Here is a 72,089-nt window from a genome sequence, read left to right on the forward strand (position 1 = left end):
GACCTTCCCTCGTTTCTTTCTAACCAAGGTAAATTCATTATTGTATGTGGTATTCTATGCATATTTGCTTTACTTGTTCTCTCGTATGGTGTACTGTTTGTTTCCTAATTTGAATGGATGAATGTATGTATGCTTGCAATCGCATAGAGAACGATCCGGTTGAAGAGCCCGAGGAACTCGCAGGAGAAGGCCCTGAGCAGCAGTCGGTTGGTGGAGGCAAGTGTCCCTTGACCTATCTATGTCCTATTCATTATTTAATTCACCTCCCGCTTTACACATTTATGCCTAAGGATTGACTAGCTTTTGTGATCCATATCCTTGTTTACCTATTTGGGTTGGATTATTACTGTTTAGTTTTATGCTATTGCTTAAACTCTAATCAATGAACATGATGAGATTATCTATGATACGCTGTTTTTCCCTTTTCTTATTATGATGTGATACTTGTGGTCATCAAGGGGGCTCGAGCGGTTTCTCGAGTGCCTCTCCGTAAGGACCTGTTCTATGGATGACCGCCCGGGAAAACAGTGCAACCATGAGGGTGGAATGGGATGCCCTTAGCTGAATAATTAGAGGATCCGGGGTGTAGTTCACTTAGCCGTCGTGCCGTCAATGGGGCTCGGTGTATGCGGCTCGCTCTGCCAAGTTTGGGTTCGCCCCTTGGGGAGGAGTGCGGTGCATTTAGGAAACCTAACGGGTGGCTACAACCCCGGGGAATCTTTGTAAAGGCTATGTAGTGATGCCCTGCTGGGTCACCTTGGTAGTGATCAATGGAGAGTCATGATCTCCGGGCAGAATGGGAATCACGGCTTGTGGGTAAAGTGCACAACCTCTGCAGAGTGTTTGAAAACTGATATATCAGCCGTGCTCGCGGTTATGAGCGGCCAAGGGAGCTCCAGTGATTAGTGGTACTTGATCAGAGATACTTTGGTACAGGTGGTTATGAGATCGATGGTTTTGGTTATGACTATGGTGCTGGTAAGTGGTATTCTTTCCGTTTGGAAAGGGTACATCGGGTTAATAACTTGGGTTAATGTTAAAACTTGGCTTTCTACTAGTGAGTAATAATCTGACCAACTAAAAGCAACTGCTTGACTTATCCCCACATACAGCTAGTCCACTACAGCCAAACAGGATGCTTGCTGAGTATGTTGATGTGTACTCACCCTTGCTCTACACACCAAACCCCCCCCCCCATCCCCAGGTTGTCAGCATTGCAACCACTTCTCAGGCGAAGATGAAGCTGTGGAAGGAGACTTCCAGGAGTTCCAAGACTACGACGAGTTCTAGGTGTGGGTTAGCGGCAACCCCCAGTCGGCTGCCTGTGAAGGCCGCGGTTATCTACGTTTCTTTTCCGCACTTTGATTTATTGTAAGAACCTATATGGACGTCTCAGACGTATGATGTAATCGACTATTATTTCCCCTTTTAATACTATTTTGAGCACTGTGTGATGATGTCCATATTATGTAACTGCTGTGTACGTGAATAACTGATCCTGGCACGTACATGGTTCGCATTCGGTTTGCCTTCTAAAACCGGGTGTGACACAGGCAGATAGGTGAGATGCGCCTCAGACTCAGCACCGACCGCAAGCAGAAAAGCTGGAAGATCCAAGAGGCGGTGTACTCGCAGTGCTATCTGAGCAGACATCTGCGCTCTGAAGAATGACTTGAATCCGTGTGCTGAAAAGAACACCTGCTGCAGGGTCTCTCTGAGCTGGTAGCTAAGACTCCACGGGTACGTACCTGAACCGACGTACCCGTGCTGCAGTAGCGCGCTGAAGATCAAACAGACGAGGATCCAAAACCAGAGGACGGACCTCAGTCTCATCACGCTCCCGGAAGCGAGGTGGAGGGACAGGAGGAGCAGAAGCGGGAGCGGGAGCAGGGGAAGCAGTGGAAGCTGGCGTAGTAGTGGGTATGGCTGTGGAAGTGGATGGAGCAATAGGAGTGACGGGAGCAAGCAGAGTGGGTGGCGGAGTGGAAGCGGAGGTGTGAGTGGAGGAGCGAGGCCGGGAGGCGAGACGACGAGCACGGAATGCAATCTGATCGGATGGAACATGCGGCTGATCTCCAAGTGCGGCCTGCGCAGCGGCTGCTGCAGCTGCTGCCGCTGCACGAGCCTCTCTGTCCGTACGCCGCTTCTTGCGGCCTTCCTGCTGCTCCAAATAGACAGTCTTGCCCTTCACCTGCCTGAAGGGGCGACGAGGGTCCTTATCATCGCCACCCCCTGACGCCGACGCATTCTTCGTGCGCGGCATCCTGAATTAATGTCTGCAAATGAGATAGAGAGACTAAGCACAGAGCAAAAATGACCGATAGATTTAGCAAAGAGTGAGATGTCTACCTGGAAAGCTCACACGAGAGGTGACGATCCAGGCAGGACGGGAGACGGCACACGGTCACACAAGGTCACTGAAATGACAGAAGAGGTGAGCACGTATTAGTCACATAGTCATAAGCATATGAAATGTGAATAAATACATACACAGAGAGATATGGCACGAGACGGGACGTTCAAGAGGTCAAAAGACGTAAAAGTGACGTTTGACAGATAAATAGTGACATAGGAGGTTTGGAATTCGAAATGAGGCACAAAATGATATGGAATTGAGCCGATTCTTATATAGGTGAATATGAGTGAAGTGTGTGCTTGGTTTGAATTTAGGCGAAGAAAAAGGAATTTGGGCACACGGCTCGGGAACGATCGCGCAAAACGGGAATTTTGGTGAAATTTAAGCCTGGGATCTCGGATTGGTGTGAAATTTGGCAAGTAGGTTACTGGAAGTGTGGTGAAGGTGCCTGAAAAATTTGGGTTCAATTGGAGCAAGTTTGGCTGGTTTGGGCATTTCATCGAACACGTGAAGGGCGAGGAATTAGGGTTTTAGGGAAATGGCCTTTTGAGGTATGAAAACCCTCCCGAAGGAGCTAGAAACCTGCAAGAATGTTTGAGGCACACATAGGAACACAAATGGCCACAAGGTTTCACTGGATTTCACAGAGATTTGAAGAATTTGCAAAGGGTGGAAAATGGGAGCCTGGCAGCCTCAGACAGAGCACAGAGAGGAAGTGAGAACAGAGGGAGGCTCACCGAGGGAGGGAAGGAGAGGGGGATGAGGTCGCCGGAGGCCAGTCGGGGACGGTGGCCGCCGGTGGAGGGAGTTCGCCGGAGAATCGCCAGGAGCAGAGGGAGCGCCGTGAGACAAAGAGCAACGGGTGAGAAGTGTGCCTCTGGCTCGGCAGCGGGCTGGAGGCCTTTTTTTTAAAACGCGGTAATGGCGCACCGGACAGTCTACAGTGCCTGTCCGGTGCTCACCGGACAGCGCACAGTACCTGTCCGGTGAACCACCGGACAGCGCACAGGAAAATTGAGATTTAGCGTGCGGCTGCCGGTGCACCGGACATTGCACAGTGCAGTGTCCGGTGCACACCGGACTGTCCGGTGAGCCCAGACAGAGGAGAGTTTGGAAAAATTTGAATTTTTCTATCTAACTCCCAACCAAACCAAATCCCAACTTATAATCACACAAAATAACACTTGTTGGGACAGGTATTGGCACCCTCATATACTTTTCAAAATATTTTGCCATAGGCTAGATAATTTTTAGAGAAAATAGGCAAATGGTGAAATTTGCATTTTGGTTTGCACTAGGGGTTTTCATGAGTGATTTGAGTTTTGAATACTCCCCCTAAGTGCAGTACCTCATGCATATTTCAAGAACCAATAATTGCATAAAAAGTAAGAATTTAAGTGCTAAAAGCTTAAAACTAAGACTTGTCAGGTTTGACCCAAGTTAAGCTTTTTCACTCGCTTTGTTGGCGGTTATCTCAACTAGGTTAGACAAGTCCTAGATGCAATACAAGGAATTTAAAAATGCAATGCAAGCTTGACAACACCATTTGATATTTCACATAAAATTTCTGAGATCAAGAATATTTAGTTCATTCCTCAACATGCAAAAGCGGGTTTTATCAAGTGGCTTAGTGAAAATATCCGCTAATTGATCTTCCGACCTCACTCCTTCTAAAATGATATCTCCTTTAGCAACATGATCTCTAAGAAAGTGATGACGGATATCAATGTGCTTGGTGCGAGAGTGTTGTACAGGATTATTAGCAATTTTAACAGCACTCTCATTATCACACAACAAAGGTACCTTTTCTAGAACTACGCCATAGTCTAGAAGAGTTTGTTTCATATATAAAATCTGTGTACAACAAGCACCTGCGGCAATGTATTCCGCTTCGACAGTTGACAAGGCAACACTATTTTGCTTTTTGGATGTCCATGAAACTAGTGATCTACCAAGCAGATGGCATCCCCCAGAAGTACTTTTCCTATCAATTTTGCAACCGGCATAATCCGAATCGGAATAGCCAATTAAATCAAAAGTAGCTCCTTTGGGATACCACAGGCCAACACTTGTGGTGTGCCTGAGATACCTAAGAATTCTCTTAACAGCGCGAAGGTGAGCTTTCTTAGGATTAGATTGAAATCTAGCACACATGCAGACACTAAACATAATATCGGGCCTAGATGCGGTAAGGTATAATAAACTACCAATCATAGAACGGTAGAGAGTTTGATTAACCGGGTTACCTCCCTCATCTAAGTCGAGATGTCCATTTGTAGGCATGGGGGTCTTGATTGGTTTGCACTTCTCCATGTTGAACCTTTTCAACAAGTCTTTGGTATACTTCTCTTGTGAGAGAAAGTTACCATCTTTCATTTGCTTGACTTGAAAGCCGAGGAAGTATGTTAGCTCACCAATCATTGACATCTCGAACTCCTTCGACATCAACTCACCAAATTCCTTGCAATGATAGTCATTTGTCGAGCCAAAGATTATATCATCAACATATACTTGACAAATGAAAATATCACCGTTATGTTTCTTTGTGAAGAGAGTTGTGTCGACGGTCCCGATCTTGAAGCCCTTTTCGATGAGGAAGTCGCGAAGACGCTCATACCAAGCCCTTGGAGCTTGCTTTAGCCCATAAAGCGCCTTGGACAACCTGTAAGCATGGTTAGGATATCTAGGGTCTTCAAATCCCGGCGGTTGCTCAACATATACAAGTTCATTTATGAAGCCATTTAAAAATGCACTTTTTACATCCATTTGATAAAGTTTTATATCATAGCATGATGCATATGCAAGTAGGATACGGATGGCTTCCAGTCGAGCAACCGGTGCAAAGGTCTCTCCAAAATCTAAGCCTTCAACTTGAGAGAATCCCTTTGCGACAAGTCTTGCCTTGTTTCTTACAATCACACCTTGATCATCTTGTTTGTTTCTGAACACCCACTTTGTTCCAATGATTCTTGCATCTTGTGGGGGCTTCTCCAGGGTCCAAACTTCGTTACGGGTGAAGTTGTTAAGTTCTTCATGCATGGCATTCACCCAGTCCGGATCCTGTAGCGCCTCATCTATACAAGTAGGCTCAACACAAGAAACAAAAGAGTGATGTTCAATAAAATTAGCATGTCTATGTGATCGAGTAATAACCCCTTGTGAAGGACTCCCGATGATTTGGTTTTGAGGATGAGCTTGAAGTAGTGATGAGTTTCTCCTGTCAACCACTTGGGAAGAAGATCCTGGAGCATCAACATCTTCGGCTTGTACCCTTGCTTGTTCATGAGAGACAAATGTATCTTCATTTGCATTCCTCTCATCTTTTTCATCATCTTGTGGTACATTTGATGAAGAAGGCATGTCAATGATTTGCACCTCTTCTTCATCTTCTTTTGGTTTGATAGCTCCAATAGGCATGTTCTTCATTGCTTCCCTAAGTGGCTCATCACCTACATCATCAAGATTTTCAAGTGCTCCTTGGGAGCCATTAGTCTCATCAAATTCCACATCATATGTTTCTTCTACCACGCCAGTGGCATGGTTGAATACTCGATATGCTTTGGACTTTAATGAATAACCCAAAAGAAAACCAATATCACAACGTCTTTGAAACTTCCCTAGGTGATGGCGTTTCTTGTAGATGTAGCATTTGCACCCAAATACCCGGAAGAAAGAGACGTCTGGCTTTTTCCCATTTAGCAGCTCATAAGGAGTCTTCGCAAGTAGCCGGTGAGGAAATAGCCTGTTTGATGCATAGCAAGCAGTGTTGACAGCTTCGGCCCAAAACCTCTCCGGTGTGTTATACTCATCAATCATTGTTCTTGCAAGGGTGATCAAGGTCCTGTTTTTCCTTTCAACAACTCCATTTTGTTGAGGTGTATATGTGGCAGATACTTCATGCTTGATCCCAATTTCATCACAGTACTCATGAATGTTGGTGTTGTCAAATTCTTTGCCATTGTCACTTCTAATCTTCTTAATCTTGCAATCAAATTCATTTTGTGCTTTCTTGGCAAACTTCTTGAATATAGATGCAACTTCAGATTTGTCATGGAGAAAGAACACCCAAGTGTATCTTGAGAAGTCATCAACAATCACTAGACAATAAAGGTTGCCACCGGCACTGACATAATTTGTAGGTCCAAATAAATCCATATGAAGTAGTTCCAGTGGCCTTGATGTTGACATGAAAGCTTTAGTGGGATGTGTATTAGCAACTTGCTTTCCAGCTTGACATGCACTGCATGGCTTGTCTTTCTCAAACACCACATCCTTTAATCCTCTAACCATATCTTTCTTTAATACTTTCTTGAGTGTGCTCATTCCAACATGTGCAAGCCTCCTATGCCAAATCCATCTAAGAGAAGCTTTGGTGAAGAGGCAAGTTCTTAAGTCTGCATCTTCTGAAGTGAAATCCACTAAGTAGAGGTTGTTGTATCTAAATCCCTTGAATACCATTGATTCATCATCCATTTTTGTTACAATAACCTCTGATGGAGTGAATAAGCATTGAAGTCCAAGATCACAAAGTTGACCCACTGATAATAAATTGAAGCTCAAGGGTGCAACTAAGAGAACATTTGATATTGATAGATCATTTGAGATTGCCACCTTGCCAAGTCCTTGCACTTTTCCTTTTGAGTTGTCTCCAAATGTGATTTTATCTTGACCATCAACATTCTCATCTAGTGAGGTGAACATCCGTGGGTTGCCTGTCATATGTTGTGTGCATCCACTGTCAATAACCCAATGGCTCCCACCGGTCTTGTAGTTCACCTACATTCACAGACAATTCAAGCTTGAGTTTTGAGAGCCCTATATTGCATAGGACCAGTGACTCTCTCAATTAAGGACTTTGCCACCCAGATTTGTCTAGGTCTACTCTTATTTGGTGGACCTAGGAATGTAACCTTAATCTTTCCATTTGCAACCTTTCTTAGAACATAGTGAGCATTGAAAGCAAATGGTCTTGAGTGCTTAGGCAAGGGAGTTGGTGGTTTAGCTTTGCAGTTGTGGGCAAAATGACCTTCATTTCCACACTCAAAGCATTTGATAGGCTTGTGAGTCTGCTTTGGCTTGCATTGAGTGATAGCTTTCTTTTGCACAAAAGCATTGTATCCAATACCACTCTTGTTATTTTTCATAACAGTGTTCATAAGTAGCTCATTTTGGAGGTATTGACCCTTGTTGAACTTTTGCACACTTGTTGCAAGATGTTCATTTTCACTTTTTAGTTTCTTGACCTCATTCTTAAGCCTTTGATTATCCACTGCCAACTCATTGTTGAAATCATTGTTCTCAATAGCAACTTTTCCTCTAGTAGTTGCATCAGTCAAGTATTTCTTCAATTTTTGGTTGTCTAAAGTCAGGACTTCAACTTTTTCAGTCAATTCAGCATGTAGACTAGTTTGCTCTTCTTGAATCAAGTCATCACATGAGGTTGCTACATCAAGCTTAACAACAGGGTTAATAGCCTCATGTGTTTTGCAAGATAAAAGTTCATTTTCAACAAGAAGATTGTCATGATCAAATTTAATTTGAGTATAGTCTTCCTTGATCTTTACTAGTCTATTTTGCAACTCCCTATTAGCTTCATTTAATTTATCATATTTTTCCTTAGCATCTTTTAGGGAGTTTGTGAGCTCATTTACAGTTGATGACATAGTTTTATTTTCTTCTTTTATTTCATCACTAGCCTTTATAACTATGTCATACTTGGCATTTAAAGATTCATTTTCATTTTTCAACCTATCACATTTAGCTTTTGACTTTCTAATGATTTGAGTATATTCTTTAAGTAAGTCAGCTAACTCATCATATGAAGGTGAAGCAAATTCTTCATCACTATCACTATCACTATCATCATCAATATTAATATGATTTTGTACCTTCCGTTCACCCCTAGCCATGAGGCATAGGTGAGAAGTGGATGATGGCGATGGTGGTGGTGAAGAGAAGTCCCCGGCGATGGCCGCAACTTTTTCATCATTCTCTTCTTCACTTGAAGAAGACCCACTTGATGATTCGATGTCGGTGAGCCAGTCGCCAACAATATATGCCTTTCCATTCTTCTTCTTGTGGAACCTCTTTTGCTTCCCATCCTTTCTCTTGAAGAATTTCTTTTCCTTCTTTTCATCATCGCTGTCATCTTCTTTCTTGCCCTTGAACTTGTTCTTCTTGGGCTTGTTGCATTGATGAGCAAGATGACCAAGCTCACCACAGTTGTAGCAGTCCATCTCAGAAATGGGCTTTCTTTTGTTGGAAATGAACTTCTTCTTCCTTGAATCAAATTTGATGCCTTCTCTATTTAGCTTCTTCAACATCTTGGTGGTCTTCCTTACCATCAAGGCAATGTTTGCATCAAGGTCATCATCACTTGAGGATTCTTCCTCAACTTGTATTTTTGCTTTTCCTTTTCTTTCATGATTTGCTTTGAGAGCCAAATCCTTTCTTTTGGAAGATGATTCTTCTTTGTCGTTGATGTGCATGTACATTTCATGGGCATTGATCTTTCCCAAAATTTGTGTAGGTGTGGTAACCGAAAGATCCATTTGATGTAGCACAGTGACAATGTGTCCATATTTGTCTATTGGGAGGACACTGAGAATCTTCCTCACAACATCCGGTTGTGAGATTTGAGTAAGCCCCAATCCATTGACTTCCTCTACAAGAATATTAAGTCGTGAGTACATAGCATTTGCATTTTCATTGGTAAGCATTTCAAAAGTATTTAACTTTCGCATGGCTATGTGATATCTTTCCTCACGTTCACTTCTAGTTCCTTCGTGTAGAGCACAAATGTCCATCCACAAATCATGAGCATTTTTATGATTCCTTACTCTATTGAACACATCTTTGCAAAGGCCTCTAAAAAGGGTGTTTTTGGCCTTAGCATTCCATTTCTCATAATTGAACTCATCACCTACAAGATTTGTGGCATCTCTAGGTTCGAGGAACCCTTGTGTGGCGGCTTTATAGACACCGATGTCTATAGCCTCTAAATATGCTTCCATACGAATTTTCCAATAAGGAAAATCGTCACCATCAAAAACGGGAGGAGGTTCATCCCCACTGGACATCGTAACTCTAGCGGTTAAGCTAATCTATGAGCAACAAGGCTCTGATACCAATTGAAAGGATCACGATGCCCAAGAGGGGGGTGAATTGGGCTTTTCTAAAAATCAACACTAATAAAAACCTAAGCAAGGGCTAAACAAGAGCCCAACTTCACCCCAACAACTAGCACTAAGAATATAATACTAGAAATGTAACAAAGCTAAGATAATACTTCAAATACTTGCTAAACAAATACACAATGTAAAGTGCTTGAATTAAGTGCGGAATGTAAAGCAAAGTTTAGAAGACTCCTCCAATTTTTCCCGAGGTATCGAAGAGTCGGCACTCTCCACTAGTCCTCGTTGGAGCACCCGCGCAAGGGTATCGCTCCCCCTTGGTCCTCGCAAGAACCAAGTGCTCACTACGAGATGATCCTTTGCCACTCCGGCGTGGTGGATCCCTCGAGACCGCTTACAAACTTGAGTCGGGTCACCAACAAGATCTTCACGGTGATCACCGAGCTCCCAACGCCACCAAGCCGTCTAGGTGATGCCGATCACCAAGAGTAACAAGCCGTAGACTTTCGCTTGACCAAGAGAAGCCTAATGCAAGTGGTGTGTGCTCTAGGTGGCTCTCACTAGCACTAATGAGGAACAAGCGCGGATTATGATTCTCTAATCTCCTCACTAGGCTTTTGGTGCTTGCAATGCTCTACCAATGTGCTGGAATAAATGTGGAGTGCAAGACATTGAATATGGTGGGTGGAGGGGGTATAAATAGCCCTCACCCACCAACTAGCCGTTACAGGCATTTACTGCGCGATGGCGCACCGGACAGTCCGGTGCGCCACCGGTGCGCCAACGGTCACTTCCAACGGCTAGTTCTGACAGAGAGTCGTTGGCCTCATGGCGCATCGGACAGTGAACAGTCCACTGTCCGGTGCACACCGGACAGTCCGGTGCGGTGTCCGGTGCACCACTAAAATTCAACTCCAAAAACTGTGCTCTCGGGTTTCTGCGAAGGGGAGAGTCTCTGCCGTGGACCAGCCTGGCCCCACCTGGCAGAGGGTGCACCGGACAGTCCGGTTCCCCAAAGCCAGAAACACTAAGTCTTGTTTTTCAGCTGATTTTCAAATCGGTTCTCGCTCTAACTTGTGTGTGAGTTCTAGAGTGACACCTAGCACTGTATATGAGTGTGATTGTGCACCAACACTACACTAGAACTCTCTTGGTCAAACTACTCATCGACAACCCCTCTTTATAGTACGGCTAAAAGAGAATAAAAGACCTAACTAAATCATGAGTGTCCACATCTCCTTGACACTCGGACTCCGTAGACCTTCACCTTTTGTTCCGTCGTTTTAGCGGTCGCTTCGAGTTCTTATTTCCGGGATTGTTTTCACCGTTGTAGTACTTCTACCTGTCATGCGACCTAACTTACCATTTGTCTCTGCAAAACACACGTTAGTCACATATAATATTACGTTGTCATTAATCACTAAAACCAACCAGGGGCCTAGATGCTTTCAACCTGGTCGTTTGCCGTCTGGGGTCTGGACCTCGTCGGTCCCTTGCAGAAGGCACTCGGGGGCTTCTCGCACCTACTGGTCGCCATCTACAAATTCTCCAAGTGGATCGAGGTCCGACCCCTAACCAGCATCAGGTCCGAGCAGGCGGTGGCGTTCTTCACAAACATCATCCATCGCTTTGGGGTCCCGAACTCCATCATCACCGACAATGGCACGCAGTTCACTGGGAAGAAGTTCCTGGACTTATGCGAGGACCACCACATCCGTGTGGACTGGGCCGCCGTAGCTCACCCCATGACGAATGGGCAGGTGGAGCATGCCAATGGTATGATTCTGCAGGGACTTAAACTGAGGATCTACAACGACCTCAACAAGTTTGGCAAGCGGTGGATGAAAGAGCTACCCTCGGTGGTCTGGAGTCTGAGGACGACGCCGACCCGAGCCACGGGTTTCTCGCTGTTCTTTCTAGTCTATGGGACTGAGGCTATCTTACCCACAGACTTAGAATACGGTTCCCCGAGGACAAAGGCGTATGACGACCGAAGCAACCAGACCAGCCGAGAAGACTCACTGGACCAGCTCAAAGAAGCTCGGGACGTGGCCTTACTACACTCGGCACGGTATCAGCAGTCTCTGCGACGCTACAACGCCCGAAGGGTCCGGTCCCGAGACTTCCAGGTGGGAGACCTGGTACTTCGGCTGCGAAAAGACGCCCGAGGGCGCCATAAGCTTACTCCTCCCTGGGAAGGGCCGTTCATCATCGCCAAGATTTTGAAGCCCGGAACATACAAGCTGGCCAACGATCAAGGCGAGATCTACAACAATGCTTGGAACATCCAACAGCTACGTCGCTTCTACCTTTAAGATGTTTCAAGTCGTTCATGTACCTCGCTTTTCTTTACATACATAAATAAAGCCTAACCATCAAGGAAGGATCAGCCTTGCCTCGGCAAAGCCCGACCCTCCCTTGGGGACTAGAAGGGGGGAACCCCCCTCTGCGTCAAAATTTTCCTCGAAAAAGTCTTTTGCCAGAACATCTTTCGCGCTTTTCGTCTGCTTCGATAGCGAGGTCCTAAAAACGACGAGAGTACACGTAAGCGGCAAGGCCGACCGAGCCGCGGGACTCCTACGCCTCCGGGATACGGATACCTCACTCATCACCTTCCGCGAAAAGTAACTCTCGCTCGGACGAGGGATTCTGCTACCAAACAAGTCCTAACGCTTGAAAACTTTTCTGCCAAAACGACTTTCGTGCCGTTTCGACTGCTTCGATAGCAGAACCCTAAAAACGATGAGTGTACACGTAAGTGGCAAGGCCGACCGGGCCGAGGGACTCCTACGCCTCCGGGATACGGATACCACACTCATCACCTTCTGCGAAAAGTAACTCACGCTCGAACAAGGGATTCTGCTACCAAACAAGTCCTAACACACGAAACGAGAGGAAAGAAAATACAGCTTTATAATCCAGCGTTAAAATGTTTAGGCCTAAGCAGCCGCAAAAAACATACGCATGCTTCAGACAAACTGTTCCTGCAGATTCAGACATCGGCAGGGGGAGCAGCAGCACCCTCGGCGACGTTTTCACCCTCGGCGGAATCTGGCCCGGCCTCAGACGGCGACACGGGCGGAGGGATCTCCACCCCGAGGAAGACGCCAACACCGCGCTTGGGCCCTCATAGTCAGGTTCTCCGCAAGGGTTCCGGCCCGGGCGGACGCCTCGGCTGGCCACTCCGTAGCCTCAGCCAGTTGTCCCCCGAGGACCTCAGCCCGGCTCATGGCCTCGGCAGCGTGACTCCGAGGTTGGTCCCACCCGCGGATGACCTGGCCAAGCTCCAGCCGCCGCTGCTGCACCTCCTCGGCCTGGGAAGCCACATGCTCCCGGGCCGACGAAGCCTCTTTTCGGGCCAACTCCGCCTCGGTCCACGCCGACACCGCTGCCTCCGGCTTCAGCTCATCGCAGAGCGGCCGAAGGTTCTAAAACTGAGTAAAAGAAGCCTTGAGTGGCAAGGCCGACCGAGCCGAGGGACTCCTACGCCTCCGGGGTACGGATACCTCACTCGTCACCTTCCGCACAAGGCAACTCACACTCGGTTAAGTGGTTCCGCTAGCCGACACGCAAGTCCTAGTGCTCGAAATGAGGAAGAAACACTGCATTACGCTAAAATGCCCAAATGTTCAGGCCTCAGCGGCCACAATGAACAAACACCCATACTCAGGGTACCATTACAAACGGGACTCCGGTTCCACTCTCGCGGGTATGAACAACCTCTACACCAGAGGGCCTGCGAGATAACAAACTCCGGGTGGCTTGCCGGCGACCGCTCCAACAGCGCGGCAACGACCTCCGTCTCGGGCGGCAAGACGACTACAGCGATGGCCTCAGGGTAAACGCTGCCGCTGAAAGGCCCTCGTTCACGTCCCCTTGCGGGGACGAGAACCAGCCATTAAAGCCAAAGAGCCGGAGGTCCGGAGCGCAAGTGGCACGGATGGTCTCGTCGGCAGAAGCAACCGCTTCGGCAGAGGCAGCCTCACCTATGGCGACCACCACCTCAGCACCGACGACGGTGGCCACCTGCCCACCAACACCGCACCAGCGAGTGCCGGCCGCCCCAAAGCACACCGGCAGGTCCTCACTCCCGCTCTCGCCACAAGAACGAGAACGAGACTGTCCCAGAACACGAGTACCGCCCTCGCGGCGTACGACGTGTTGTGAGACCCCCCGGTGCAGCCGGCCACCGTCGCCCGGGTGGAAGACGGACAGCTGCACCTTGTCCTGGCAGCAGCAGTTCGCCTTCCCCTGCATGGCTGGAGGACGCCTCCTCCACAGAGCTGGAGGATGCCCTTCTCCCCCGAATGCCAGAGGAAGAAGCGGGTCACCAACCCACGCAGAGACAGGCCCCGACTCGGTGCGCCCCCCTCCCCAGCCCAGATGATGAACATCCTTGAAGATGAGGGCGGGGCAGAGGCCACAACCCAGCTTGCTTCTCCCCACCACGAAGTTGGTGGTCATCATCTTGGATGACCATTGGTGAGTGACTGCATCCGGGCTACGTGATGAAAATCCTTGAAGCCGAGCGATGACTGAAGAGCGCCAACTCCCATGGGGTCGCGCTCCTCCAACAAGCCGCAAGACGAAGGCAACATGGGTGCTCCCCATCCGGGGGCTCGGAAGGTGGAAGGGCGCAATGCATAAGGGGAGTGCGGAGGCATGTCCGCTGCCCGGGGGATCGACCCATTTTTAAAGGCGGCTCTCCCCACTCGCATTCCAAGCATCACGAGCAAAGTCTCCATCGACGAGCTCCAGGGTTCCCACCCTCCGGCATGGGGGCTGGGTCCCACACGTCATGCAGGCTGACCAGAAACGGAAGAAGCCAAACCACTGCACGCGAAGCAGGTAACCGCCCCGCGGTTATAAGCGTTCCCCCATTCTCACCAAAACCAGGGGGCGAAAGGGTGGACCGCCATGCAGGAGGCGTGCAACCGCACCACGTTTGTGCACCCTTTCGGCTTCATCGCATCCGATGGGTCAGCGTGAAGGCCCGGGCCCGCGTGACATGCAACCGGCGCAACGGTTACTGCGTGCAAGGAAACCGCACCGCCACTCGCGCCAATGCCGCATCTTCTCGACTGCGAAACCAGTGCCGTGACTCGAGGCAGCCCTGCGCATGACCCAACAGTGCCAATCGAGCACAACGATCACGGGTCAGTCAGCCGCAGGGGGAGGCGCGGCGGTCGATATGGCCAAAAGCGAACCGACAGTAATTGCAGCAGCAAACGGGCGGAGGCAGCGATCAAATCGCCTGCAGGCTCGCGTCCCCTCCTGAAGTGGCAGGAGAGCCCTCTCCCAAGGCATGAAGATGACGCGCCCGTGCTCCGTTCCTCGAGCACGCGCAACGGGCGCCCCGCGAATTGCCCGTCTCGTCGCATTAACTCTTCGGCAGGGCAAGCGACACCTTTGGCAGGTGAAGCGGGCGTCGTTTCGCCTCCGCCATGATGACCGCGTCAAAAAAGGTGTGACACATTATTAAAATTCATATCCTTTTCCCCTTCCTCTTTCTCTCTCTTTCTACAGGGACCGAGAAAGGGGATATTTTGAAAAGGATCCTTCCCGGCGAAGGAAATGGGCCCCCGAGCCCTCCTACTGATCATGGGTTCGAAGGCTGGCCCCTCGGTAGGGTTCGACGGCCGCCCCAGAGCACTTGGGCTCCGAGCCTATTACTGATCAGGGGTTCGAAGGCTGGCCCCTCGGAAGGGTTCGACAGCCGCCCCAGAGCACTTGGGCTCCGCGCCCATTACTGATCAGGGGTTCGAAGGCTGGCCCCTCGGAAGGGTTCGACAGCCGCCCTAGAGCACGCAGAGTGAGGGATGACTCTGGGTACGTCTGTTACATGGCCGAGGCTCTGGCTACGCTCCCGAGGTACCCTAGGACATTTCCGAGACCAGCAGGAGCGATTTTGTAACAGAATCCCACCAGAAGAAGGCATCGAGCCCTCGGACCCTATCGAATGGGTCCGGGTCCGGCAAATCACCTACAGGTACTTTTGGAGCGCGCCTCTGGGCCACTAGCCAACCCTTATCGAACGGGGCACGGGCGTCCACTCGGATCACCCGTTAGCAACTCACTGGAGACACCATGTTCGGCGCCCTCCGAGGGCAACATGGCGCTTCCCCCCCCCCCTTCCTCCTTGCGGAAAGGCGACGAAGGGTGTATAATAAAAGTCGAGACAGTCCTTGATCGTCCTCTCGCTCCGTGCAGAGGCTCGGGGGCTGCTCTCGCAACCCGGCTCCGGCCAAACCGTTGACAGCGTCAACAAACCAGCCTAAAAACTCGGAACCTAACCTTGCACCCGGGCTACGACCCGGCTGCATGAGGGAACAACAAGGCCGGCCGAAGCATCACGAAAAGCATTAAGACCTCAGAGGAGTCAAACCACTCCTCCGAGGCCTCGGGTGCTACATATATCCGGCGGGTGCGCTCGCGCGCACCCACCGGAACAAAAAGTATAACCGAGGAACACCGGTCCCCTCGCAAAAAAGTGCGGCAAAGCCTCCAAGCGAGTACCAACACTCCCTTTGAGGCTCGGGGGCTACTGTCGGGTACCGTAATTAGGGGTACCCCCAACACTCCTAAACCCGACTAGTAAGCACCATCAGTACAAACTGCAGAGACTGATGGGCACGGTTCAGGTCAAGACCTCGCCTACCAAGGGACGCAATCTCGCCTCGCCCGACCCCGGCCTCGGGCGGGAACAGTAGTCCCGGACGAATTCACATCTCGCCCGAGGGTCTCCTCAGGCAGTGGGCGCACCCTCGGCTCGCCCGAGGCCCAGCTCGGGCAGGCTTCGTCGAGAAGCAACCTTGGCCAAATCGCCTCACCAACCGACCGTATCGTAGGAGCATTCAATGCGAGGATAGCCTGGCACCTTATCCTGACACGCGCGCCTCAGTTGGCTAGGTCGAAGTGACCACAGTCACTTCGCCCTTTCACTGACCGATCTGACAGGAAAACAGCGCCGCTCAACCCGCTCCGACTGCTGTGCTAGCCACCCGGGCAAGGCTGACAACAGTAAGTTCAGCCTCGGGCTCAACAGGAAGCTCTGCCTCGCCCGACCTTAGGCCTCGGCCTCGGGAGAAGTCTCCGCCTCGCCCGACCTTGGGCTCGGACCGACCGCGCCACAGAGGATACATCATTACCCTACCCCTAGCTAACTCAGGCTATGAGGGAACAAGACTGGCGTCCCATCTGGCTCGTCCCGGTAATAGGTAATGATGGTTCCCCGCGTGCGTCCATGACGATGGTGGTTCTCAGCCCCCTACGGAAGCAAGGAGACGTCAGCAGGATCCCAGCAGCACCGCCAGCTGTGCTTCTATAGGGCTCAGGCACTTCTCCGACGGCCACGTTATCGCGTACACAGGGCTCTAGCACCTCTCCGACATCCACATTGGCATGTACACAGGGCTCAGGCACCTCTCTGCCAGACACGTTAGCGCATAAGTTACACCCCTCATTGTACACCTGGACCCTCTCCTTGCATCTATAAATGGGAGGTCTAGGGCCTTTCTGCGGGAACGTCGCGCGGAGGGACGAGCAAACGAACATGCTCACTCTCTCTCTCTCGCGAACGCTTGTAACCCCTATTACGAGCACACCCCCCCTGGTGCGAGATAATACGAGCCGCGTTTTCACCTTGTGTTCCATCTCGCGCCAACCCATCTGGGCACGGGCATGCAGCGACAAATTTACTGGTTGGCTCACGGACCCCCTAGGTCCGAAACGTCGACAGTAATGGACTATGTGATGTATTTGTGAACAATTGTGAACTGTGGACTCTAGTGGTATTTTGGTGAACCATGATGTACTTGTAAAGAATTGTGATATTTTGTGTTAAATGTGTAATTTTAGAATTACTGTTTCTGTCATATTATTGTGATTATATTGTTGTTGAAATTGCTGTTTTTTTTCATTTCTTTTATATTTTTTCTCTGAAATTTTTTATTTTCTGCGGCCAAATGGGGGCCGCCGAGAATAACTCTAGAAAAATTTCAGCCGTCTTTATTTTCGCTGGCCACCAAAAATTAACGTTTATTTTTTTATATTTTTTTGTGGCCAAAAGCCGCTGAAAATAGCTTTTTACGACGGCAAAGGGTCTATTTTCGATAGCTTATGGCTGCCGAAAATGACTGCTGTAGCAGAAGATTTTGATTTTTCCTGTTGTGCTAATTGTGTAGATTTATTTATATTCTAGGAACTTGGTTCGGTTAATAAAATATATAGACACTATTGATTTTGGTGAAACGGAAAAAATAAAAACAATTGCATGTGATATATACGGTTGGAAATGTTCAATCTCTGGCTCGAACCCGTATTGTGCACCTTGATATTTCATCATCTTCTTCTTTTCCGCTCCAAGTCTTACCGTGGATTCCACGCACTCCTTATCTTTGACTCGTCTTCGTCGTCCAAATATGACATGACTTTGGGGGGTGCTTCACAATGTGATGTACTGACGCTGACGTCGACTTGTGCAAGAAATTTGATTATTTAAATGAATTAAACTGATGTTGACAGGACTGTGCCGGCCACATATTAAAATTGTTTGACACAACAACAACGATGTGTCTCCTACCTGTTAGTTATCCTCGGTGTCGTTACCCCCACCATGGCCATCGTGCTGCTGGCCCTTCTCCTCTTCCCGTCCGCCTATGCCCAACCATGGTCAGTTTGCGGCAACACGGGCAACTACACGGCGGCCAGCACCTACCAGGACAACCTCAGCCAGCTCGCGGCAAGCCTTCCCAAGAAAGCCTCTTCGAACACGAGTCCCCTCTTCGCCACGGGTACCGCGGGTGCAGTGCCGGACCTGGTGTACGCTCTTGCACTCTGCCGTGGGGACATCAACGCCTCCGCCTGCAAGGACTGCGTCACCATAGGCTTCGAGGACGCGCAGCAGCTCTGCGCGTTCAACAAGGAAGCCACCGTGTACTACGATAGCTGCCTCGTCAGCTTCTCCAACGAAGACTTCCTGTCGACTACCGTCAACGGCAACGAGAACGAGGTCACCGTCCTCATGGACGCCCAGAACTTCACGGAGAGCGCGGACTACATCAGGCTCCTCTTGTTCACTCTGCTGAACGACACGTCCGAGTCCGCGATCAACAGCATCAGGAGGTTCACGACCGCGCGGATGGACATTAGCTCCCTGCCGACGATTTACTGCGCTGTGCAGTGCACGCCTGACCTCACCGCCGACGAGTGCGCCGCCTGTTTGCAAGACTTCCCGCAGGTGACGCTCCAGTACCTCGACGGGCAGCGAGGAGGTCGACTTCTCGGGGTGCGGTGTAACATGAGGTACGAGATCTACAAATTTTACCAAGGGGACCCCATGCTTCGTATTATCTCTTTGGCTTCGGCAGTGCCAACGATCGGTAAAACCCCTCCCGGAACACCAGTCACGGTGTATCCGCAGCCTCCACCTGCAGCGCCACCAGCGCCGCAGATGATAACCACGCCTATCGCAGCACAAGAAGAGACAGGTATTTCTGGCTCCAAATCTCAGTACTAGAAGCAGGTTATATAAAATACTATTTTACATTATTTTACACTGTGTAATATTTGTAGAGTGGATTTTAAATATAGCGATGGGATAAATAAGCTGCTAGATATAACCTTATTTAAGTAGTTATCCCGACAGTTACAATCTTAAGCAAAGAACTATATAGGTTTTTTAGAAAAAAACAAAAAATAATAATTAGTAAAAATAGTCAAAATTTCTTACAAGATGGTAGACAACCTCTTGTATAAATTTAAGAAGTTTTCTAGAAAAACTGTTCTCCAACGATTTTATAAATCAGGTTCCTAAATTTACAAACTCTATAAAAACCAATTTTATCCCTACTTTATCCCCAAGTCAACGTTAGTGTTAAGTCCATCATGAAAAGTATACTCCAACCACTGACTCACATCGTTCACATCGTCCCACCGCTAAGATGACCATATATCTTATCATCAACGTCTTGATGTCATCACCGCCAGACAACCTCTTATGTCGAGGCGCCGTTAGAGCACCTCTGTGCTGCCTTCACATCCTTGCCACGACTATCTGTTCTTACATGGATAACTCTGATCTCCCAAGACATCATAAAATTGATACTAATTTCTACCACCAGTTCAATTAAAACTAGAAAGCGGACCTAATTTTTTAGGGACAACATAAAAAATTAGTACCAATAAATAGAGAACTGTGATATTTTTTTACTTCTTAAAGTGTTTTGACAACTTCTTAGATCTATAATAACTTAGAGCATCTTCAAGAGACTAGCTAAATAGCTTGTCAAGCTAAATTTTAATTACTTAATAGCATAATAGCTCTCCAACAGAGTAATCATTTAACTTGCTAAGCTATCTGACTCTCTAAATTAACTTCCTCACTAGCCAAATTTGGCTAGCAACTCTCGCTAGCCAAGCTAAATTGCATTTTGGAGAGTATGTTGGATTGAGATGTTATATATAGAGTTTAATATTTATGAGGAGACAAATAAAGAGTTAAATAAAGAGTCAAAAATAAAGAGTGTTTTAGAGATGCTCTTAGGATGCTAAATATACATAAGTGTTGAAGATACTCTTAACGTGATTGCCTAGTACTAGTTGGGACATGTCATGATTCTTCCTTGTCACCTTTCTTTATTTTCCCCCGGCCGATGTGATGTGTGTTCCCGTTACTTTTCTGCCTGCCGTAGAAACGTACTCTCTATTCAACGTCCACGTTTTAGGGGGTGTTTGGTTACACCCCGCTAAAATTTAGCCCATGTCCCATCGAATGTTTGAACCTCCGTTCCGGGTATTAAATATAGTCGGATTATAAAACTAATTTGTCAGCCGAAGATTAAAAGACGAGACGAATCTAGTCCAGTTGGTTGGGTCTATATTTCATACTCCTATTTAAAAGTCAAACGCTTGATGTGACCCGAGCTAAACTTTAGCAGGAGCAACCAAACACCCCCTTAGGTCCGATTTCAAATCTCTAGATCCAATTATTAGTCAGTTTTTAGAGATTTGCAGCAAGACCTTAGGCCAGCGTTAGCGAGGTTTTTACGTGGATTTCATTAACATTAAATAAATTCTTATATAGTTATTAATTTTACACGATAGTGTAATTAAAAAGATAAAAAAATTAAAATTTACGTGGATGAAACTCATCACTAACTCTTTAAGAATGAGAAAAAATAAATATCTATAAACTATATAATGAATCTTTTTATTAAGAATGCATGTTTTATCTAATTTTATTTTATTATAAGATATGTCAATCTAATAAATAGTCAATGAAACTATTTGCTGACACTGACCTTGGCCTACATACAACATTTTAAGTACAATATAAGGTGTGAATAAATATGATGTCGGTGTTATGTTGTTAGCCTATGTTTGCCCCATTGTATTAAACATATAATATCTAATTATTATGCTTAATATGGTGTGGGTGTTATGTTGTTAATATGTTCAAAAAAATTGATAAATTATTGACAAAATTTTTTATTCCAAAAATAATTCAAATTATTAAAAATAATTTGAATTATTGTCAAAATAATTAAAATTACTATTGAAATAATTTGAATTATTCCCATATCTGTTATTATTTTTGAGAATATTCAAATCACTATTTAAATGATGAAAGGGTATACTTGTCGTTTTATCAAGATTAACAATGTTAAATGCAACTAACCGACTAGGGGCGTACAATAGTTTCGTTTTAAAAAATCTGGGGTGAACACGCAATGCCTAAAAAACAAGGGCAAAGCTACAGTTACACTAAAAACAAGGGGCACTGACGCAATTGCCCCATAAATGATTATGCATGAACACATAATCATATCAACACCATTTAAGTGGCACCAAAAATTTCTTCTTCATGCATAAGTCCAATTTTGTCCATCTAGAAAGTTTGTCTAGCACCTAAACTTTCATATTTCATCGTTTAAAGGGTCGTTGAACCACATATTTTAGTGTTTACATGTCTCTAACCACAATTTTATATCATCATTGAAACTGTTTTTACCAGTTTGATTGTTTAGATATGTTTAGTGTTTAGTTTAATAACTATGGCTTAAACTACACGTGTACCCACTGTTTATCATGTGTGTATGCAGTTATTTAAATACATTTAGATGAACATGACAAAAAACATGAAAGTCTCACATGTATCAGGTCCTTTACTCTTTTTTTGATATAAACGTGTATAAAATCCTATCACAACATTAATTATATTACGATATGCATCTTTCACGTACTTAAACACACATCAAGAGGTTCCTTAAATCTTTCATTTGGATAGATCATCTCATAGGGTCAGGATGCGAAAGGGGATGGTGAACTAGACTAATATAAAATTTCTCACAATAATTTAATCCTACTGAATAACCAACTTCACACTTTTGTCCTTAATTGTGTTCTATCCTTGTTACATATATTTCACATCAAAGGTTCCAATGATGTTCAGGCATGACAATTCTAGTAATGTAGATATAATATTTTAACTGCACAAAAGAAAATGTTCAAAGTGTAGGAAGAGTTAGAAATATAGCATGTTTTTAGGCATCAAAGAGTCGACACTCCTGACTAGTTATTGTTGGAGCACCCACGCAAGGGTGTGGGCCCCACTTAGGCCTAGTTTGTATACTTTAGTATTGACCCCAATCCACATGTATTAAGGTGGATTGGGGTGTAACTTAAACTAATTTACACCCCAATCCGCCTCAACACATGTGGATTGAGGTTAATACTAGAGTACCCCAAACAAAGCATTAATACGCTCAAATATCAAGTGCTCTCTACATGTCGATTATTAAACACTCTAGCATAGTCAATAACCAACTACCATTTACACCATGAGTTGGGCCACCCACACTCTCCATCGAGTGATCACCAAACTCTCGATCGCCACCAAACTGTGTAGGTGATGTCGATCTCGAAGAGTAATAAGAACAAAATCTCACTTGACCTGAACAAACCTAATGAGAATCATAAATGCACACTTGTCACTCTCTATGCACTAATGAGGTCCCTAGTCTCGCGATTATCAAAGCTCAAACACGTCACTAGACAAAGGCTCTCTCTTTCTCTTCAAAGGGTTTCTTGTACTAAACAAATGGATGACATGGATTGGTATTTATAGCCCTCAGGTAAAGGACTAGCGATTACCCATCGACTCAAGAGAATCGAGGGTATCGAGTGTGTTCAGTGCACCACTTCTTCCCACACCAAACACATCTGATGAGTCTATAATGGCTAGTTTCCAAACTAGTCATTAATATATGACACATCCAGTGAATACCATACTCATCCAGTGAACCATGCTAGTCTCTTGGGTTCTCCATCTACAAATAGATCGATTTAGTGATGAGCCCAGTGCACTACTAGGTACGTTCGATGAGTGCACTGACTCCCTAGTCAAAGTCTTTAACTTGCAATGATGCATGTACGATGGGAGATCTAGTGCATCACCAGATACATTCAATGACTCCAAAGCCTCCCCAACTACTTAGAGTTAGCATAGTAACTCTCGTATGGTGCACACCAGACTCAACAGTGTCGCATTGAATGAAACCAATCGAGATAAGGTGTTATGCATGTCTTGTGCATAGACAACATATCCAACTCTATCTAGTTCAAACAATCTTCAAGTTGGCTTTGATCTCAATAATATTTTGGCTTCCATAGAGCAAGCTAGCACTGGATTTTAGAAGACTCAACTAGATCAAGCTACCCAATCATGCCCCTTTATAGTATGGTAAAAGGGAAAAGTAAGGAATTTAAGTGTCCCTCACTCAACTCCAAGGACAATTAGAACTAGTCATCCATTAATCTTTATGCTCATCTTTATAAACTAGAATTGAATTCCATCAATAGGGACATGAGTAGCACATATGCCCAAGAAATAACTAGTACCATGACCTAATTTATAATGTTTTTGCAAAACATATATTAACCATAATAGTCTAGCGTATTCATTAATCATTAAAACCCAACTAGGACCTAGATGCTTTCAATCTCCCCTTTTTGGCAATTGATGAAAACACAACCTCAAGTATTTTGTATAATAGTGGAATTGAGGTTTGCAAACATCATTTGCATGGACTTGTGACAATAAGAGCAAAAAGGATATGGCATGTTCATACAAACCAAGTCCATAACTTCTATTGAAAAGATATGTGTTAAGTGTGAGTATTTTATTAAGAACTCGTTTGTCATAAGAATTAATATAGGTGCAACAAATAAGCACTGACAACATGATATATAGAAGACATAAATCATTATATATATATATATATATATATATATATATATATATATATATATATATATATATATATATATATATATGCAAGGACATAGTGTATCATACAATGCATAAAGATAAACATGCATGAAAAATGTGTGTATCAACTATAAAGATATCAAATCCTTCTCGGCTCTCTCCTCTCCCCTTTCATGCCAAGCACTTAAACCTAAGAGTCTTGTGGATGGATGGTAGCAATCATGTTAGGAACTAAGGTATGTCGAGCTGTTGAACTGGTCTCAATGTCTCTCAATGGCTAATACTATAATTGTCGCCTTTCTAGTAATAGAGGACGGAGAAGACTTACTCATGGTTATCTGCTACTATGGGTCTGATGACGTGATCGAGGAAGGTAATGTCTTGATGGTACTAGTCATAGGGGTTGTAGGAGTTAGAAATGGTGAAGACTCTCTTTTGACCTAACTCATGTGGCTTAAGCGCCCTAAGGAGTTAGAGCATCATAGGGTGGGGCAGGACACTTAATGGTGAGTTGTTGAGATACACCCATGGCCTCTAGTGCCACTCCCTATCTTGGTGAATTGGTGAGTTGTTGAGATACACCCATGGCCTCTAGTGCCACTCCCTGTCTTGGTGGAGTGAAAACTACCATCATGGGTGGGGCAGGACACTTAATGATAAAGGCCCTAAACTAAAGTCCTTCAAACTATATATCTAGCCTAGTATTTCTAAAGAGGGGCAAGGACTGCAATCTAGACTGGTGGTACTAAGGAAAGAACTCATGTATGTTGAAGGATATGCTAGAAATATGTAAAATTGAAGGCCCTATCTATTGCTAGATCTAGTCTTATCAAGGTGAAATCTACTCAAACATGTTAAACGTCCTCTTAATCTAGTGTTCTTAGAGGTTGGCCTAATGTCTCTGCTCTACCTTGACCTCTTCATCATAGTGTTCCTACTATACTAGAAGCCTTTACTGCTTTGCCCTCCACTACCATCTTCTATTGACCTACATTCATCTACACTAAAAGGTCAGATATCCTTTCATTAGATGATGGTGGGACAAATGGTGGTATGGTGCTAGATTCACCAACCTTAGAGTTGTGTGAACATGGTGGCAACAAAAGTTAAGATGGTGGCACAAGGTAGTCCTTGTATGAGCTTTCATCGATCACATCGCTGCTACAAAAGCTGATCTAACTCTACCTGCTCAACCTGACAAATAGCCTTATCATGTGTCTGCTACTATCTATGTTGCTCATCTAAAATCACTTGACCCCTCTAGCTAAGTGTTATAGCTCATGGGCACGCATCCACTATGTTGGTCAACATATAATACCCAAAAGCCTTGGGAGAGTTCTCATGTGTTAATGCCAATTCTAGATGTGAAATTAGCTAAGAGAACATATAGGATAAGTAGTGGGCGTGGGGAAGCTGACGATGAGCCTTAAATCCATCTGGCACTAGATCCTCAATCTCACATAATATGGAGTCACCAACATCATACTCTATGTGAGAGATGAGTGCATCTAGAAGCCACTATTTTATGTTGTTGAGAGACTCATCGTACACAACTTTTAGTAGTAGTATCCTCTTCATAAGTGCATGAAGGATCCTCACTACAGGTGGAATGTTCACTACAGCTCTATATGATTGCTCAACAAACAACTAGTGAGATAGAGAGGTTACATGGGTTGTAGGGGGTATCACTTGTTGTGTAGTCTATTGGGTGGGTCAGCGAAACCATAATAAACATTATGTATCCTTGTTAGTGACACTATAAAATCAGATAACTCTGATGTCCTTGGCATAGATCCTATAGTGGTACCCTTAGAATATGAACCAAAACCACTTGTAGTCCTAGTCAATCCAATGGTGACTGAGAGATCCCACATGATAGAGGAACTTAATGTTCTTATCATCACCGCATTGGCAATTTTCTTAACTAGTCTATGCAAATCCTAACTACAAAAGCAAGATAATTTAACATGGTTGTAAGTTAAAATGCATTCAAAGGGACAACACAAGCTCATATTTTAGTGAAATTACTTAGATCAAGAACATTGAGCTTGTTCCTCAACTTAAAAATGCATGCCTCATCTAAAGGTTTTGTTTTAGATATCTATAATTGATCTGTTGTCCTCACTCCTAGTAAAATGTCACCTTTTGCTACATGATCTCTAAGGAACTGATGGTGGATATCTTTGTGCATGGTGCGAGAGTAATGAATTGGGTTGTTGGCAAGTTTTACGATGCATTATTATCACCCAAAAGGGGTAACTTTTCAAGAATTACACCACAATCTAGAAGGTTTTGCTTCATGTAAAGAATTTATGCATGACAGGTACCCATCATGATGTACTCTATCTCATCGGTGGACATGGCAACACTATTTTTCTTGGGGAAATTCCCTGTATGCCATCGGAAAATATACTTATTCCTTGTGTGCCACTGGCCCCACATGTCATACACACAAAAAAATTACGTATATACCACTCAGTGGCACACAAGGATGAGTATAAGATCTGATGGTGTACAGGGATTTTTTCCATTTTTCTTCTAGATGTGAGATGCCCTTGACACTAGTGATTTAACAAGCATATGACACCCTTTGGTAGTGCTTTTCCTATTAATCTTGAAACCCGTGTAATCCAAATTGAAATAGCCAACAAGTTGGAAACTAGCTCCTTTAGGACACCAAAGGCAATGTTTGGTATGGGTTTAAGGCACCAAAAGAATTTATTAACTACAACTAACTGAACCTCTTTAGGATTTGTTTGGAATCTAGCACATATACACACACTAAACATTATGTTAGGCATAGATACAGTCAAATATAACAAGCTACTAATTATAAAATGGTTGAGAGTTTGATCAATTAATTTATCTCCTCATCTAGGTCGAGATTAGCATTGATGTCTTGATTGGCTTACATTGATCCATGCATATTGAACCTCTTGGAAAGATCCTTGTTATACATTTTTTTTAGAGATAGATATTTGGAATCACTGCTGACTTTTCATTTATTATGCGTAGGACGCAAAGGTAAACTGTGGATTATTGGTATAGCTATTCCACTGGTAGCAATTCTGCTATGTTCAACCTTTACCTTTCTGTGGCTGAGGAGGCCAAAGAAAGGTTTGTTGCGCTTCGTGGATGCTGTCGTCGTATTCATTTCCTAGGTTTCGACGGAACAGTTATTCTACCAAACTAATGCTAGATTTATGTACGCTTACAATTCAGGAGTGCTGAGTTCGCAGGACAGAGCTGGTGCTAATAGGATTGAAGAAAACGCCTTGGTTTGGACAATTGAACAGAAGAGTTCAGAGTTTACTCTTTTTGACCTTTCTGAGTTACTGGAGGCCACAAAATCCTTTGCAGAAGAAAATAGACTTGGACAGGGAGGTTTCGGCCCTGTGTACAAGGTAAATAAAATAAGCATCTTGCTAGGGCATAGCAAACACATCTTTTAGGAAAATGGAACAGTTACAGGATTATTAAGTGCCTTGCAAGTTACAACCATCATCAGAGAACACCATGACAATAGACATTAGTGGAAAAAATAAAAAAAATTATACGCACTTAGTAACCACATAAAGTTACTATTAATTACTACATCCGTTCTCGAATATTTATCGCTCGCTAGTTTATTTTTGAACTAAACCACGACAAATAAAAAATAACGGAGAGAATGAAAAAACTGTAAGGGTGTTATAGATGCTTTTGTGGGCCGCCAATTCACAAGGCGCAGAAATAGGGAAGAGTAGATAAGTCAGGAATAGTTTCTGTTTTATCAGTTCCTAAATAATAGGTTAGTTCCTTTTTATGTGGCTAAATAGTAGCAGTTCCTAAATAATAGGTTAGTTCCTTTTTATGTGGCTAAATAGTAGCAGTAGATATGTCTATCCTGAGACCGCCTATGGCTATAAAGGCGGCTGGGCATCAGCTGTAATAATCAACCAGGAATAAGATCTCCCTTCTGTTTGGGCGAGATCACCTGGGATCATCCTGGCCAGGCACGACGCCGGCGCAGGAGATCTGGGTGATCAGCGCCCTCTTCTTCCATACACCTTGCGCCACTCCAATCTCCCTCTCCACTCCCCATTGAAGGACACCAGGAAACCAAGGTTACAGACTCACCAGCGAGGAGTCGGTAAGGGGCCAGGCCGGCTGCTCCAAATCGACCGCGTTTCAGACGTCTAACACCAGAAGAATTAGCAGCGAAACGGGAAAGTGGAGAATGTTACCACTGCAACGAGAAGTACTCGACTGATCACAAGTGCACCGCAAGGGGGGTATTCTTGCTGGAAATGGACGACGACATGGAGGAAAATGCAGCAGCGGAAGACCTGGGCATTTCTCTTCATGCCCTCACGGGCATTGACATCAGCAGCACCATGAAGCTCCAGGTCAGGGTCAAGGATCGGACATTGGTGGCACTGGTGGACACAGGCTCTACCCACACATTCATCCGGGAAGCTGTGGCCACCCAGCTGGGCCTCCAAGTCACACCAAGACCGGGTCTCTCCATCAAGGTAGCAAACGGGGACAACGTCGCCAGCAACGGGATATATTCCAAGCTCCGAATTACTATTGCCGAGGAGACCTTCCACATCACCTGCTACGGTCTTCCTCTGGACGGCTTCGACATTGTCCTGGGGGTCCAGTGGCTTCGGTCATTGGGACCCATATTGTGGAACTTCAACGCCTTATCCATGGAGTTCTGGCGCCTGGGACGCAAGGTGCGTTGGATAGGACTGGGTGCGCCACATACTCAGTGCGCAGCCCTGTCTGAACCCCGTGAACTACTACAGGCATTACTGCATTCCTACGCCGACATCTTCGCTGAACCACGTGGCCTTCCGCCACCTCGGCGTCACGACCATCACATCAGGCTGCTGCCAGGGACGCCACCAGTTGCAGTTCGGCCCTACAGATACCCCCAATTGTTGAAAGACGAGATCGAGCGCCAGTGCGAAGACATGTTGCAGCAAGGCATCATTCGGGAGTGCACATCTGCCTACTCTTATCCAGTGTTACTTGTGAAGAAAGCTGATAAATCCTGGCGTTTCTGCATTGACTATCGGGCCCTCAATACCAAAACAGTCAAGGACAAGTTTCCCATTCCGGTGGTCGACGAACTCTTGGATGAGTTACACGGTGCCTGCTTCTTCACAAAGTTGGACCTCCGCAGTGGATATCACCAAGTACGCATGCACCCAGATGATATTGAGAAGACAGCGTTCCGCACTCATCGAGGTCACTTCGAGTTTCTAGTCATGCCCTTCGGCCTCACCAACGCACCGTCCACATTTCAGGCCCTCATGAATGATGTCCTGAAACCCTTCATCCGGAAGTTTGTCCTGGTCTTCTTCGATGATATTCTGGTATTCAGCACTTCCTGGGCAGCGCACTTACAACATGTCAGGGAAGTATTTACAGCACTCCGAGCAAACAAGTTATCAGTCAAACAGTCCAAGTGTTCGTTTGGCAAAACATCAGTCGCTTACTTGGGTCATGTTATTTCAGCTCAGGGCGTTTCTATGGATTTGGATAAGGTGGCAGCAGTAGAAGTTTGGCCGCACCCTCGGTCTATTCGGGCACTTCGAGGTTTCTTGGGTCTCACTGGCTATTACCGCAAGTTTATAGCGGATTATGGGACCATAGCTGCACCCCTCACGGCTCTTCTCAAGCGTGAGGCGTTCCGTTGGTCGGAAAGGGCAGAGGAGGCATTTCTTCAACTCAAGCAAGCCCTTATATCAGCACCACTGTTACAGATGCCGGATTTTTCTAAACAGTTTATAGTGGACTGTGATGCATCAGGGACTGGTTTTGGAGCAGTCCTTCATCAAGGAGATGGGGCCATTGCATATTTCAGTCGTGTTGTAGCACCACACCATCAGAAATTACCAGCATATGAGCGGGAATTGATTGGTTTAGTCAAAGCTGTGAGGAATTGGAGACCATATTTATGGGGAAGAACTTTTCTGGTACGGACAGATCACTATAGCCTTAAATTCCTCCTGGATCAACGGTTGTCTACAATACCGCAACATACATGGGTCAGCAAATTGTTTGGATATGATCTGTCAGTGGAGTATAGGCCGGGCAAATTGAATGGTGCAGCAGATGCCTTGTCTCGACGCGACGAAGACACCGCAGAAATTAACAGCATCTCGGCACCACATTTTCAGCTGTTTGACACCCTTCGCAATGAAGCTGCCACCGACCCACAGGTCTTAAGCTTGCGGGCTGCCATTACAGCGGGAACTGCAAAATCAGGATGGACGGAAGCTGATGGTCTGCTACTATTTCAAGGGAAGGTCTTCATTCCGGACGCTTCAGCAGTTTGGACAGAAATCCTGGCAGCAGCACACAATTGTGGTCACGAGGGCATTGAGAAGACTGTACATCGATGGAGAGCATCCTTCTACAGCCCACAGGCCTTACGACGGGTCAGAGAATTTGTGCAAGCATGCGCCACTTGCCAACGGAATAAAACTGAGCATCTACATCCAGCAGGTCTGCTGCAACCCCTACCGGTACCATCGGAAATTTGGAACGACATCTCCATGGACTTTGTTGAAGGATTTCCTAAGGTTGGTGGCAAGACAGTGGTATTAACAGTGGTCGACAGGTTCTCTAAGTTCGCCCACTTTATTCCTCTTGGCCATCCATATACCGCAGTGACCGTGGCTAGGGCATTTTTCGAAGGGATTGTGCGCCTTCATGGTATTCCGTGCTCAATTGTAAGTGATAGAGATACAGTGTTTACTAGTGCCTTCTGGTCCGAGCTTTTTCACCTTGCTGGGGTCAAGTTGTTACTTAGTTCCGCGTTTCACCCCCAGACCGATGGACAGTCGGAAGTGGTTAACAGAATTATTGTGATGTACTTACGCTGCTTGGCAGGTGATCGGCCAAAAACTTGGTTACAATGGCTTCCATGGGCTGAATTTTGTTACAATACGTCATACCAGACTGTGGTCAAGTGCACTCCATTCAGGATTGTATATGGCCGGGACCCTCCAACAATGCTTTCTTATACACCTGGGACAGCCAGAGTAGCTGCCGTCGATCAGCAACTTCAGGATCGAGATGTTTTCTTGGCAGACATCAAACAAAGGCTAATCCAAGCTCAGGTAACAATGAAGCAGGCGCAGGACAGTGTCCGTCGAGATGTGCAGTATGCTGTCGGCGATTGGGTTTGGCTGCGTCTACACCAAAGGTCGGCAGTGGGTGTCACTCCAGCAGCAACATCCAAATTAGGACCTAAGTTCTATGGGCCATATCAAATTCTGCAACGCATTGGAGAGGTCGCCTATAAGCTACAGCTGCCAACCAATGCAAGAATCCATGATGTGTTTCATGTGGCACTTCTCAAGAAATTCCAAGGGGAGCCCCCATCCGCACTAGTACCCTTACCAACGATTCTGCATGGCAAGGTACTTCCGGTTCCAGCACAAGTAGTGAAGGCTCGTTTAAATAGAGGTGTTTGGGAGTTACTGGTCCAGTGGCTTGGACGTGAGCCGGCTGATGCTACATGGGAACAATGTAATGAGTTCAAGAGAAGATATCCAGAAATACAACTCGAGGACGAGTTGTTTGTCGGAGAGGAGGGAAATGTTATAGATGCTTTTGTGGGCCGCCAATTCACAAGGCGCAGAAATAGGAAAGAGTAGATAAGTCAGGAATAGTTTCTGTTTTATCAGTTCCTAAATAATAGGTTAGTTCCTTTTTATGTGGCTAAATAGTAGCAGTTCCTAAATAATAGGTTAGTTCCTTTTTATGTGGCTAAATAGTAGCAGTAGATATGTCTATCCTGAGATCGCCTATGGCTATAAAGGCGGCTGGGCATCAGCTGTAATAATCAACCAGGAATAAGATCTCCCTTCTGTTTGGGCGAGATCACCTGGGATCATCCTGGCCAGGCACGACGCCGGCGCAGGAGATCTGGGTGATCAGCGCCCTCTTCTTCCATACACCTTGCGCCACTCCAATCTCCCTCTCCACTCCCCATTGAAGGACACCAGGAAACCAAGGTTACAGACTCACCAGCGAGGAGTCGGTAACAAAGGGCTAATTTGAGAGCTCTATTTTCCAAAAAAAATAAACTAATTTTCTTTAGAAATGAAAATCTCTTAAAAATGGGTTTCCAAACTAGCCCTCAAAGTCACTGTCAAGAGCGTGGTGATCAAGGGTAGGCGGCCCTCGACTACGGAGTTCGTAGTCTCCTGCCGTGTCTTCCAGGGCCGAAGGTTATACCCCTTACGGTGGCTGGGCTTGAGAGGAGACAGAGAGAGATGGATAATTGTTCTTTTTTTCCTTCTCAAGTGCTGATTACATGTATATATATAGCCCACGGCTGAACAGAAAGGGCTAATCCCTTCCTAAATAAAAGGCTAGATAACCTCTAACAGAAAGGAGCAATCCTCTCCTAAATAATAGGGTAGATATCTTCTATTGCCTAATCCTAGCGGCTAATTGGTTTGGGCAGCCGCCTCCTGTGCTGCATGCTCGGCTGCCCTGCGTACGTCGCGGGCGCGACGTCGCCTGGAGTAGGGGATGCCGTACATGACATCTCTCCCCCCCTCGACCACCAGCTCGTCCTCGAGCTGGAACGCTGGGTACTTGGCGGAGAAGGCGTCGAGGTCTTCCCATGTGGAGGATGCTACGGGTTCTCCCTTCCAGCGGATGAGCACCTGTCGAACCCCGCGAGCGACGCGAGTGCACACAGCACGTTCCGGCTCAGGGTTGATGGCTCCATGATGAACAGCGGGTAACGGTGGTGGTGTCGCGGGAGGCTCGCCCACCCATTTCTTGAGGAGGCCGACATGGAACACATCATGAAGCTTGGCGCGTGGAGGTAACTCGAGACGTACCGCCACCTCGTTGATGAGCTCGGTGACGCGGTACGGCCCAAAGAAGCGGGGCTGAAGCTTGCTCTTTGGCGCCTGAGAAATGGAAGCCACCGGCCGCTGACGGAGTCGGAGGAGCACCCAGTCCCCAACGGCATAGGAGACGTGGCGGTGAGCTTTGTTGTAGTAGCGCTTCTAGATCGCCTAGGCCTACTCTAGGCGGTGACGGACGTCGGCCAAGAATTCTTCACGGTCGGCCATTGTTTGGGCCACAGCAGCCACGCGCGTGTCCCCTGCTTCATACGATCTGATGGTGGGCGGGTCGCGGCCGTATACCACCCGAAACGGTGTCTCCTGTAGAGAAGACTGGTACGCGGTGTTGTATGTATATTCTGCCCAAGGCAGCCACCGCAACCAGTCCCGCGGTTGGTCGCCGGAGAAACAACGGAGGTACATGGCGATGACGCGGTTGGCAGCCTCTGACTGTCCATCAGACTGCGGATGGAACGCCGTGGTCATATGTAGCTTGGCGCCCATGAGCCGCATCAGCTCCCTCCAGAACGTGGAGGTGAACACCGGATCACGATCGGAAACCATGGATTGTGGCATCCCGTGGAGGCGTACAATGTCGGTGAAGAACGCCTGTGCCACAGACTCAGAAGAGTACGGGTGAGCTAAAGGGATGAAATGGCAGTACTTGCTGAAGCGATCCACCACCGTTAGGATGACAGATTTTCCTTTGACCCGGGGTAGAGCCTCGATGAAGTCTAGCCCGATGTCAGTCCACACTCCAGTCGACACGGGTAGTGGAAGAAGAAGACCGGCCGGTTGCAGATGATCCGTCTTGAAGCGTTGGCACGTAGGGCAGGCGCAGACGAAGTCCTGGATGACGCGACGCATGTTGGGGAAGTGGAAGTCGCGCCGAAGTCGGTGGAGAGTGCGCTGCATGCCCTCATGCCCATCCTCGTGCACCGCGGCCACGATCTCCAGCAGGAGTGGCGAGGCGGGAGGGACGTACAGCCGGCCATCATAGGTGACCAGCCCGTCGACGAGGCCCCACGGAGCTGTACGGGTACCCGCGGCCAGCTCATCCCGGATGGCGACGAGGTCGGGGTCGAGAGCGTGTGCCTGACGTAGCCGCTCGATGTAGTCGAAACGCGGGCCCGAGATGGTGAGCACTACGCCGTCAGGTGTGTCTCGGCGGGACAGCGCGTCCGCGACGGTGTTCTGGGCGCCCGGCTTGTATTCCACCTCGAAGTCGAAGCCGAGAAGTTTCCCGACCCAATGATGTTGCGGAATTGTCGCGAGGCGTTGGTCGAGGAGGAACTTCAAGCTGTAGTGGTCTGTCCGGACCGTGAAGCGCCGTCCCCACAGGTATGGGCGCCAGTGGCGTATGGCGTGCACGACCCCGATGAGTTCCCGCTCATATGCAGCGAGGGAGCGATGGCGTGGCGCGACGGGGCGGCTGAAGAAAGCGATGGGGTGCTTGTCTTGGAGCAGCACCGCCCCGAATCCGTGAGTAGAGGCGTCACACTCGACAACAAAAGGCCGTGTGAAATCCGGAAGCGCCAAGACCGGGGCCGAGGTGACTGCGGTCTTGAGGGCTGTGAACGCCGCCGCCGCGTCCTCAGTCCAGGAGAACCCCTCCTTTTCAGGAGCGCCGTTAGGGGTGCTGCGATGGTGCCGTAGTCGTGGACGAACTTGCGGTAATAGCCCGCAAGGCCCAAGAACCCGCGTACCGCGCGGGCGGAACGCGGTTGGGGCCAATCGGCCACTGCCTGCACCTTGGCGGGATCCATGGCGACGCTGATATCGGAGATGACGTGGCCGAGGTAGGCGATGGACGACACCCCAAACGCACACTTCGAGCGCTTGACGAACAACTGGTGTTGCTGCAGCACGGTGAGCACGGCTCGGAGGTGGCGGAGGTGGTCGGCCCAAGAGCAGCTGTAGATTAAAATGTCGTCAAAAAACACCAGTACGAACCGGCGGAGGAAGGGACGCAGAACGTCGTTCATGAGTGCTTGGAATGTCGCCGGAGCGTTGCACAGGCCGAACGGCATGACGAGGAACTCATATAGCCCATCGTGCGTGCGGAACGCCGTTTTGGCGATGTCGTCGGGACGCATGCGGACTTGATGATAGCCCGAGCGGAGGTCCAGCTTGGAGAAGAACTTGGCGCCGTGGAGCTCGTCGAGCAGCTCGTCGACGACTGGAATGGGAAAGGCGTCCTTGACGGTGATGGCGTTCAGGGCGCGGTAGTCGACGCAGAACCGCCACGAGCCCTCAGGCTTCTTGACCAACAGAACGGGTGAAGAGAACGCCGAGGAACTCCGGCGGATGAGCCCCTGGGAGAGCATCGTTGTGCACTGGCGTTCCAGCTCGTCCTTGTGAGTCGCGGGGTAGCGGTATGGCCGCACGACGACGGCCTGGGCGCCTGGTTGGAGGGTGATGCGGTGGTCGCGCGAGCGCGGTGGAGGTAGCCCCTGAGGCTCGGCGAAGACGGGGTCGAAGGAGTGCAGTAGCTCGTCGAGGAGGGACGCGGAGGCCGTGGTGGAGCAGATGGCCGCCGCGCTGGCGCCCTGGGCGCACGGCCAGCAGATCGGGCGCCCCTGCATTATGAAGGACATGGTGCGGCGCTTGAAATCCCACGTCACCGGCCCGAGCGTGCCGAGCCACTGGGCGCCCAGAACGACATCATACCCAGCCAGCGGCATGACGAAGAGATCCGTGCTGAACACGTCGCCCTGGACGGAGAACGTGACGTGGCGCAAAACGCCTGGGCAGGTGATTCGCTCGCCGTTGGCTACCGTCGCCGTCATGCGTGGCCGGGCGGAGATAGGGAGCCCAGTGCGGCGCGCTGCGGACTCAGAGATGAAGCTGTGCGAGGAGCCCGAGTCCAGGAGCGTGGAGAATCGGACGCTGCCGATGGTGACGCCGATCTGGAGGGTGTCGATGAAGCGGACCCCGGCGAGAGCGGAGAGGGAGAAACACGGCGATTCCTCGATGGACGCCCCTGGTGCGGCCCATAAGGCGAACACGGGCGCCTCGTTGTCGCCGGGATCCTCCGCTGCCGCGTTGCCGTCCCGTTCGACGTCATCGATCTCCACACCATTTAGGAAGAAAAGGCGGCGGCAGAACCTGTTGTGGCCACGAGTGAACTTCTCATTGCAATTGAAACACAACCCTTGGCGTCGTCGTTCCGCCATCTCCTCCGGTGTGAGACGCCTCTGGTTGCTCTCGCCGCGTCCCTGCTGGGCGGCCGCTGGAGGGGCCGGGAGCGCCAGGAGCGGCGCTGTTGCCGGCAGGGCAGCCCGCTGTGCGGGGCCCGGGAGACCGCGCGGTGCTGGCCGCGTTGGTTGCTGTACCGGCCGGTCGTTCTCCATCAGCTCCACTTGGCGAGCCAAGCTTATGGCCGCCGCAAGTGTGTCTGGATGGTGGATACGGACGGCGTGGCTGAGCGGCGGTAGAAGGCCCCCGGTGAAGAGCTGGACACGCTGCGCCTCTTCAAGCCGACCGGCGCGGGGTAGAAGGGCCTGGAATCGGCTGGCGTATTCTTCCACGGTTCCGGTGCGTCGGCAGTCGGCGAGCTCGAACATCGGGGCAGACCGGAGCGGGGGCCCGAACCGGAGGTTCAGGAGATCTTTGAAATGTCCCCACGATGGGGTGCCCTCATCGTCCTGAAGCTGGATATACCATAGCTGCGCGACCTCGTCCAGGTGATAGGACGCCATGCGCACGCGCTCCTCCGCCATGGTGCGATGTTGGCGGAAGTAAGCCTCGCACTTGTTGAGGAAGAGCATTGGATCGATCGTGCCGTCGAAGCGGGGAAAGTCCCACTTCTTATGGCTCGGGAAGAAGTCTTGATCGTGGGGTCTATCCGTCTGGTTGCCATCGGCGGTGCCAGACGCTGACGAAGTCCTGTCCTTCATGGCTGCCATGTCGGACTTGAGGGTCTGCATCTCCGAGGTCATGGTCTTGAGCATGTCCAGCACGTCGGCGAGAGACGGCTCAGACATGGTGGCTGCTGGGTTGGTTGCAGATTCAGATGAAGAGGTCGGCGAGGGTGGGTTGGGCGGTGATTTAGGGCTGGCGGCGGCTGGTGAGGAGGTGGAGGATCGGCTGGATCGCTGATACCAGATGTCAAGAGCGTGGTGATCAAGGGTAGGCGGCCCTCGACTACGGAGTTCGTAGTCTCCTGCCGTGTCTTCCAGGGCCGAAGGTTATACCCCTTACGGTGGCTGGGCTTGAGAGGAGACAGAGAGAGATGGATAATTGTTCTTTTTTTCCTTCTCAAGTGCTGATTACATGTATATATATAGCCCACGGCTGAACAGAAAGGGCTAATCCCTTCCTAAATAAAAGGCTAGATAACCTCTAACAGAAAGGAGCAATCCTCTCCTAAATAATAGGGTAGATATCTTCTATTGCCTAATCCTAGCGGCTAATTGGTTTGGGCAGCCGCCTCCTGTGCTGCATGCTCGGCTGCCCTGCGTACGTCGCGGGCGCGACGTCGCCTGGAGTAGGGGATGCCGTACATGACATCCTCCATGAATTCTGACGTACGGATACTTCCTATTTGCTAATAAACAACCCGGCAAGAATCGTCATCTAGAATCCTTGTCGACTGCTTAAGTGAATTAACATGTATTGGTTTGCACCCTACTCTATTTCCATTCCAAATTATAGTTTACTCTACTTTTCTTAAATCAAACCTCTCTAACTTTGTGTAAACTTGTAAAAGAATGCATAAGCAACTACAATATCAAAGATTAAAAAACCCAATTAAATATATTGAACTCCTAATGAAATACGTTATCACGGTACACTAGTTTGAATCTATAGATTTCAATACATTTTTATAAAGAAATATGTTGACACTTAAATTAGATCCAAGCCGGTTTTAGAATGGGCTCAAAATAACGCAAATTCTATAAGATGATAGTTTTTTAATGGCGAAGGATCATACAGCCGAGTTGATTAGATGGTCTGAGTAACACTCTTTAGATCCTGGGTTGGACTCATCGTAGAAGCAATTTTTAGGTTGTGGTTAAAAAATCTTTTTGTCTGTCACACGCCAAAGCACAGGTCTAAAGTCTGACCCTGATCATGGTTGTTCTCACATAAACTATAATGCCGCTATATATGGGTGAGAAAGTGGTTTAGAGGTTTTCTCGACCTAAATGAAAATTTCTTTCTCTTAATGTAATGTTGGGACGGTCGTCTCACGCATAGGTCGAGTTTTTTAATGGAATAAAATCACCTCTACTCCCTATAAAATAGCTCTATTTTAACAAATCATACTTGCCAATACATATACATGCTTTTCTACATACTTTCAGGGGCAATTATCAGATGGTCAGGAAATTGCAGTTAAAAGGCTTGCTTCGCATTCAGGACAGGGTTTCACGGAGTTCAGGAATGAAGTTGAACTTATAGCTAAGCTACAACACACAAATTTGGTTAGGCTCTTGGGATGCTGCATTCAAGCCGAGGAAAAAATTTTGGTGTATGAATATTTGCCGAATAAAAGCCTGGACTTCTTTATCTTTGGTATGCAGATCCTTGTACATGAACAAATTGTAGTGCTCAATATTTCAATTCACTTTTAACACTATCAACTAGACTCTTTATTTTGGTTTTATACCCGATTGGTTTGTAGATGAAAGACAAAGCAGTTTGCTTAATTGGTATAAACGGCGTGCCATAATTGAAGGCGTAGCGCAAGGTCTCCTGTACCTGCACAAGCACTCTCGGCTGCGCGTGGTACATAGAGACCTTAAAGCTAGTAACATTCTCTTGGACCAGGATATGGACCCTAAAATTTCAGATTTTGGGTTGGCAAGAATCTGTAGCTCCAATGATGCTGAAGGAAACACAAAGAGGGTAGTCGGAACATAGTAAGAACACATGAGTTTATCAACATTGTTAGCTTGTTACCTCTTAATTAGTATTGGGTGATCAAGCAATTCTAATATGTTAGGATAACATTTTTATCTTGCTTAATATAATGATTTCAGTGGCTACATGTCTCCGGAGTATGCCTCTGAAGGCATCTACTCGGTCAAATCTGATGTGTTCAGCTTTGGTGTTCTACTTCTTGAGATCCTTAGCGCGAAAAGGAATTCAGGTTTTCACCAATATGGAGACTTTCTTAACCTTCTCGGATATGTAAGTATATGTTTTCTCCGCAAAATGCACGCAAGTTGTTATGGCACAACAGCTGTACAGATCATGGAGGCTTGATGAGCTTTCTGCTGTTCTGCAGACATGGCACCTGTGGGAGATAGGAAGATGGCTTGATCTTGTAGAAGCATCCATTTCGAAAGAGATGCATGAAGCAGAGGCTAGGCGGTACATTAACATCGCACTAATGTGCGTCCAAGAAAATGCGGACGATCGGCCCACCATGTCCGACGTAGTTGCTGCGCTAAATAGTGAGAGTGTGGTTCTACCTGAGCCAAAGCATCCGGCTTACTTCAACCTCAGAGTATCTAAATCTGTGGAATCAGCAGTTGTTGTTGAGGCGTGCAGTCTGAATGAGATGACCATCACCCAAGATCCCCAAGGCAGATAGGTCTTCCACCTGATTTCGTTTCGCTGGTCATTATTGTACATGATAATGTGGACGTGAATGGCTATCCTTGTTCCAGCTTTGAAACTAATCATTATGGTCTTCATAGTGTCTTATTTTAAGGTGTTGCTTTTTCAATGCCTTAGTCTAAGTTATTTTAGTATCCTATAAAATATAAATACAAACAATATCAAACACATTAGTCTCAAACATCAAAATTATTTAGTTAAATGGGTCGAGGTCCATTTTCCTTACACTTTTCCTCACACTTGGTGAGCGATGACCGTATTGAAGCTCACTCTTGCTATAATCACATCAGGTCAAGAGCAAGAACCGTCGGAGAAGTATCATGAGGATGAGTTTAGAGAGGTATAGGCCGTCATCTCCCAGTCAACCGCGCCTGAATTGGTCAATTATATTTAGCAATTAAATCAAATGAAATATCAAGATTAGGATTAATGTTATGTGAGATACTAGTAATGTCTTAGTAGATATTAGTGGGATGTTTTAAGATGGGTTAGTTATTGATTAGTGAGATACTAGTAATGGGACAATTAATTTGTGAGTTACTAATAACAAATAAGGTTTTTACACTATTATCAACGGAGTTGAATAGTGAATTACTAGTAATAAACAATCTTTGTCTTATTAGTAACTTAAATGATGTTTATTGTAAAGAAAATAGACCAAAGCTATTAATAATTGAGTTTTAGTGTTTAATGATCAAATAACTATTTGGACTAACAATATCTGCTAGTGTCCTTGGTTATAGTTTAAAGGATGCACAGTGAACTTGGATCAAGGAAAAGATGTGATTCGAAAAATAAACACCTTAAGAAAAGACATTAGAAGACTCATTGAAGACCTACAAGATGATGCAAGAGTTCAAGACACAAGTTAAAAGAAGACTTGATGAAGTTCATGAAGAAACAAACCAAAACATGTCACTTATCTGTACTAGAATTATTTGGACAAGCACCAAATACCAGTGATACCGTAGAGATAGAACACAACAGATAAGCATGTGTGCACGACATGTCACACTAGATGGGACAATTTCATACAACAATTTGGGAGGGCTACTACATGTTTGGAGAGAACCATATGGTATCAGCCATGTCAAGTATGCCACCAGATACCTTGCCAAACATGGTACTTCGCAAGGTTGCACAACAATATGAGAGAGACTATAACACACTGAACGTGTATGATGTAACATCGGTCAAAACGTTGGATGCCCTTACTCAAACAGTTGTCAACAACTAGTTCCAAAGTACAGCTAACATGGACAGTTGGCGCGCTAGGTAGCGGACTTGCGCGTTCCGCGACGAGACCATCCAAACTCCAGATGACTAGCAACAACAGCGGCATGGTCTGGACTACTGGGATGGACATTCGCTTCGAGAGTCTGGATTTCATCGACAACAAAGAAGGAGAGATGATGAGGGCTTCAGAAGACCCGTCTCCCTTGGCAAGCGACTTGCTCGACAAGCCAGAAGCCTCGGCGACCTCCGACTTGACCCGCCGCTGGACTACCATGGGTCGCAGGGCTCGCCACGACCCAATCGTACTGAGGTAGTGGTAGTATTGGACTGTGTCCGAGACTCGTTCCTGGATATCCTCTTGTTAGAGTCGTAAGATGGACTCACGTCCCCGCCTAGCAAGGAAAGTTGTGCCCCTGGTCAGGGATGCCTTGCCGCTAATACCACGGGAGATCACCTCCCCCACGTGGGGAGCCCAGGCGAGAACTTTCCTAGCATCATGGAATGCACCGCGGTGTCCACCCTGCTTCAGCTCAACCAACTTCCCAGGAGCTGTTGTTAGGCCCAAGCCTCTCGCGGAGTGAGCAGTACCACGCGACAAAAAGGCAAGGAAGACTATGGGGGGAGGGGGCGACCGCGCCAAGCGGTGGGGCGATAGCACGCTGCGGCGACAAAGGGTCGTCGTTGCCTGGTTTATGGCAGGGGAGCAACGCCACGTTTCCCCTGGGCGAGCGAAAACGTCGCATCTGCTGCGACACTTCTGGACAAGCTCCCTAAGGTGGAAACAACAAGCGAATGGAAGACCCACTAAGAGATCAAAGACGTCCTTGGTCTTGTTGTGCAGCAACAAGCCGAGAGCTCCATGTCCCGGCGTCATGAACCAGAGACCAACCGCTATGTCGTGTCCATACCAACGACAAATGATGCCACATCACGATGACCTCTTGAGCTAAAAGGAAGCGTGGCCTAGGTCCCACCTCGGCGACCCAAAAGCCAGGTTGAAGCGCGAGGAGCGCGCCTAGCCACGGGACTGGGGAGGAGCGATGTGACGGGTTGGCCGAAGAGCGAAAAAATAGCTGTGAATTATGGAGTTCAAAGGTTGGTTCACGAAGGGCTCGTGGCCGCTCCAGCGAAAAAACGAGTAAGGGGCAGCCGGAGATAGGCACACTAGTGGCCAGTACCTTGACGCGTGAAGCATTAAGGGTGTCACCAGCTCGTGTTTGAGTCCTGGGAAACTCGTACTCATAGTTTATCATGAAAAGAGGCAGTGAGTCATTGGTCCTGGTTGAATGGGATCGACAACTATATGAGTCGGTGCCTGGGAGTATGAGGACGGTCCGCAGCAGACCCCGCACATGGATCCTGCTAAAGGAGCAAGGGCCTCACTTGGATTACCCACTTGTAACTCACCGAGCGCCATTGCTAGCCCATAGAGGAAAGTATGGTACGGCTCACCTCCCCTCATACCCAGAAAGGGGATGCGCGTGGGAGAGTAAGACCAAAAAGATTAGGCAAGCCCCTAGACGGTCCCCTGCATCAAGCAGTGGATCGGGGGTTCGTCCCGCATAGGTATGGCAGACAGACAAAAGTTGCACGAATAGCACCCCCTGACTCATAGAGATCTTATAAAGGTAGGGTAAGGGGACCCAAAACCCATACGCGTCATAACCTAGTTGCGCGCAAAAGTTCTAAACAAAAGGGAATAGTGGGACCACAAATGCGCAGTTATTCCCTTCATGCCGACCCCCGCGTGATGTTCGTATCAGCACAGAAACCGCCCGTGAATGGGCCCTAAGCTGCAGTAGGCGAGCTCTCCAGATAGACCGATGATGTTCTAGGAAATGCCACCAATGGGAAGTTGCGAAGCAACTAAAGCTGTTATTGCACCCTGGTGAGGACCCGAGGATCCACAGTCTTACACACGGAGGCCGTGACATCAAGAAGGCACAAACTATAATCCCTAGGCAGATTCTGTAGTCAAACTCACGTGAAAAAAGGCTCAAGAGGTAGATTCCAATAGGAACAAACATCACCTGCCAAAAACAGAAAACGGTAAGCCAACTTCCCCTTTATTTCAAAAAAACCATAGCAGGGTGCGTTTACAATGCAGGATCAAGAGTGTCGCGAACAATTTCATCCATGAACAACCTGTGAACGACACGGCTCGCCGCATCATCATAATGCTTCAACAACTCCATCAGGCCTTCGTCCAGCAAGGCTGAGGGACGACCGACGACTTCCTGAAGATCATAGCCTATCCTATGTTCCTTGACGAGAAGTGCCACACGGCGCCTCGACGAACACCAAGACCAACGACACCCCGAACACGGTATGGGACGTCGTCGACATGCTCCACCAAGGAAGAGTCGCATGCCCCGATGAAATCCAGGACCAGACCCAGATGGCGCTACAGCTCCTAGAGCTCGGCCTTCAAGGCTAGTAGAAGAAAGAACGATCAGGCCATGACGGCGCCTAGGGTTCAAGGATGAAAGAGGAAGGCATCTTACCTGTCATGCAACTGTTGGACCTAACAAGCCAAGAATAGAGCAGCTCCACCTCAGCCTCGATATCCCTCGGCACTGCACGAAGGACATGAGGGCTCACCTAAGAGGCCGAGGAGGATAGGGGCCACTTCTTTAGCCATGACGAGCCAACGAACGACCACTCGATGGACCCCATCCGAAACTAGGATGTAGAAACAAAAACACACATGGGATGATGGTAATATACTCATCTAACCCACAATAAATAGAGGTAGGCCACGTCCAAGGAAGGTGCGCCTCGTGAAGACGTAGCCGTCGCGGCTGCTCAAAAGGCAGGGAGACGAACAATGCTCGAACCAAGAAAGTAGATAAGCCTCGGAGGTAGATACTCCCCTAGGGGCTACTGTCAGGGGAATTACCCCCAGACCTTGGGACCCACCGGTCAGTTAGCATGCTAAGGATAGAGCCCCTGATCGATGGGGCCCGTTAGCCAGTCGAAAGAGGCAGATACGTCAACCCGAAAAGGAACTGCCCCGGGTCGAACCCCGTGGCACTGAGCCTAGGGTCGAGCGTGACGGAACCTGAGGAGGGAGGTCGGGTGTGTCGGAAGGCAACCACTCGAGTGGATCCCGCACCTAGCCCCGGAATGACCCGCCATAAATGACTGACCACATTAACCATGCCTAGCACTGAGCCACAGCATGGGCACCGGTCCACTTCCCACTCATGACCTACGGGCCCCTCGGGACGCATACAACTGATGACCTACGAGCCCCCGGATTGACGCACATTAATGGCTCGCGTGCCCCTTGGCCTGTGGCACACTTATGGCCTATCGAACTAGGCCTGAGTGCGTAGACCTCCCACATGGCACTACACGATGGGCCACGTCGAGCCCAGACTATGGAAGCCTGGGGTCAGCATAGCCGAATGATGGTGCTTGGTACCATCACACCCCCACGTCATCCACCACGATAAATACGCAACATCCAAGCAGCCTTGGGCCCCACGAGTATGCGTGGCCTCACTCGGGGATAAAACACTAGTTTTACCCTTGCCTTACGTCTCCTTCCTAGAAAAGACACCACTGGTTGACCCCTCTCTCGGCCTATAAAAGGGAGAGGTTCAGCTCAAGGCAGGGGGATGAAGATCGAGAGGGATCACACTTGGACACCACCGGACGCCTTCAGACAGAGACAAACCCATAGAGACGAACAGGAGGAGGAGCATTAATAAAGACTAGGAGGTGGAGCCATGCCAAACCAATACTTAGCTAGGACTACACCTTGCAGCTTCTAAGCTCCACTTCCACCCCAATAAGAGATCTATGATCCTCTCCTCCCACTCTCGACTGCTTGTAACCCCTACTATGAGTTTGATCATCATTGGTGCCAGTAGCGGATGCCACCGATGACTGGAAGTAGGGACATTCTGTCTGAACCAGTATAAATCTTACGCCCTCCGCGTAAACCCTCAGCATAATAAATTTACTTGTCGGAGCGAGGTACGAAACATTGATTGTATGTACTTTGTGAAGTGCTTAAGTTAGTTAGATCATAACTATTTGTGCTTACTCTAGATTTTCCCTAGTGTTAGAAGTGAGCATTAGACAACTTTTATCCTTTGACACTTGCACTTGACATTGTAATGGTTTGTCACACCCGGTTTTAGAAGGCAAACCGAATGTGAACCATGTACGTGCCAGGATCAGAAATTCACGTACACAACGATTACATAGTTGGACATCATCACACATTGCTCAAAATAATAGCAGAAATAGTACTTTAGTACATGAAGATGTCCAAGACATCCACAAAGTCATTAACTTAAGTCATAATCATTATTATAATCAAAGTGCGAATACGAAACAAAGTACGATAAGGCCTTCATAGGCAGCTGACTGGGGGTTTGCCACTAAACAAAACTATATCTCGTCAAAGTCTTGGATCTCTTGAAAGTCCTCCATGTTGCCTTCATCTTCTCCTGAGCACTGGTTGTAATGAGGACAACCTGGGGGGTTGGTGTTTTAAAGCAAGGGTGAGTACACATCAACGTACTCAACAAATGTCCCGTTTGGCTAAAGCGGACTAGCTGTATGTGGAGTTAAGCTTAAAGCAGTTGCTTTTAGTTGGTCAAGTATTTATTACTAGTATAAAGCCAAGTTTTATCAATAATCCCAAATCATTAACCTAATGGCACTCGCTCCAAAAGGAAATACCAAATACCATAAAGATACTCATCATCATTAAGCATCATCATAAAGTTAACCCATAGTAACTCTAATCAAAGGAGCTCCCAAGGCTGCTCATAACCGTGAGCACGGGTGATATACCAGCTTCTAACACTCTACAGAGGTTGCACACTTTACCCACAAGCTATGATTCCCTTTCTGCCCGAGGAACACTACTCCCCATTGACCACTACTTAGGTGGCCTAGCAGTCATACAAACACAGTACTCCTCCCTAAGGTGGATAACTAATAAAACCAAATCGAATGAACCTCGACACCCACCCTTAGCAGAGCAAGCACTATGCCCCGACCCCCATTGACGGCACAACGGCGAAGCCAACTATACCCCAAGTTTATCCAATTAATTAGCTAAGGGCATCTCATTCCACCCTCATGGTTGTACTATTTTCCCGAGTGGTCATCCAATGAATAGGTCCTTACGGAGAGGTACTCGAGAAACAACCCGAGCCCCCTAAATGAACACAAGCTCATCATCATAGTCAAGATAGCATCATCGTATCATAAATGTTCTCATCCTGTTCATTGATTAAAGTAAAGCAATAGCATGAAGTTAACCATAGTAACCCAAATGGTAAATAAGGACAAGGTAAATAGAAAACTAATCAATCCTTAGGTTGATCATGGTATGCGGGACAATGAATTATAAAGTAAATAGGACATAATGGGTCAGAGGACAGTTGTCTTCACCAAGTTGCTGCTTAGGGAAGCCTCCTACAACACACTCAGAAACCTCATACTGCTCATTGTCTATGCAAAACAATCATGCATTCAACACACTTGGGAAACGATAAAGGAATAGTACACCGATCATATGCAACAGAGTAAACACAAGTTCAATGGAAAAGTACAAACACACAAGAGAACTCTAGGTTCTAGGGTAGATTAATATACTAGAGGTCTGTGGTTTCTCCAACTATTTCCTAACTCAATTGATTACATTACTTAACTTTATCTATCTTAATGAATTACTAACTTAATTAAAATTATTCCAGGGATGGGATCATATATTACATGGGATTGATTTCACAAGGTTAACCACTTAACTATTCGTTAGGGTTTCACTTTTATTCTCCCTTTAATAAAGATTCCACCACTTTAAATTAACCTAGAGTCTACCCATCAAATTAAGACATGCAAATAGTGAATGATTATAATTTAAACAGATAGAGAATAACGTTATGGACATTTTGCAATTTGAACCACCCAATTTGGAGTTCATATGCAAAAGATATGAAATTCACAAGTTTTAGAATTCAAAACACTAAATTAGACCTATTTCTATGATTAAAATAAAGACCAGGGGCTTCTCTACAAGAAACCGGGGGCCCAAGCGCTAGAACATAGGACTTTGGGTTGTTTTCTAAGAAATCGAGGGGTCTTTTAACAAGTTTTCCAAACAAACGGGTATCGGGTGTTCTCAGCCATCCGATCACAGATCAATGAATGAGATTAGATCATAGCATGAGCACGCGCGGGGGCGCGAGCGAGCGCTGACAAGCAGGCCAGGGTGGTCAGCGACTAGGGGAAAGGCGGGCTGACCGGGCGGGCCCAGCGCTAGGGGGCGTAGGCAACCGACGGGTGGGACCTAGGGGCAGGGCGCGCTTACGCGAAGCGGTATCCAGAGATCTGGACCGCTGGATCGAGACTAAACGGTTAAGATGAGGCGCCCAGGGGTTAACAGCGTGGTGACCAACGATGGGGTCGCCAGAGACAGGGCAGACATGGCGTATGGGGGTCTAAGGTCGCCGGGGTTAGCTAGGACTGGCGAGGAGGGACCGACGAACTTACTGGCGGGGCTCCGGCCATGAGAACTGGACCGGGGACGAGGGAACGGCGGAGGGAGCATCCGGAGCGGGTCGAGATAACTTTGGCGAGCAATCTTGGCCGTGGGGGAAGGGAATCGGGTGTGTTAAGGCCAAGGCTAACTCCGGCGAGGGATGGAGAATGCTACGGACCAAAGCAGGGGCTCGGGACGAGGCTGAATCGATCGGTCATCGCGCGGGCGTGGCGAACCAGCACGGTCGAGCTCCGGCGAACACAAATCAGCTAAGGCAGGGCAGAATTAAGGTAACCGGAGCACGAGAGTAGGTTTCTCACCTTGGGACAGCGCTCGGGAAGGCTTGGCACGACGTCTGATGCTCTGGATGGCTGGCACAACGGGTTCTTTACTCCGGCGAGCACTAGCGGCGGTAGCAGAGCGCGAGAGAGGGCGAGCGTGGGCGAAATGAGGCAGGGGAGAGAGAGCAGGTGCGTGCGAGGCTCAAAAGGGAGCTAGGGCATGTGGGCAGACGACGTGGCTGGGGTTCTCGGCGTGCTTGCGCGCTGGTCAGGGGAGGTTTGCTAGTAAGGCGGAGCTGATAGGGGGACCACGGCGCAACGAGAGAGAGAGGGAGGGCACAGAGTGAATGGTTAACGGCGCTGACAGGAGGGGTCCGCTGCACAGAGAGAGTATGGGGCGCGTGTGAGAGGAAGTGACACCGACAGGTCGGCCCCACCGAGCAAAGGGAGAGAGGGAACGGGGACGCGTGAGAGCGGGCGAAGGGAACGGCGCCGACGGGCGGGGTCCGCCTATTAGAGGAAGGGCGCACACGCATGCGCGAGCACGCGGAGATGGGCCGAGCTAGCCCGACTAGCTTAAGCCGGGCTAAAATGGTTTTTCCCTTTTTCTTTTGAATTTATAAATCCTTTTCTTTTTATTTTATATTTTGAATTCAAATCACCCCACAATTTCAAATTCAAATAATACAAAAAATAATACACTTCTCAAATAATAACACCTGAATGATGCATCACCCAAAAAACAAAGTTTAAGCTCAGCATGATGCAATATTTCAAGTCTCCCCTAGGTTTTAATATTCTAAAGAAAATAATACACTTATCAAATAAATACCCAAAACTCTATTAAAAGAAGAGAGAGGAAATCTATAGAGGTGAGAAAAGGAGTAACACCTGAATTTGATACATATTAGAGAAGAAATTTTATACCCCCAAATTAATGGTGTTACAAACCTATCCCCCTTAAAAAGAATCTCGCCCTCGAGATTCGGGGTTGGCTAGCAAAGAGCTCGGGATATTTGGCTTTCATATCATCTTCTCTTTCCGAGGTTGCTTCTTCCTCTAAATGATGGCCCCAATTGACTTTGCACATTCTGATGGTGCTTCTTCAAGTGACTTTGTCTGCTGTCTCCAGTATCTGAGTTGGCTTCTCGATATATGTTAGGTCTTCTTGAACTTGAAGATCTTCGATTGGTAATTGTTCTTCTGGCACTCGCAAACACTTCTTTAGCTGAGACACATGGAACACATCATGCACGACTGACAGACTTTCTAGTAGGCTGAGTTGGTATGCCACTTCTCCATGTCTTCCTGTAGCTACTGCAAAAAATGAGAAGTGAATTGGGTTCCTTGGTCGGACACTATCTTCTCGGAACACCATGCAAGCATACAATCCGGGACATGTATAACACTGCCAACACGACACTATTGTAGGTGGTCTTGACTGGTATGAATTGAGCCGCCTTTGTCAAGCGGTCCACTACTACACAGATAGAGTCATAACCGGCTCGAGTGCAAGGCAAACCAACTATAAAGTCCATTCAATCTCATCCCACTTACATTGAGGAATCTGCAACGGTTGCAACAAACCCGCGGGCCTTTGATGCTCTGCCTTAATTCTCTGACAACTGTCGCATATGACCACATACTCTGCGACTTCCCTTTTCATACCATACCAACAGAATCTTTTCTTTAGGTCTTTGAGAGCACCTAGAGGGGGTGAATAGGTGATCCTGTAAAATCAAACACTAAATAGCCACAGACTTGATTATTAAAGTATTTGTTAAATCAAGTGGCTATGGAACACGCTCGTGCGAACAAAACAGTCACAAGAAGCAACACACGAGACACGTGATTTTTATCCTGTGGTTCGGCCAAGTAACACTTGCCAACTTCCATGTTGTGGTGTCCCAATGGACGAGTATTGCACTCAACCCCTTTCAAGCGATCCAATGATCAACTTGAATATCACGACTTTCTTCCTTATAGTCTTTCTCTCGTTTGCGAGGAATCTCCACAATTTGGAGCCTCTCGCCCTTACAATGATGATCACAAAAGAAACACAGAAGTAAGGGAGGAGAACAACACACACAAGACTCAAATACGCAGCACAACCACGCCCACAAGTGAAGACTTGAGCTTAAAGGACAACACAGGGAGTTTCTCAACTCTAATGGAGCTCAAATCACTAACACAGCAAATTAAATGTGTGGGAGCGGAGTCTGGATGTCTTAGTATGCTTAGAGAATGCTTGGTGTTTTGCTCCATGCGCCTAGGGGTCCCTTTTATAGCCCCAAGACAGCTAAGAGCCGTTGGAGGCCAACTTGGAAGGCCAATCTTGCCTTCTGTCGAGTGGTGCACCGGACAGTCCGGTGCACCACCGGACAGTCACTGTAGCAGTCCAGTGCGCGATCTCCTTCCATATCTGGCGCATCCGACCGTTGGTCCTCGGGATCGGTTGGCGCACCGAATAGTCCGGTGTGCCCAACCGACCGTTGGCACGGGCCACGTGTCGCGCTTTGATCGCGCGGTCGACCGTTGGGCGCTGGCACCGTTGGCTCACCGGACAGTCCGGTGCGTCACCGGACAGTCCGGTGAATTATAGCCACGTCGCCTCTCTCTTTTCCTAAGAGCAGCTAGTTCACGTTTGACCAGCCTGGGGCACCGGACACTGTCCGGTGCACCACCGGAAAGTCCGGTGTGCCAGGCCCGAGTTGGTGTTGGCTGAACTTTGCCAACTTTTCTCCAATTTAAATCTTATTTTCTCGGCACTGTTTCTAGTACTTAGATAACCATGTTAGTACATAAAACAATTCACTAAGTCTAGAAACATACCTTTATCTCTGATTTGCACTTCTCACTTATTTAGCACATAAGAACTTAATCAAACGTGTTGGGCATTTAATCACCAAAACATCATAGAAATGGCCCAAGGGCACATTTCCCTTTCAATCCCCCCCTTTTTGGTGATTCATGCCAACACATCAAAAAGCAACAAAAGAAGTGCAACCTCAATGCAAATGAAGACCAAATTTTCTTTACTTAGGATTTGGTATATTTGGATCATTCTTTGCCACCACTTGGTTTATTTTTGCAAACCAATTTCTTTTTCCTATCTCTAAGTCAAACACACTTGTTTGGGCAAATCGAGAGATATTTCAAGAGTAAAATTTATCAAGTGCCAAAAACTCCCCCCTTTTTCCCATAATCAAAATTCTCCCCCACAAGAGACCAAATTTGCAATAAGAGTATTTTGACAAAAACAAATTTCTAGCTCTTCTATTTTTAAAAGTCACAAGTGGTTGGATGATCCATTTGCTTTGGCCTTAATTTCTCCCCCTTTGGCATTAAGCACCAAAACGGGATTATTCTTGGCCCTTTAACCCCATTGCCTCACCAAAAATGTCAATTAAGAGCAAAAAGGCAATGAGAGCATAAGTATGAACTTGGAATTAAATACACTAGTGCCGGAGTGCAGTGGAAGTCTTTGCGTCGTTCAAGTTCAGTTTCCCTTTCAATGTACCTTTGAGACTACACCAGGTGTACTTAAACAAACATGTTAGTCTCAAAGGGTCAAGTTGTAGCACATCTCCCCCTAAATATGTGCACCATTTGCATATGGACTTGTGAGGTCCGGGGAGGACTTGTACAACTTGAGCACCATAAATATACAACGAATAATGTAAATGCTCAAAGTAACATGATCAAAGGCAAAGAACACATGTATGCTATTGATCAATCCAAGTTACGTGAATCTAAGACATTTAGCTCACTACACAACCTGCAAAAAGTTTTCTCATCCAACGGCTTGGTGAAGATATCGGCTAGCTGGTTTTCGGTGCTAATATGATAAATATCGATATCTTCTTTTTGTTGGTGGTCCCTCAGGAAGTGATGCCGGATGTCTATGTGCTTAGTGCGGTTGTGTTCAACAGGATTATCCGCCAAGCGGATTGCACTCTCATTGTCACATAGGAGTGAGACTTTGCTCAGATTGTAGCCAAAGTCCCGGAGGGTTTGCCTCATCCAATGTAGCTGCGCACAACATTGACCTGCGGCAACGTACTCGGCCTCAGCGGTGGATAGGGCAACAGATGTCTGTTTCTTGGAACTCCAGGACACCAGGGACCTTCCTAGAAATTGGCACGTCCTTGATGTACTCTTCCTATCAACCTTGCACCCGGCATAGTCGGAGTCTGTGTATCCAATTAAGTCAAAGGTAGACCCCTTTGGATACCAAATCCCGAAGCAAGGCGTAGCAACTAAATATCGAAGAATTCGCTTAACGACCACAAGTTGACATTCCTTGGGGTCGGATTGATATCTAGCACACATGCATACACTAAGCATAATGTCCGGTCTACTAGTACAAAGATAAAGTAGTGAACCTATCATGGACCGGTATGCCTTTTGATCAACGGACTTACCTCCTTTGTTGAGGTTGACATGCCCGTCGGTTCCCATCGGTGTCTTTGCGAGCTTGGAGTCCTTCATCCCAAACCTCTTGAGAAGATCCTGAGTGTACTTCGTTTGGGAGATGAAAGTGTTGTCCTTGAGTTGCTTCACTTGGAATCCAAGGAAGTATGTCAACTCGCCCATCATCGACATTTTGAATTTTTACATCATCACCCTGCTAAACTCCTCACAAGACTTTGAGTTAGTAGAACCAAATATTATGTCATCGACATAAATTTGGCACACAAAGAAATCACCATCACAAGTCTTGGTAAAAAGAGTGGGATCAGCTTTCCCAACCTTGAAAGCATTAGCAATTAAGAAATCTCTAAGGCATTCATACCATGCTCTTGGGGCTTGCTTAAGTCCATAGAGCGCCTTAGAGAGCTTATACACATGGTCAGGATACCTGTCATCCTCAAAGCCTGGGGGTTGTTCCACATATACCTCCTCCTTGATTGGCCCATTGAGGAAAGCGCTCTTCGCGTCCATTTGAAATAGCCTAAAGGAATGGTGAGCGGCATAGGCTAATAATATTCGAATTGACTCTAGCCTAGCCACAGGAGCAAAAGTCTCCTCAAAATCCAAACCTGCGACTTGGGCATAAACTTTTGCCACAAGTCGAGCCTTGTTTCTCGTCACCACTCTGTGCTCGTCTTGCTTGTTGCGGAACACCCACTTGGTTCCCACAACGTTTTGCTTTAGACGTGGCACCAGGCTCCAGACTTCATTCCTTTTGAAGTTGTTGAGCTCTTCCTGCATGGCCAACACCCAGTCCGGATCCTGCAAGGCCTCTTCTACCCTGAAAGCTCAATAGAAGAGACAAACGAGTAATGATCACAAAAATTAGCTAATCGTGAGCGAGTGGTTACTCCCTTGCTGATGTCACCCAAAATTTGGTCGATGGGGTGATGTTTTTGGATCGACGCTCAGACTTGAGTTGGAGGGGCTCGTGGTGCTTCTTCCTCCACCACTTGATCTTCCTGTGCTCCCCCTTGATCCTGCCCTTCTTCTTGAGGTACTTGTCCATCATCTTGAGTTGGGGGTTGCACCAGTGTCGAGGAAGAAGGCTGATCTTGTTCCTGTAGTTCATGTGGTCGCACATCACCTATCGCCATCGTGCGCATTGCGGCCGTCGGAACTTCATCTTCATCTATATCATCAAGATCAACTTGCTCTCTTGGAGAGCCATTAGTCTCATCAAATACAACGTCGCAAGAGACTTCAACTAATCTCAATGATTTGTTGAAGACCCTATACGCCTTTGTATTTGAGTCATATCCTAGTAAAAACCCTTCTACAGCCTTGGGAGCATATTTAGAGAGTCTACCTTTCTTCACTAGGATGTAGCATTTGCTCCCAAATACATGAAAGTAAGAGACATTGGGTTTGTTACCAGTAAGAAGTTCGTAGGAGGTCTTCTTGAGGAGGCGATGCTGATAGAGCCGGTTTATGGCATGGCAGGCTGTGTTCACAGCTTCCGACCAAAACCGCTCGGGCGTCTTGAACTCTCCAAGCATTGTTCTTGCCATGTCGATAAGCGTCCTGTTCTTCCTCTCTACCACACCGTTTTGCTGTGGTGTGTAGGGAGTGGAGAACTCGTGCTTAATGCCTTCCTCCTCAAGAAACTCTTCAACTTGTAGTTTCTTGAACTTGGACCCATTATCGCTCCTTATCTTTTTCACTTTAAGCTCAAACTCATTTTGAGCTCTCCTTAAGAAGCGCTTTAGAGTACCTTGGGTTTATGAGTTATCCTGTAAAAAGAACACCCAAGTGAAGCGGGAAGAATCATCAACAATTACCAGACCATACTTACTTCCCCTGATGCTTAGATAGGCAACGGGTCCGAAAAGATTGATGTGAAGGAGCTCCAGTGGTCTTGACGTTGTCATCACATTCTTGTCGTGATGTGTGCTTCCCACCTGTTTTCCTGCCTGACATGCTGCACAAGGTCTGTCTTTCTCAAAACGGACATCAGTTAGTCCTAACACATGATCTCCCTTTAGAGGCTTATGAAGGTTCTTCATCCCAACATGTGTTAGACGGTGATGCCAAAGCCAGCCCATATTAGTCTTAGCTATTAAGCATGCATCTAGATCGGCATTCTCTTTCGAAAAATTAAATAAGTAGAGCTTGCCATCTAGTACACCCTTAAAAGCTAGTGAACCATCACTTCTTCTAAAAACAGATACATCTACATCTGTGAATAAACAATTATAACCCATGTTACACAATTGACTCACAGATAACAGATTATACCCGAGCGATTCAACTAAAAACACATTAGAGATAGAATGCTTGGATGTAATGGCTATTTTTCCTAATCCTTTGACCTTGCCTTGGTTCCCATCTCCAAAGATGATCGAATCCTGGGAATCCTTGTTCTTGACGTAGGAGGTGAACATTTTCTTCTCTCCCGTCATGTGGTTCGTGCATCCGCTGTCGATAATCCAGCTTGAGCCCCCGGATGCATAAACCTGCAAGGCAATTTACGCTTGGGTTTTAGGTACCCAACTCTTGTTGGGTCCTACAAGGTTAGTCACAATAATTTTTGGAATCCAAATACAAGTCTTGTCTCCCTTGCATTTGGATCCCAACTTTTTAGCAACTACTTTTGTGTTCTTACATGAAAGTACAAATAAAGTATTGCAAGCATGATAAATGGTAGAAGGTTCATTACACATTCTCCTAGGCGCATGAGACACAACATGATTTCTCCTAGGCCTACTTCTACCATGAACAAAAGTGGAGCTAGAGGCAAACATAGCATGTGAGTCATTATAAGAAGCATGTACATAACTCTTATTATAATGAGAATGGCTAGCAATTTTCTTATCATAAATAAAATCATGGTTCCTTTCTCCTGGTTGAGAACGGGAGTCCTTTGGCTTGTCAAGTTGTTGGTTTCCTTTCAAAAACCAAGTCCATCCTTAATTGAGGGGTGTCTACCAATGGTGTAGGCATCCCTAGCAAATTTTAATTTATCAAAATCAACTTTGCAAGTTTTAAGTTGAGCATTAAGACTTGCCACCTCATTGTTTAATTTAGCAATAGAAATAAGATGTTCATCACAGGCATCAACATCAAAATCCTTACATCTATTACAAATAATAACATGCTCTACACATGAACTAGTTTTATTAACTTCCTCTAGCTTAGCATTTAATTCATCATTTAAATTCTTTAAACTAGAGACAGATTCATGGCAAGCAGACAACTCAGAGGATAGCATTTCATTTCTTTTAATTTCTAAAGAAAGAGATTTTTGAACACTAACAAACTTGTCATGTTCCTCATATAAAATTTCCTCTTGCTTTTCTAGCAGTCTATCCTTTTCATTAAGAGCATCAATTAATTCATTAATTTTCTCTACCTTAGCTCTATCTAAACCCTTAAACAATTCAGAGTAATCAACTTCATCATCAGAAGATTCCTCATCACTAGAAGAAGAGTACTTAGGAGTATCTCGAATACGTACCTTCTTCTCCTTAGCCATAAGACATGTATGACGTTCGTTGGGGAAGAGTGAAGACTTGTTGAAGGCCGAGGCAGCCAGTCCCTCATTGTCGGAGTCAGATGAGGAGCAATCAGAATCCCATTCCTTTCCAAGGTGCGCTTCTCCCTTCGCCTTCCTGTAGTTCTTCTTCTTTTCTCTCTTCCCGCTCTTTTCTTGTCCCTGGTCATTTTCATTATCGGGGCATTGTGCTATGAAATGACCAGTCTTACCGCATTTGAAGCAGGAGCGCTTTCCCCTTGTTTTGTTCTTGTTGGGGTACTCCTTACGTCCTTTTAGTGCGGTCTTGAAACGCTTGATGATAAGCGCCATTTCGTCCTCGTTGAGCCCAACAGCCTCCACTTGTGCCACCCTGCTTGGTAGCGCCTCCCTGCTGCTGGTTGCTTTGAGAGCAACAGACTGTGACTCATAGACGGGTAGTGGACCGTTTAGTGCATCGTCTACGTATCGAGCCTCTTTTACCATCATACGCCCGATTACAAATTTTCCGAGTATCTCCTCGGGCGTCATCTTGGTGTACCTCGGGTTTTCACGAATAAGATTCACAAGATGGGGGTCAATAACCGTAAATGACCTGAGCATGAGTCGGACGACGTCATGATCCGTACATCTTGTGCTTCCATAGCTTCGGATCTTGTTGACCAGGGTATTGAGCCTGCTGTAGGTTTGTGGTTGCTCTTCTCCCCTGATCATGGCGAATGTCCCTAGCTCGCCTTCCACCAGTTCCATCTTGGTGATCATTGTAGCATCATTTCCCTCATGCGAGATCTTGAGGGTGTCCCAGATTTGTTTGGCATTGTCCAAGCCACTAACCTTGTTATATTCATCCCTGCACAGTGACAGTTGAGATGGAACCCACCCTAGAGCGGGAAATCAGAGAAGGTCAGAAAGATGATGAATAGATCAGTGAGATCCGCCAGCTAATATCAGAAGGGAAAGGCAAACATTTCCGGGAAAATGTGGAATGCGTAGTGTGGTTCAAAGATAGGTTGTGTGTTCCCGACATCAAATCGATTCGGGAGCTGATTCGCAAAGAAGCTCATGAAACAGCTTATTCCATACACCCTAGGAGCAAGAAATTGTAACAAGACTGAAAGTGAAATGTGCCCTTGGGCCATTTCTATAATGTTTTGGTGATTAAATGCCCAACATGTTTGATTAAGTTCTTATGTGCTAAATAAGTGAGAAGCGCAAATCAGAAATAAAGGTAAGTTTCTAGACTTAGTGAATTGTTTTATGTACTAACATGGTTATCTATGTACTAGAAACAGTGCCGAGAAAAGAAGATTTAAATTGGAGAAAAGTTGGCAAAGTTCAGCCAACACCAACTCGGGCCTGGCACACCGGACTGTCCGGTGGTGCACCGGACAGTGTTCGGTGCCCCAGGCTGGTCAAACGTCAACTAGCTGCTCTCGGGAAAAGAGAGAGGCGACGTGGCTATAATTCACCGAACTGTCCGGTGACGCACCGGACTATCCGATGAGCCAACGGCGCCAGCGGCCAACGGTCGGCCGCGCGATCAACGTGTGACACGTGGCCCGTGCCAACGGTCGGTTGGGCACACCGGACACCGGTGTGCACCAGACAGTGTCCGGTGCACCAACCGATCCTGAGGACCAACGGTCGGATGCGCCAGATATGGAAGGAGATCACGCACCGGACTGCTACAGTGACTGTTTGATGGTGCACCGAACTATCCGGTGCACCACTCGACAGAAGGCAAGATTGTCCATCCAAGTTGGCCTCCAACGGCTCCTAGCTGCCTTGGGGCTATAAAAGGGACCCCTAGGCGCATGGAGCAAAACACCAAGCATTCTCTAAGCATACTAAGACATCCAGACTCCGCTCCCACACATTTGATTCGCTGTGTTAGTGATTTGAGCTCCATTAGAGTTGAGAAACTCCCTGTGTTGTCCTTTGAGCTCAAGTCTTCACTTGTGTGCGTGGTTGTGCTGTGTATTTGAGTCTTGTGTGTGTTGTTCTCCTCCCTTACTTCTGTGTTTCTTTTGTGATCATCATTGTAAGGGAGAGAGGCTCCAAATTGTGGAGATTCCTCGCAAATGGGAGAAAGACTATAAGGAAGAAAGCCGTGGTATTCAAGTTGATCATTGGATCGCTTGAAAGGGGTTGAGTGCAACCCTCGTCCATTGGGACACCACAATGTGGAAGTAGGCAAGTGTTACTTGGTCGAACCACGGGATAAAAATTGCGTGTATCGTGTGTTGCTTCTTGTGACTGTTTTGTTCGCACGAGCGTGTTCCATAGCCACTTGATTTAACAAATACTTTAATAATCAAGTCTGTGGTTATTTAGTGTTTGATTTTACAGGATCACCTATTCACCCCCCTCTAGGTGCTTTCAATTGGTATCAGAGTCGTACTCTTCGTCTAAGGGACTAACCGCCCGAAGAGATGGATCCGAAGGGAAAGGGGATGGTGGTCAACGACAAGGAGAAGGAGTCCCTCTTCAACGAGCCAAGAGATGACAAGCCCATTGACTCAGGCTCGAGTCACAAAAAGAGGGACGGAAAGAAGAAGAGGCGCATCATGAAGATCATCTACTACGACAACGATGCATCTTCCTCTTCACCAAGGGACGACGATGATGACTCCTCGTCCAAGAAAAAGACGGTTAATCAAAACTATTCCTTTGATTATTCTCGTATTCCGTATAATTCAAATGCCCATTTACTTTCTATTCCTCTTGGAAAACCTCCACACTTTGATGGAGAGGATTACTCATTTTGGAGCCATAAAATGCGTAGTCATCTATTTTCTCTCCATCCTAGCATTTGGGAAATTGTTGAAAATGGGATGCACTATGATAGTACGGATAATCCTGTGATTATTAATGAACAAATTCATAAAAATGGTAATGACTTAATTTGACAATAAAACTAGATTTTTAAGGATCCACTGTTAGTAAGAATTTCTGCAAACAAAGTCTTTGATTCTTGAATATTCTTACCTTGACTCCCTCAAGCCAGCATATCCTTGAGAGTCTTTTTCTTTGTCGGGTAAGACTTGCGAAAGTACACTCCGTACTTAGGGTTTTCGAACCCATGTTGTTGTAGGAGAGGAAACAACAGAGTTTTGATGTTTCTGTTCAAAGGTGGTACCCAAGGAGGAGTCCCAGCAGTGAATATGGTCACGGGAGGATGTTGGTCTCCCACTTTGAAAATAATAAACTTTTGTGCGAGAGGGTGTTTTGCCTCCCTGATCTGTAATAATACTTTGTGCACACTAAATACCCTGGTATTGTAATGATAATACTCTCTCTATATATTTTATGAATGTAAATTAAGTTATTGTAATATGCTTCCGCTTATTCTTTCCTCCGATGTGATGTAATATCTGCGTGACGGGTGAAGCGCTCTTGGGTGAAATGATGAGGATACAGTTACCGAACTTGTCGAGTGATTATGTGCATCTACAGGGTTGTCGAAGGTCCTTAGGACAAGGACAACTGTAGGTGGGCCTAATACCTTGAGAGGTTCCGTCACAGCTGGTATCAGAGCGACGGCCATCTCTCCAGATATTACGTAGTACTTCAAAAGAATTTTTAAATACTCACCTAGAAATATTCTTTCCTTCTTACTTTACCACTTTCTGATAGTCCCTTATCTTGTAGAATTGGGTACCAGAGTGCAATATATAGGAAGTTGGGGATCTATCAACGAAGGTTGATTCCATAATTATTAGAATATGCATGAATCATGTTAAAAATATACTAATAAATCTTCCCCTCTTATGGAGATATGGCGCGTACTAGGAAAACAACACGCAAATCTACTGGACCTTTTGGCGTGCCACGACATCAGCTAGCTCCCCGGCACGAAGGAAGTAGTAGTGGCAGCAATGACCCAATTGGAGACCTGGAAGCCAGGGTGGAACAACTTCGGTCAGAGCTACGTCCCAGGAATAGGGCACGGGAGCATGACAGTCACCGTATAGCGGAATTGGCAGCCGAAGTCAGCCGCTTACAGTATGAGATTTCAGAACGGGATTCGGCCATTGATTGGGCCGTCAACTCGCGTTTGATCGCTTGGGACCGTGAAGTAAAAGCTCTAGCTCGTGTGGCAGAGCTTAGTGCGGCCCTCGAAAGCCTGTAAGTGTATTGTACTACTTTACATGAAGAAGTACATGTATTGTATGCTCGACTGCACCCGGACGTGCCTTTTGATGTTGCTGCAATGGGAGCCAGACCCTCGGGTACAACAAATGAAGGACCTGATGGGGAGTTGGACCTTTTTAGGCCCCCTCCTTCCATGAACCTTGCTGACGAACGGTCTCCTTCATCAGGAAATGAAGCAACAAAGGATGAAGAATACTAGAATAATATAGTTTAGATATTATACTTATGTAAAATAATTAATAAAGTCGAGTTGTACACTGGAGTCTGTAAAATTATTACATTTTGGTCAATAAAACTACTCCAATTAACTAAAACTGACCAAGACTAAGACACTGACTTAAACATTTATTACAAACTCCGACTCTAGCGATCCAAGGCTCCAAGTTTATCCTAGTCCTGCAGTCAGGGGTGCCATAAGCATGATCACCAAGAGGCGGTGAGTGGTAAGGATGCTCCGTCCTAACAGGGTGAGGGAACCACCCTCCTGATGGCGGCACTCCGCGCGCTCAGCACGCAGTTCTACAATCTCCACCCAAGCCTTGCCCAACTCGTCAAGGGCGTGGTCTAGCTCGGTGTTGAGAACGGCGACCAAGTTGACCATGCTGCTCAATCTAGGATTGCCCTCACCAATAGGTGAGACAATCATACCTCTGGCACTGTCAGTCGAGCGGCGGGGGTAATACTTTAGGTTGAGACCGTCAGCCACCCCACTGAGCAAGTAAACCAAAATCAAAATAAGATAAAAAAGAAATTTTGAAAGGTGGGGATATATAGTAGTATAATATAGAATTGGTCGAGATGACCAACTTTTGAAGTGACACTAAGGTCAAGGTGAGAGAATAAGGGTCTATAGTCCTTAAAGCAACCATTCTAGTCTAGGTTAACGGTCCAACAGTCAGCAAGGCTTTGATACCACTTATGTCACACCCGATTTTAGAAGGCAACCCAAATGTGAACCATGTACGTGCCAGGAACAGAAATTCACGTACACAACGACTACATAGTTGGACATCATCACACATTGCTCAAAATAATAGCAAAAATAGTACTTTATTACATCAAGATGTCCAAGACATCCACAAAGCCATTAACTTAAGTCATAATCATAGTCATAATCAAAGTGCGAATACGAAATGTAGTACGATAAGGCTTTCACAGGCAACTGATTGGGGATTTGCCACTAAACAAAACTAGAACTCGTCAAAGTCATGGAACTCCTGAAAATCCTCCATGTTGCCTTCATCTTTTCCTGAGCACTGGTTGCAATGGGGAGAACCTAGGGGGAGTTTGGTGTTTTAAAGCAAGGGTGAGTACACATCAATGTACTCAGCAAATGTCTCGTTTGGCTAAAGTGGAGTAGCTGTATGTGGAGTGAAGCTTAAAGCAATTGCTTTAATTGGTCAAATATTTATTACTAATAGAAATCCAAGTTTTCTCAATACGTCCCCAATCATTAACCTAATGGCAGTCCCTCCAAGAGGAAATACCAAATACCATAAAGATAGTCATCATCATTAAGCATCATCATTAAGTTAATCAGAGTAACTATAATCAAAGGAGCTCCCAAGGCTGCTCATAACCGTGAGCACGGCTGATATACCAGTTTTTAACACTCTGCAGAGGTTGCACACTTTACCCACGAGCCGTGATTCCATTTATGCCCAAGGAGCGCTACTCCCCATTGACCACTACCTAGGTGGCCTCGCAGGGTATCACTATGTAGTCTTTAGAAAGATTCCTCTAGTGTGTAGTTGCCCGTTAGGTTTCGCTAGTCCTACAAACATAGTACTCCTCCCTAAGATGGGTGACTAACAAAACCAAATCGAATGAATCTCGGCAACCACCCTTAGCAGAGCAAGCACTATGGCCCGGCCCATTAATGGCACAACGACGAAGCCAACTACAACCCCAAGTTCATCTAATTAATCAGCTAAGGGCGTCCTATTCCTCCCTCATGGTTGTACTATTTTCCTAGGTGGTCATCCAACGAATAGGTCCTTATAGAGATGTACTTGGGAAACAACCTGAGTCCCCTAAATGAACACAAGCTCATTATCATAGTCAAGATAGCATCATCGTATCATAAATGTTCTCATCATGTTCATTGATTAAAGTAAAGCAATAGCATGAAGCTAACCATAGTAACCCAAAAGGTAACCAAGCACAAGGTAAATAGAAAACTAGTCAATCATTAGGTTGATCATGGTATGCGGGACAATGAATTATAAAGTAAATCGGACATAATGAGTCAGAGGACACTTGCCTTCACTAGGTTGCTGCTCAAGGAAGTCTCCTGCAACACACTCGGAAACCTCGGACTGCTCGTTGTCTACACAAAACAATCATTCATTCAACACACTTGGGAAACGAAAAAGGAACAGTACACAAATCATATGCAACAGAGTAAACACAAGTTCAATGGAAAAGTACAAACACACAAGAGAACTCTAGGTTCTAGGGTAGATTAATATACCTAGAGGTCTATGGTTTCTCCAACTGATGTCTAACTCAGTTGATTACATTACTTAACTTATCTATCTTAATGAATTACTTACTCAATTAAAATTATTCTAGGGATGGGATCATATATTACATGCGATTAATTTCAAAAAGTTAACCACTTAACTATTCATTAGGGTTTCACTTTTATTCTCCCTATAATAAGTATTCCATTACTTTAAATTAACCTAAAGTCTAGCCATCAAATTAAGACATGCAAACAGTGAATGATTATACTTTAAACAAATAGAGAATAACATTATGGACATTTTTCAATTTGAACCACCCAATTTGGAGTTCATATGCAAAAGGTATGAAATTCACAAGTTTTCGAATTCAAAAACACTAAATTAGACCTATTTCTATGATTAAAATAAATACCAGGGGCTTCTCTACAAGAAACTAGGGGCCCGAGCGCAAGAATATAGGACTGCGGGTTGTTTTGTAAGAAATCGAGGGGTCTTTTAACAAGTTTTCCAAACGAACGGGTATAGGGTGTTCTCAGCCGTCTGATCATAGGTCAGCGGATGATATTAGATCACAGCGCGAGCGCGCGCACGGGGGCACAATTGAGCGATGACAAGCGGGCCTGGGCGGTCAATGACTAGAGGAAAGGCGGCTGACCGGGCGGGCCTAGTGCCAGGGGGCGTAGGCAATCTATGGGTGGGGCCTAGGGGCAGGGCGTGCTTACGCGAAGGAGTATCCAAAGATCTGGACTACTGGATCGAGACTTAATGGTTAAGATGAGGCACCCAGGGGTTAACAGCGCGGTGACCGGCGTTGTTCCTATCCACGGCGGCGGGGTTGCTGGAGATTGGACAGACGCGGCCTCCGAGGGTCTGAGGTCGCCAGGGTTGGCCAGGACTGGCGAGGAGGGCCTGGTGAGCTCACTAGATGTAACACCCCGGGATCCACAAACACCCCAGAATGCTACTGAACTACACATCTAACATTCATATATAAAATTTCAGCAACATCTCCTTTGAAAAATTGCATAAACGAGGGAGCAACAGTATATAAACATATATCATGACAAAAAACATACTAAGCATTATTAATCTGCTAGCAAAGGGAAGATAACCATAACGACATGAACTGAATTAACCAGTGCACACGACTAGTTAAAAAAACAAACATCCTTTGACATTGAGTTTCTAATTAAATCATGGCTGCAACTGGGCAGCGTTATTATAAGAGTGAAGGTGGACGTGCTGCTACTTCCCTCATTCCCAACATGAATCAAGTACCTGCATTGAGTAATGCAAGAGTGAGATGACACATCTCAGCAAGTAAAATAATATCAAACTGTTTAACCACATAAGAACATTCTTGTACCACCACTTGATTTCACAACCCTCTTCTTATTATCAAGGTGCTTCACGAAAACAACGTACAACGCACATGGTTACCACACCTCGCAGGTAGAAACCACAATAGTAACATAGCAATGTCACGCTTCATATATACCTCATGAATACAAATGAATGCAAATGCAAGGACCTTCATACCTCTAAGGATATGAAGCCGCATTGTACCCCTCCTCGGGCAATGTATGGTGCTAAAAGTACCGGTACGGTCGGACCATAAGATCACGACATAACTTCAAATGCAAGATGAATGATGCAATGTGCATGACATGCCAACAACACTTCACTTCATATAACATGCTTCAAATAGATATTTCAACTACATCAAAAATGTGAGTCAATCATTTATACCATTCTCAAATCATGATCATCAACATTATTAGACTATTGAGCATTAATACTTTCAATCAAATAAAATCTCACCATAGAATTCAATGATTAACACATTCAATACTTATGAATACTCAATGGTAGGGCATAGGATGCAAATCAAACGGTAGCAAACCACCACAGCATTTACTTGCCTTCGCCGGGAATTTAAAATGGTACTAAGTACGATCTGGAGGTCAACCACCTGTTGTGGCATAAAACTTAGTACACACATTCACATAACATTCGCTAATAACCAACACCGCTCCTACGCACAAAACCCAACATCAACGTGAACAACACCTCTCCCTACCACCCACCAAACTGTAGCAGCGCTGTTTGTTAATTTCATATCTTTAAAATTATAACAGCAGTGATATCAAACAAAAACTCTAGAAACATATACACAAAATTCCCTACAAGTTTTGTATTCAAAATATAATTAAATTTCGAAATCTCGATAGCCCCAAATAGCCGACAAAGTACACCTTGTGTTCTGTTTTTTTTTTGGACAGCAACCTAGCTGAGTTCAAAATGAGATATCTCCTAGAATATTTCACCAAATTGGACACATAAGTACTATATGAAAAGATATGATAATGCTCTACATGAATTTTACAATTATTACAGCTAATTGACCCCGCAAAAACCCTAGAAACAGTCGACACTACTGTTGTCTGCCCGCCACCAAAAATCAGGACAGCACCCCCGCCAATTCGCCTAGGGGAACGGATAACCCAATGAAACCGCAGCACAATTACAAAATAGAAAACAAGATCACCTTGAACTCCTTCTTCACCCCTTCCTTCTTCCTTCCACCAATCCTCCGATGGATATTTGCACAAACCAAAAGAGAACCAAGGGAGAGAGTGGCTGCACCTTGGAGGAGTGGAATGGGGGCGGCTTGGGTTTGGATGGGAAGGGGGCTGCTTGAGGGAGAGGGAGGGGTGACTGCAAAGGGGAGAGAGATGGGGCGGCTGCAAGGGGGGAAAAGGAGAGGGCGGCTAGGGTATAGAGGGGTGAGGGGCCTTCAATGCCTTTGATGCGAAATCAATGGCTCACAACCCGTTCTCCCATCCGAGCTCCCGTTCCCTGCGAATGAATACCAAAATGCTACTATTCAACTGAGATATTCACCTCCATGGACTCCAAAACTCTAATGGCACATATCACGAAAGAAGAGAGAAAACTATTTAACTTATTTTCATGAAATTGGGTATCACACTAGCGGGGCTCTGACCGCGAGAACTGGACCAGGGATGAGGGAATAGCAGAGGGAGCGCCCTAGGCGGGTCAGGATAACTCCGTTGAGCAATCCTGGCCATGGGGAAGGGAAATCGGGTGCACTAAGGCTTGGGCTAACTTTGGTGAGGGAGGGGGTATGCTACTGTGGCGGAACCGCCCGAATTATTCCAGCTTAAGTGCCCAAGTCGCACCCTTAAGGGCAGCAACACACTTAAACAGGAATAACCCGTCAGTCCCTCGAATCTAGTCAGATAAAGCCACTTATCCAGGATCGAATACCACTAGCTCACTCGAAGGTGAGGCACAGAGAAATACAATAAAACATAATACCACAATTTAATAAGTATCATTGGTGATTACATTATCGGAGTTTCAAAAATGATAAACATAAATTTATTGCAGCGGAAATAACTAACGGAGAAAACCGAGTAGCATGGCGAAGCCTGGCCACGCTACTCCTCCTGGTCCTCTCCTGCGGAAGCAATAACCCACTCGACCGTCTATCCCGGTGGCAGGGATGAAGGCCAAGTCACACCATCAACCAATCAACCTAAGAAGTACCTGCAAAAATTATGCCACAAGCAAGGCTGACTATACTAATACTCAGCTAGACTTACCCGGTGTGAGGAGTCTACTCCTCTACCTCTAGACATGCAGTTGTTTGGCTGTAGGGTTTGGTTGCCAAAAGCACTAGCTGAGTTTATAAATCAAGTTTTAGCTTTGTCAGGTTTAAGTGTGACTCTCTTAAGGCTAAATGTGTACTATCTACTCATTCATGGTATCAAACATATTTAGCAATCAACATCTTATGTCGACTCATCACATTTCCACTTGTTACTCAATGTAGCAGCATGGATCAAACAGTCTCATTAGCTGCGAGAAGCAGACGATTCGAATCGAGTTTTTATCCTTGCAAGGTAAACCTAAACACATGACATGTAGGGGCACTCCGTCCCCACACACATCAACCGTCCCCATCGATTCCCCGTCAGCAGATCAGGGCTCACCGCCTTGGCGTACAATGCCTCACTGACCCCGACTGTCGTCGTGCAGTGACCGCACTTGTACCCACCATAACCGGAATGGGAGACCACGTCTCAGGTCGCGTGAGGGGTAAAGTCTACTGCCAGGTTCAATCAGGTACTAGGCTTACCGATTTACAATATTTCTCGGCATGTGCTTAGTACGTTCAAACGCTTGACTCACGGTACCACACCTTAATCCTTATTCCAATTTTTATCCCGTGGACAACCAATCCCCATGGATTGTTGTCCACAAACCAGCATCATTATGATAAGAAAGTGGATACAACCAATTTCCTGACCTCGCGCGAGTGCTAGAAAAATCACTCGACTTCTACCGAGATCCTACTTAATAAAGCAGCTACTCGACCTAGCATACTAGTATTCACCTCAACAGGATTCATGAGATCATGCAACTAAGGTTTCAAACAACTCTTACACTTAAGTGCACATTCAATCCTACAATCAATAAGTGTAGTAAAATAGCATAATTAACAGGTTATGCATAAACCGGGGCTTGCCTTTAATTTAACAGTTAGATAGTGTTTGCTGGGGTGGGTACTCGCTTGGCGAGCATCCACTAGATAAGTCCATCATCTCTTCAGATCGTCCACCAACTGCATCTTGTGGTTGGCACCACATCACTTGCTCGATCATCATCTCTCGGTCCTAAATGAGATGCAAGATGCATATGTATGAATATGATGAAATGTATCACAAGACATTCAAATACAGGGTAGCGAACTAACAGTAAATTGTAAGACATCATAAACAACCATACGCTAGCATTAGTTATCTACACGTTATCGGCGTTCAATACTAACATCCTTAAAAGACGATAAATATTTATTATATTTACCCAATACAAACACGATATCACGAGCACAAACATTTACCACGTTCACTTAACTATCCATTAGTTACCTAACCTTATATTAGTTAAGTCTATAAGTTCGTCACGGCTTTTCCTTAGTTCTTCTAGTGATCACACAAAAGCATCCCAAACACAAGTTTAACAGAGGACAAAGGCATCAATAACTACGGAACTCCTATATCGCAATCACTAGAGAAAGGAACATATAAAACATGACACACATGCATTATTAAGCTTAGTCATGGAAAGTCTATATTACTTAAGAGCAAACCAAACATTTTTAGCGAGAAGGGTGAACTAAACAATCAAAAGCGCACTAGCAGAATTTTTAGACAGCAATACAGCAGTCACTTGTTTCAGTCATAACTCACAAGATATTTACCCAAAAATAGTAAAATAGGAATTTCTAGAAAGCTTCAAAAGTGCTTTACAACTTTGGTATTGTCATCACAGCATGATTAAGCACTTAGCAAGGTCAAAAGGTGTTAACACAACAGCGTTGTCCAGATTTGGACAGATTCAGAATTGTGACTTTAAAAAAATTCATAACTGAAGATTCAGATATCAAAACAAAGTGATCTTAGACTTTCTGGAAAGGTAATTAAATTGTCTACATACCATTTATAAACATCTCCAGGTGATTCCCTATTTAACTAAGGACAAAATACACTAGAAGGCTTCGCTGTCCAGAATTTGACAGATTCAGTCTTCAGACTTTAAACATCCCTAACTTAATCTTCAGATCACCAAAAATAGTGATCCAAGACTTTTTGGAAAGCTTAGAAAAAGCACTACATAACATTTATAATCACCAAGAATTGATTCCATGTTGAACTGAATCAAACAATTCAGTTTTTGAAATCTGTTCTGACGGTGGACAGAACACAGCAAGCAGTTTGTAAAATTCATAACTCCTAAACTGTCAGGCCTATGGTTATTAAATTTTAACACAAGCAAGATAAGAAAAGCACCTACAACTTTCTTATAATGACCAGGAACAGATTGTAACATTAACTTAAGCAAACAGTGCAGTTTCTGACATCTATACAGAAAGTGGACAGATTCAGTTACTGAATTTGTAAAAAGCATAACTCCTAAACTGTTAGACCTGTGGCTGTCAAATTTTAACACAAGTAAGATAATAAAGTTATCTACAACTTTCTTGTGAATACCAATAACTAATTTCAAGATTAACTTAAGCAACCATTGCAATCTCTGAAATCTATTCAGAAATTCGACAGATTAAGGTGCTGGGCTTGTGAAAAGCACAACTCCTAAACAATCAGGTTTATGGCTGTCAAATTTCAGTACAAGCAAGATAATCATGTTATCTACAACTCTTCTATATGACTTTTCTACAGAAAACATGATTTGGTTTATCAAACAAACAGCACAACGAAAACAGTGCGTGCAGCCCAAAACAGCAATCAATAAATCACAGTTTCTATATAATTCAAGAATTGCAGCATTCTAGAGACTTGAATCATTCTAGCACTTTACCACTTCTTAGAGTTAAATTAATTACATGAGGACTAGCAAGTAGGCTTACAAATTTTATCCAAATCATTTAGTGCACTAAAATTACTACAACCAATTAACAACGCATTCTTCACGTTAATCACCCAACAATTTGCGTTTTAAATTAGACATCACATGGGCACTACTACTTTTCATCCGCGACCATAAACATACACATTTAGACTACAATAAGCAAATCATCGTGACTACGAGCTTAACCAAGTCATCTATTAATTCGGCTAACTAGCGCAACAACATAGGCTGCTATACATCCTACACGTCGACTTGCCTCTTATTATCGCAATCCGAGACAACACATATATAACAAACACTTAACGAAATCGACTCCTATTTAACATGAGTTGGCTAATCACGGTAGAAGACCTAGCGAACCATTTTAGACATCGTAACTCAAGAACATGGGTTGGAGCCGTTTGATCACTGTTTCTCAACCATTGCTTAACTTGAATTAGTTAACACACAAGTCACCTAAATAGCACATTTTTGGGGTCTATCGTGGAGGCATTTACACATGGCGTAAAACTCCATAAGACTACATTTGCTACTGACACCAACAATACCTACCGACCTATTATTCACCATACGAACGCAGTTACACCGCCTACTAGTTTCTAACATAATCCTCATATAGCTCGTAATTCAAACTACTCACTAACAATAAATCACGCACGGCAACTACCACATCGACCGTTTAATTTATTTGGACACCACCTGTCTAGTGTACCACTAGTATCCCGCATTTTGACTCGACTTATAAACATAGAGGAAGTGATACAACGACCAAACATTTATGTCGAGCACAATTATTTATGACCACATTTATCGACTAGACAAGTGAAACACTAACCGATTATTCGCACATCTCGTCCTTAAACACAAATCACATGTCTCATAATTTATATCTTCGACCCACTCTATCCTACACTACGATGAATACATAAAATATATTTAACATAGACTAACTCATTAGCCGACTATGGAAATTACTAAGTATGTTTTACGCTTTATTTAATTTACCACAACTAACACACTACTTTATGACGAAGTGCTTTAGCAAACAATTAATCCATCCGCGACCAATCCCTACGACGTACAAAAGAACTATCGCAGCCACATATACACTTATTGGCATTCCAATCGCAAACACATCTACGCGTACCACTTTCTCCTCCATGAGTATTAATTCGCATACAACATATTCACATACATGTATATATATAGGACAATGACAAATGTGCAAGTAAGTCAATCACATGGATTCAACCTGAACGAGTCGGGATTTAGCCGCATGGACTGTCCACATGGCTCGGCATTTCGTCGAACGGGCAAGGCGCGAAGCGCGGCGTCGACCACTAGCTGCGATAACACAAAAATTTGTTGACTACAGTTCATCGAACATTACAAACATCGGATAAATAAACAGCTAGGACAGTGGGGGGTTTCTCACCACGGGTTTCGACGGCGTTGCGGATGGGGCTGCGCAGCGAGCACGAGAGCGACGACACGCGACAAGGGGAGTGGAGATCGAACGGGAGGGCTGCTGCAGCGCACGGCTTGCTGCGCATTTTACCGAACAACCGGCGGGCACCACGACGAACAGCGAGAAAGGGGCTCGCTGTTGGTTTTCCATGGAAGAAAATGGGGCGCGCTGGATAGAGAGAGCTAGGCGCAGGGAACAGCAAGGGACGTCCATGGAGGGGGCAGATCCAGCCATGGCATGCTCCTGCTCGCAGCTCTGCGCAGAATCGCGACCACGGGGAAGAAGAGCAGAGGAGCCGAGCTGCTATTTTCTGGGCGCCATGGGGAGGGGAGCGAGGAGGGAGACGCAGGGAGGTCGAGCGCCCTGCGCAGAGAAGAAGGACGCGGCTTCCTGCAGCCCAGCGGCATGGAGAACAGGGAGCTCGACATGGCTCTCATGGCAGCAGCGACCACCCAGACCGGCCATCCAACATGGAGGAGGTGAGCGCCTAGGGCAGGGGGCATGAGCGCCATGGGAAGCTAAGGAGAGGTGCAGGGAGGGGTCGAGCCCATGGAGGTGCAGGGCATCGCGCCATGGCTGGAGAGCGCCTGCTCCAAGGGAGCTCGGCCATGGCGGCTGATGGAGATGGAAGCCGTCGGCCATGGGAGGGAAAAGCTCCTGCTCGCCATGGACAGAAAAAGGGAGGGAGGAAGGGCGCCGTCCCTGCTACAAGGGTGCCGAGCGCCATGGCTGGCCGAGGGGAGGAAGGGGACGAGCTGAGCTCCCTGTGCGCTGCCGTGTGGGAGGACTGCTGCGCGAGGGAGAAGAAGACAGGGAGGAGAGTGGCGGCTAGGAGAATTAGAGGGGTGGGAATGGAAAATTTCCAAATTTGCAAGGGAGAGGGGTCCTATTTATAGAAGAAGCCCTAGGGTTTGGGTTTCAAATGGGCCTAATGGGCTGGGTTTTAAATGGGCTTGGCCCGAAACATGTAATCGGGCTGCGCTAAATTTATTTTCCAGAATAAAATGCTCTCGCGGAAGTCGTCTATGTAAAAACAGAGCGAGCTGGAGTTCGGACGAACGGAAGATTGAGCGATTAATTCGACCGAGAGTTAGATTTGAATTCGCTCGAAAATAACTCCCTATGCGAGATTTGAAAATAAATCGTCCTGAGACATGATCGGATTTGGATTTTTAGTTGGAGAAGGCGAATTGCGATATTTTAAAATTGTTGTCGATACGGGGTTTTGAGTTCAGTTCAGACATGAGAAATTTGGCCGAGTCGAGTAAGAATTAATTTGAGGACGACATATTGAGCATTCCGTTTGAGAGTACGGACTCAGATTAAAATAGTCAGACATCGATCGAGGATCGAGGAATTAGACTCGGGCTCAAATCAAATAACAGCCGTCAAGAGTTTGATTTAATGAGCTTCAGGTGAGATTTATAATTCGAGAATAATTTTTGAGTTCGCATTCGTGTCGAGGATAAAAGTTTTAACAGGCTCCAAAATTGGCCTTTTGTGAGACTGAGAAACTCCGAATTCAGTGAAACATAAATGAATAGTCTGGATGATCAGAGACATACGCGAGCGAGAAATAGAAATTTTCACTGAGCATCCGAGATTAGGATAAATCTCGCGACGTAACACGAAACTGACACCTGGGGTGTCACAGCCTTCCCCCCTTAAAAAGAATCTCGTCCCGATATTCGAATGAGGATCTTCAATGGTGGAGAAGCATGTAACTCCCAGGCTGGAGATAGATGCAAAATTATGAGATGCGATCTGACAAGATAATGAAGATAGATTTGGATAGAATATCGCGGCATGTTGAGACAAAATGCAGCGATCACTCTGAGAGAATGTTCACAAAAGATAGCACATCAGTATAGTCTCGTAATGGATCACGACTATTAACCACAATACCAGCGCGTGCCGAGCAGCTCAACCATGTGTGCGCGCCCACAGGAGGCTCTCGGTTTCGTCGCGGCACCATCGGTCGTTAGTCATGACATCATTACCAAACGCAACCAATAAGAAATTCACATAGCACTGATAGTTGGAGCCTACGAGAGTATGGCTCAGAAAAATAAGAATATGACCAGAATTGAAGCAGAGATTGCTAGCAAAAAGAGCATCACATGAGAATTTTCTTCACTCTGAGAACTATTTCTTGATCATCATGTGTATTATTAGCCAAAGATTGATACGAGATTTGATATGAGAAGGAACCAACCATGAGATCGAGATTGATAAGCTTTTAGAGACATGAGAGATCCAAAGATAACAGCAACATCAATTAATCCACCTGGATATGTCGTTTAGAGATAAGTTGATAAAACAAGCGTCATGATCCTTGGAGAACGAGTATGAGCATTATTAGAATTGAGAGATT

The 72,089-nt window shown here is 46.2% G+C and overlaps 1 protein-coding gene across 5 annotated transcripts; it reads left to right on the plus strand.

The window, feature by feature from the left end:
• Window positions 1-18,059: 18,059 nt before the first annotated feature.
• Window positions 18,060-39,304, plus strand: LOC103650178 (G-type lectin S-receptor-like serine/threonine-protein kinase At1g11410). Of its 5 annotated transcripts, none has more exons than XM_008675816.3 (7): window positions 18,060-18,977; window positions 26,774-26,875; window positions 26,981-27,162; window positions 37,935-38,145; window positions 38,255-38,492; window positions 38,613-38,763; window positions 38,861-39,304. In XM_008675816.3, the coding sequence occupies exons 1-7, from the start codon at window positions 18,104-18,106 to the stop codon at window positions 39,167-39,169; spliced, it is 2,067 nt and encodes a 688-aa protein (XP_008674038.1). In that variant the 5' UTR covers window positions 18,060-18,103; the 3' UTR covers window positions 39,170-39,304. The 5 variants fall into 5 exon arrangements, with proteins under 5 accessions (XP_008674038.1, XP_035822120.1, XP_035822122.1 ...); XM_035966227.1 differs by having other exon boundaries at window positions 18,112-18,977; window positions 26,958-27,162; XM_035966229.1 differs by having other exon boundaries at window positions 18,771-18,792; window positions 26,958-27,162.
• Window positions 39,305-72,089: the final 32,785 nt, after the last annotated feature.

This window comes from Zea mays, chromosome 3 (assembly GCF_902167145.1).
Source record: "Zea mays cultivar B73 chromosome 3, Zm-B73-REFERENCE-NAM-5.0, whole genome shotgun sequence".
NCBI lineage: Eukaryota > Viridiplantae > Streptophyta > Magnoliopsida > Poales > Poaceae > Zea > Zea mays.

Coding starts and splice junctions, on each gene's coding strand:
- LOC103650178 (XM_008675816.3), top strand. CDS start 18,104: ATGGCCATCGTGCTGCTGGCCCTTCTCCTCTTCCCGTCCGCCTATGCC. Junction 18,978..26,773: donor CGCAGCACAAGAAGAGACAG/GTATTTCTGGCT, acceptor TATTATGCGTAG/GACGCAAAGGTAAACTGTGG. Junction 27,163..37,934: donor GTTTCGGCCCTGTGTACAAG/GTAAATAAAATA, acceptor ACATACTTTCAG/GGGCAATTATCAGATGGTCA.